Raw genomic sequence first — 70,681 nt, forward strand, 5'->3', positions numbered from 1 at the left:
CAGTCGCGAGCCCAGTGACCTGACCTTCCACATTTGAAGCAGGAGCCGCCGGCACCCACCGGAGCCGGAGCGCCGTCATTTCTTCCTTTGGCTGCTGCAGTGGCGGGAAAGCTATTGCTTCCCTTCAAAGCAGCGGTGTATAGTCCTTCCTCAGCGGCGCGAAGAAGCTTCGGGCGTTTGTTAGAGACGAAGTCGGCCTCCACCGCCGCTAGCTGTGATAGGAATTCGTCGTCCTCAATTTCGACAGTGACGTTGTTAGGTCGTCCGATCTTTTTCATCTTCACGTTCTGCATTTTGAAAATTTCAGATTTCAAATGTGTCTATTTCGTTCGCGCTTCCAGGCCAGCTTCGCTCGCCTTCTCACCTTCTCACCTTCCCTACCCTTCTATTATCGCATATTTCCTTTTAATACTCTCTTGCGCTTGTCATTGATCACTGCCAACTCTCTTATTTTAAAAGTACATAAAAAATTATTAATATCTAAAAATAAAATATATTTTTAGTTTAACCCCATTTAAATAAAAAAATTTAAAATTTGAGTTTAAATAGGAATAGAATTGAAAAAATATAATTAATATTACATCAAATATCTTATATTAAGGATTAAAGAATTGTTTATGAATTTAAAAAAAAAAATTCAAGGAAACACTTTATAATAGAGATTGGAGGGGGTATCGTTTAACTATCATAAATATTTGGACAAGTGAATACCATGACATCACGGCCTCTAAGAATTTCATGTCATGGTTAATGTCATTATACCCTATATAGCTCTCAAGTGAAGGGTTTTTTAATTTTTTTTATTTTATTGCTCACATGTAACCTTCTATTGATGATATTTCTATTTAAGACACAGTTATACACTGAATGTAGACACTTCTTCTCACTAGAGTTAGTCATTTGGGTTAAGTTCGATGGGCTAGTTTGAATCCACTCAAAAAAATTCAAGGCTAGGCTTAAAAAAGGATATTTTTTATTTTTGGGCCTGACAAAATTCAGGCTAAGCCCGATCGAGTTCTAGATTAGCTCCAATACCTGAATAAAAAATTATATTTTTTTAAAAAAATATAAACATATAATAAATATTAATTAATTATTTAAATTTTAAATTATTTTATACTAATATATCATATATTTGAGTCATATACATCATTTAAGTATCCAAAAAGTAAATGTTATATTTTTATAAAATAAAAAATTTTAAAAATAAAATTTGGGTATTCAGGTTGGGCTTGGCTATCAAGGATTTTTAAAGAGCCGGCCCTGTTCAAGTTTGGGTTTATTCGAGCCGAGTTCGAATAAGCCTAGCTTACCCGAATTCCTAGCTCTTCCCAATAGGAATTTGAACCTTGGTTTTCTAATATTTATACTAAAATACCATAATAATTAATTTTGGGTTTTTTAATATTTATAGGCACAAAATATAATTCAAGGTATAATCTAATCTACTAAGCCACCTGTGCACCTCCAACATAAATCCTGAGAAGTCAAAACTAACTCCTTCCTAGAGTCAACCTAACTTACTCTCCATATAAGGGCTATTTTGGCCTAGGCAAACCTCACACTTCTCATATCGGATCCCCTCCTCCACCGAGAGGTGTCAAACACTCAATCGACTAACCCTTTTAATGAACTGAGCCCACAAATAGGTACTGTAATATTGAGTACTAGCAGTAAGTCATAGAATATCACAATATCACATCTCCTTATTGGTGAACTCCCACCAAGATTATGCCTCCTACTATTTTCCTACATTCTTTGAGTATTGTCTACTTTAACATTTTAAGGCAGTATAATACTTATAATTCCTCCTTTAAGTGGTTTCTTGGCCTATTTAAGGGACTTAATCTAGTTGCACTTCCCTAAGTGCAAATCCTCGTTTCTATGATCACAATGCATGCTAATAATCTCATTTTCATAAATAACATCATTATTAAATAGATGGTAAACATAGATGCATTATTATCAAATAATACCCTATAAACCCTTTTAAAACATATTTATTTGCATTCAATTGTTTAAAACATATAATGTATGTTAGATAATATTATCTATTCAAAAATAGTTAAACAAAGCAATAAGAAATATAAATTTCTCTATTACATCAACCCTTTTATACGAAAAGGGTTTTTACTTGTGTAAAAATAAGACTTCGGACTTGGCTTATTCATTATCCTCCAATTAAATTTCACCAACAATTCCCTACAACATATAAGTGATCCACACCACTTATCATGGCAAATAGCATAAAAGAAGACTATAACTCATACCATACAACTTGGGTCAATAAGCCATAATCCATCCTAATAGTCTATATATTAAACTAACTATTCTTATAATATTGCTTAACCATCAAAACCATTTAGTAGCCACCATTAGGCCTATCTTCAAACCATACAATTTTTAATCAACCAAAAACCTTCATTTAAGATTACCCATGTAACATCTCAAAAATTTAACCTTCAACAATTAAGTAACTAAGCATCATTAATAGAATTTATATGGTGTGTGGTTAGAGGAGAATAATAAGTTTTTTTGTTGGAATTTCATGTATAATTTTGGTCCAAAGTGAAATTGGATCATTTGGGGATCAAAAAGTAGAGAAAAATAAGTAGAAAAGCATGTATGCCACATGTCGCGGGGCGTGCATGGTGTGCCACGGTGCATAAAGCCATAAGGAAAGAAACTGTCTTCTTTGTACCATATGTTGCGGTATGTGGGGACAAGCACCGTGACGCATGATGCGAATTCTATAAAAATAAGTTGTGAACTGATGTGAAAAACAAAAGGGAAGAAAAGGGAAACGGAGGAAACTTGCATTTGCTCCGCTAGGGCACGATCTAAGGGAGGATTTGAGAAGGTTTGAAGCTTCAAATTATCCAAGGTAGGATTCCTAAACCCTTTTTTCTCCCTTTCTCTTTCAATTTCTTAAGGATTTGAGTTAGGGTTTGAATGAAGATAATGATTTTGGTCCATATAGGTTATGGGTCTAAACCCATTGACCCAAATAGAGTTAATAGGAGTTGTTTAGAGTATTTAAACCTAATATTAATGATTTTGGTGGTTGTTAGATGGTAAGTTCTATTAATGTCTGAAAATGGACATTAAATCTATCATTATTATGGTTGTTGAGGTATTAATAACAATGTGGGTATTTAATGAAGCCATATAATGTTAAAGATAGATAATAACCTAATAGGTAGGCCTAAATGTAAACAATGTAGGCATTAGGTAATCTAAAAAGGGAAGATTAGGGTTGAAATGTATGAGATTAGCAATATTAATGAAAGTTAACTTGGTAAATTGTAGATGGAGCTCTTAGACACTATTTGACTTAGGAATTCAAGCTTAGGAGCTATAATATTGAAAGGTAAACCTTTGACCTCTCAAAGGTTTGAGGTAACCGAGGGAACCTTATTTTGGGTAGTTATTTATTAATTGTAATATGAGGTGAATTATGTGTTAAACATATAAATTGTGATTTGGAATGGTGTAACATGCAATGAAACTGGTAATTATCTAATTGATTTTATGTATATGAAACATATGAAAAATGCTTATGAAGTGATTGGCAATTTGATAATGTGGTGTGGAATGAGTAATTGATAATGAGATTAATGAAGTGAATATATGAGATTGAAAATGATAAGTTTAGTGTGATATAATTGAAAATAAGAATTGATACTCACTTAGGTAGCTTGATCGTGAACCTAACATGTGATTGTGATAAACAATAAATGAACATGTGAAAATGAGTGAGCATCATTTATGGCATGATCAGTAGACGAGAGTTTACCTAGGGATTAGGAGTAGAGAAAAGTTCATATGGTATTTAGGCTACTCTTCAGTACATGAGGGTATAGCCTTATCCCACACTTCGTCGAGGGACTGTCCTATAGTTTGTCGAGGGACTAGAACCTAGCTTTCTCTACCAGTTCAACGAGAAGAATAACTTAGGATATGAGACATCCTAGAGATTCGAGAGTGAGGGAAGCCGTGGTCTGAGAGTAAGGAAAGCTGTGGTCTGAGAGTGAGTCATATAATTTTTGACTAAGTCACACCTCACAATTTGTGAGCTTGGGTAAAGTGAAAGATGAAGATTTGCTTTTTGCTATCCACTACAAGACATAAGGCCAGCAAACTCTAGAAACCCAAACAACCCCCTTAACTTTTCATGTGGTTCAAAAACTAAGAAATATGATTGCATACTCTTGAGAAAAACATGGATGGTTGATTTAGATTGCAATAAACCTTATCTCTTTATTATATTTTTGCGCCTCGTTATTATGTGGAAAATGCATGTAACCAAGTTGAGTTAATACTCACTAAACATAGAGGATGAAGTTGGAGTTCTTGGCCTAAAGAAGAAAAGGCAAAAACTAAAAAGGAAGGTAAAGGTTTAATTTTAATAAGAATATGTGAGTGGCATGTGACAAGCAAGGAAGACATTGAAGAGTGGAAGAGAACAAAGAGTGCTAGCAACTCTAGATTCTATGAAGAGTTAGGAGAAGATGTTGAATTAACTAAATTATGAACTCAAGTGGTCACTTCTCATTGGCAACTACTCTACATCTTCCCTTTAGTTTCTTTCTATATTGAAAATTTTCTCCATTTAAATCTTAAGTTGTAATAATTTTAGACAAATATATATCTACACTTGTATACAAGTGTACTCATATGCAAAACCTAAAATTGTTGTAGTCTTAATGCATACATGCAGCCAAAACATTTGCAATTAATATTTCATGGATTCAAGTTTATATTTTGATAGTTTGGGAAAATGCATGAATGTTGAGAAAAAGTTTATGTCAGTTTGATTATAATTAAACATTAAGAAAAACAAAAGAACCTTTAGGATTGATGATATAGTAGGAGCTAATAATCTGTTGATATTCTTGACATAATTGCTACATCCTAAAATCTTTTTGAAAGAGCTTGGGATCTATAGCTTTTAATTAGATGATTAAATGTTGCTTTTAGAGGCCGGTAATGTAGGTATTGTTAACTTCATTTTGGCTTCTCTTATTCCATCTTCTCCTCATTTCTCTCCTCTTCCTTCATCTAATCTTAATAAAACTATTACTTATGATATATCATATATTTGTAGAATGAAGAAGATGGAAAGAAGTTGGATTCGAAACTTGTAATGTACAAAAACAAGGGAAACAGGGAAGTGGTAAATATGAACCACTAATTTTTATTGCTTTTAATCTTTTCTTGTCTATGGATAATCATGCACTCTTGCAAACAGGGGAACCATTCTTTGTTGTGAAATTGCAATTAATGATTCAGCAATATAACATGATTTTTTTAGGAAATTATGTGAGTTAAATGGCAAAACTCATAATAAGAACCTGAAAAATATGACACTGAGTTTTGGTATACTAAAGAACAATAATTAGATATATGAATCACTAGTTCAAAAGGGCCAAAACTACTATTTATTTAGGTGGTTATTAGTTAATTATATGATCCAATTTTTTTTATATTTATAATCTTCTTATAGAATATAATTAGATACGTTTTCTCTTACATTATATATAGTTTGGAGTAAGTCAAATTATTAATGGTGAAAGGATTACTATAACGAGTGAAATGGATTAGTGAATTGACAATTGAAATATATGTTAATTTGGATTGCTTCTCTTCTGCTGCTGTTGTTTTTTTTTTTTTTACTAATGAGGATCCTTTAGGTGCCTTCTTTATTAGGAGTGAAGTATATTGCATATGTTTTGTATTTTTTGTATGTAGAGTTTACTATATGTTATTCACAAAAGAGAATACCCCTTTATGTTGATTTATTTTAAAATTCCTTAGAGTAGAATGAAAATGTATTTAACTAATAAAATTGATTCTTTCTAGCTGCTCAAATGTTAGAAAGGAAAATGAAAATAAAATCCCTCTAAATTATATAAATGACAATTTAATCTCTCAAAATATCATAATTTCACTAAAATCTTTGGGGACTTTTCGGTCATTAATAAATTTATATAAGTGACCAAATTGTCCTTATAGCAATATAAATAATTTGATATACGAAACTGTGATTTGTTGTTATATTATTGTAAATATAAAAGGCAAAATTGTGATTATTAAAACAAACCTTGTAATCATTACTTGTTATTTCTAACATTTGAAGCAATATTAGAAATTTGACATGTGAACTTATAATTTGTTATTGCATTGTTGCGAATATAAGAAGAAAAATTGTGATTATTTAAATAAAATTTATGATCATTACTTATTATTTCCAACACTTGCACCAATATAAGGAATTTGACATGTGAACTTATGATTTATTATTGTATCGTTACGAATAAAAGAAGAAAAGTTGTGATTATTTAAAAAATTTATGATCATTTTATTTTCAAGGACAATTTGATTATTTATATAAATTCATTAATGATAAAAAAGTTTCTAGATGTGAAAATTATAGTATTTTGAAATATCAAATTGTCTTTTTATATGATTTAAAAGAATTTTTTTGTTATTTTCTCATGTTCAAAAGCTTCCTCAATTTTTGCCTTCCAAGTTCCAAGTTGGATTTTTAATTTGGAAAATACGAATAGCTCATCGGTTCTTGATGTGAAAATCTATGAAAATTTATCTTCCAAAATCCCTTTATATGACCACTGTATTTGCAATTTTTGAAATGAACTCAAGTATTTATTACTCATTGAGGCAACCTTAGATCTTTTTAGTTTATTATGTACTTCCCCTATCTCATTCATCTTGATTTGCATTTTCTTTTTGTCCCTAAAATATATATCATGTTTTAAATTTTAAAGTATAATTATTACTTGTTTTCAATAATATAACGTTAGATGGAGGGCATTCAATGGAGGCAGTTAAGATTTAAAATAGTGTAATATTAAATGAAGGGCAAAATTGAAAAAGAAAAAATAATTCTTATATTGTATATAGATTTTGTTTTCTCTTTAGTTTGAGTGTTATTTTTTCTACTAGGACAATTAAATAGGGACAAAGGAAGTATGCATGTTCTCCCTCTAGTCCCTTTTATAATTTTGACATCTTAATAATACTTTTATATACTCCTTCCTATCTCTATTATAATGCACCCTCTTAAAAGAATTTTTCATCCTTAATATAAGGCACACAATGAGGTATTAATTACATTTTTTTTTAGTATCACCCCCATTTAAACTCATTAATTATGAGAGACGATGTAGTGTGAATTTTAAAATTTTTCATTTAAGCAAGGTAAAATTAGAAGTTTATTTTATTTTTAGATAAAGATAATAATTTAACTATCTTTCCTTGGCTTTGGTCAAATAGTTGAAAGTGTCTTATAATAAAAATCGAAGAAAATACATACATATTACTATTACAAAAAAAAACAAGAAAAGAAAAAATTAGATGAGAGCATTTATGTTTATGGATTAATGTGCCCCTGTAGACTAACTCACAGGAACATGTTCTTCCTTGTTTGTGAGTGGATATAGGGAATAGCTTGCATCCTCTTCAGCTATAACTATTTCTAACTCTCATCTCTCTACCTTTGAAGCCTAGTTATTAAATATTCTTGTTGTACTTAAATGATGATAGGATTTTTCCTGGCCTAAATCTTTAATGCTCAACATTAAATCACTAATGGATCTTTCAAAGGCAATGACAATAAGGGAGTTTTTTCTTTTATTATATATCTTTGCGAGATGACTTTGGGAAGGTTATATAAATCTCCGTTGTGAAGAATGTACCACTTCATCTACTTTCTTTAATGAAGTTTTGGCTTTGTAAAAAGTTGTTACATCTTGTTAAAAGATGACTAGCTTGGAAATGCGGGAGGAATGATAGTTGAACTTAGGTCATATTTGCTTACTAGAATAAAATAAAATGGAATGGATTGAAAATATTAAGAAAAAAAATGAATTAAGCTACCTTTCCCCCATCGTAAGCATTATGAGACAAAAATAAAATGAAATTTGAGTATTCAAGTTGGCCCAAATAAGCCCAAAGCCAAGAGAGTGTGAAGGCTAAACTAAGCTATTTGGCCTTTTTTATATGTTCGAGTATTTTAAACCTAATTCGAAGAATTTCAACCTGAATAAGCCATACTTATTTAAATTATCAGCTCTATACTGAATGAAATCAATGAAATTAGCTAGCTTAAAGACCTTGCAATGATGCCAACTTGGTTGGGTCCTAGTAGAGTAATAATCACAACTAGGGATAGATAGGTACTTGTAGCACATGGAGAATTTGAAATATATGAGGCAAGGTTACTAACGATGAGGAATCTCTTTAACTTTTCAACTCAAAATTATTTGACTTGTCTAATAATATAGTTTAACATGTTGCAAGGCTTCCTTTGATACTTAAATATGCAAATGTAGTAGAATGGAAAGACTTTTTAGAGAAAATAAAGAAAGTTCCATCAGATGATGTTATAAATATACTTCGAGTAAATTATAAAGCATTAGATGATATGGAGAACAAATTTTCTTAAATACTGCACATTTCTTTAAAGGAATGCATCAAGATGAAGTGATACAAATATTAGAAAGCTTTGATTTTCATCTAATAATTGGAATCAAAATACTTGTTGAGAAATGCATATTGGTCATTGAAAATCATCATGGACATGATATAGTGGGAATGCGTGATATGTTACAAAAATGGGGGAAAATATTATTTTAGAGGAATCATTAAAAGATATTAACAGATATAGTAGGTTGTAGAAATAGAGGACATTACTCATATGTTGACAAAAAATAAAGGTAATTCAAGATACATTATTACTTTTAGATTTTGTGTTTTAGAATTCTTATTCATTATATTTTCCTTTAAATTAGAAATAAGAGCATGATTATTGTTATTGGTTGGGGAATTGATTTAATTGAGGTCATATATCTTCACTCCCCTATGCAATATGAAGAAATTTGGTTTCTTAAAGCATTCTCAATGATGTGTAATCTTAGAGTACTTATCATATCATGTAATGTGCATCTTCCCCTTAGACTCGAATGCCTTTTTAGTACATTAAAAATTATTGACTAGAATAAATACCCATTCAAACTCTACCAAATGGTGTTCAGTTACATGCACTTGTTAACCTCCCGATGTGTTACAGCGAGCTCATACAACCTTAGAACAAAACATTAGTAAGATGATTTATCAATATATAGATTGAGTTGTCTTTTCTATACTAATTAATATTATCAACTCAATTTTTTAAAAATCTAAAATTTTTCTTTATTGTGTATTTAAATTGATGTCTAAAAAGTTAAACGTCTTTGATTTAAGATATTTTAAAGATTTAATTCAAACTCTTAATTTTTCAATTCTTTTAAATCTTGAACATCTAGTTCTTGAGGTTTGCATAAAACTTGTTGAGATTCATCCATTACTTGGATATCACAAGAACATTGTTAGAGTGAATTTGAGAGATTGCAGAACTCTTAAAGCTATACCTAGAAGACTAGAAATGAATTCTCAAACATTGATTCTTTCCAGCTTCTCAAGATTTTAAAGACTTCATGAGTTTGGAGAAAATATGAAATGCCTATTTATGCTTGAATTAAAAGATTGTAAAAATCTTGTTTGCCTTCCAAGTTCTTTTAGAAACCTAAAATCTCTCAAAAACCTCAATATATTTGCTCAAAAATGATTTCATTGCCAAACAATTTAGATAAAAATGAGGGTATAGAGGAGCTTAATGTGAGTAAAACTGCTATAAGAGAGATATCATCATGCATCGTTGGACTAAACCATTTGTGGATAATATATGCAAATGGATGCAAAGGTTTTTCACCTAATTCATTAGAGAATTTACTTTCCCCAATTCTAAACATATTTGATTTCAATATATGTGAGTCTCCTTTAAGGTTGATGTTGCCTCCTTCAATCTTAGCTTTATCCTCTTTATGAGAATTGAGTTTAGAATACTACAATTTAAGTGCTAATTTCTAAATAGATTCCATATGATTTCAGGTGCTTACCATCTTTGGAGAAACTTGATCTCAATGAAAACAATTTTAGCAACCTAACTTCTAGAAGTTTTTTTCTTCCTCTTTCATTCTCAAATTTGTTTTTGTTGGAATATTGGGTCTTGGAGATCGTAATCTCTATGACGATTCACTCTCTAATGATCTTAGTTCCTTTTTCATCATTGATAAAATTAAATATTTGAGGAAACAAATTTACTACTCTTCCCTTTGGCTTTGTTTCAAATATTTTGGCTTTGAGAATTCTTTATTTGAATAATTGTATTGGGCTCTTATCATTGCCAAATGTTCTACCCAATTCAAATTTTATAAGTGCAATTTATTACTATCCCTTAATGGAACCCTTATCATTTCTAGAGTTCCTTTCTTCATCTTACTTTTCCAAAAAGGCTATCAATTGTGAGAGATTTTGAAATTAAATACATAATTCCAGAGAGTGAAATCTCACCCTGGTTCCATAATCAAAACAATAATTTCTTGGACAAGCTTCAAGTGTCTCATGTACTTGTTCAATTTTCCATAAAAGCATATATTGGTTTTATTTAGCATTACTGCATTATATCCATAAAATCTAATATCTCTTGATTTTGTGTTTCAAGTAAACAGTGGGGAATTTTTCTTTGCTTTATACTATAAAACACAAAGCCAATAAATACTAAAAACACAGACCACCACCCTTTCATTTCATGTGGCTATAAAACTGAGCATGATACTTTATTATAGTCTAAAATTTCCTAGTTTATTATTTGGCAGCTTAATTTGAATGTCAATAATCCTCATCTATGTATTGTGTTTTCCCTTCTTGATATCTACTAAAGAAATGCAACTGTTGCTGACCGCAAGTGTATGGATCGTAGCAAGTAATATAATGAAAGTAAAGTATCGTTCCCTCGAGGATTTGTTCAAAAACAATGATCAAGCAAAAGACTAAGTAAATTTGATCAAGTTGAGCTACACAAAGCTAGGTGAAAATGATTTTGCAAATGAATTAACTCCAGAAAATAAAGAAAGTGAGTGATTCACAAACTTCCAACACAAATTGAGACCTAGGATTAATTGTCCCCTTTGCATTTCATAACACCAAAATTACCTCCTTTCATAAATGCTTTTAATGAAAATAAGTGCTAACCTAGGGTTCTAAAAATACTTGGACAAACTCTCTCAAGTCATGAACAAGTATTTAGTTAAATTAATTGCCCAATCTCTTGTTACAATTAATAAAACTCAATTTTAAACACCAACCCTAATGTGGCTATGCAAAGCTAGCAAGTATATCTCTATCTTACTAGCAAAACCATCCATTCAATATGCAAATATCAAGTTCTTACACAATTTTATCTAAGTTCTACACTCAACCTAGCCTTCTCAAGCATCAATTAAGTGAACCCAACATCTAAATGATGGCCAATCAAGTAGAAGCATTAAGGAAAGAGTAAAATAAGCACATATATATCATTAATCACAAAAAGAGAGGAGAAATATAGTGTTAATCCATATAAGGGTTCCAAATAATCCTAGAACAAAGGGTTTAGTTACTCATAATCATCCACAAGCTACAAATATACAAAATAAGTGGACCCATTTCAGATTACAAGAGAGGAAAGGGAAGAGGAATAGAAAAACCAAAGAAAATGAGCTCCAAATGTCTTCAAAGCTTCAATCTCTTGATCCCAACTCTTCCAATGCCCAAACCCTAGCACAACCAAGCTCCAAAAGTATCTAAAAGTATGAAGAATATGCTCTGGGTTGAGCTCTCAGCTTATATGTATCCTAGCCAACTAATTTTTGATAAATGAAACGCAGCGTTTTTCTGACAGCGGCGAAAGTCGCGAACGAAAGTCACGACTTTGGGACGACTTTGGTAGTTTTGCATTGTTTTTACAACTAACGAAAATCATTCATTTTGCTCTTGATTTCTTCATCCAAAAGCCTTCCATAAACATCCACAAAGCTTAAGAAATGCTTTTAATCGAAACTTCAATCAAAATAACATGAAATTAGGCTAAAAATATCAAATTAAAGCCAAGAACTCAAAATGCACCTTTTCCTAATTTGGGCAATAAAAACATATACAATTGAACCAAAATGGATTAGAATCTAAGAAAAATGTGATGAAATAACATGAATTTCTAGATGTTAACAGCAACCAAGTTGAGTTGATATTTTTTACTAATATAGGATGGCCTGGAGGTGGAGATTTTGTTTTGATAAGAAAGTGTAGGTGGCCTATAACAAGCATGGAAAACATTTAAGTGTGGTAGAGAACAAAGATTGCAAGCAACTCTAGATTCCATAAAGAGTTAGGAGAAGACACTAAAAGATAATTATAAAGTTACATGATTACTCCTTATTGGTAACTCTACATCTTCCTTCTAGTTTCTCTCCTTGTTGAAAGGCCAAAGTTCCTCTCTCTCTCTCTCTCTATATATATATATATATATTCTATCCAGTGCTTTTACCTTCCTCATGTGTCAAATTTTTTATTGAATATGATTAAACATGTTTTCTCTCACATTGCATAGAACTTAAAGTAAGTCACAATATTCATTCTATAGATTTTATATGTTGTATTGATGATATATATATATATATATATATATTCTTGTTTTACAGAGAAACTGGGAGTGATAGCATCAATTTGTATAGCAATGAGATAAAATGAGACCAATGCCAGCACTTGCCTTCTTTAATGTATTTATTTTAAATGGTTAATATGTAATTTGGACCATGAACTATAAGACTAGGAGCGATTTAAATCCTATACTCATAATTGATATATTTTAAACTCTAAACAATCAAACTTGGGGCATAATTTGTCTCACCATTAATTTGGTCATAATGTTCATTAATAGAAAAATGGAAATTTAAATCCTAAAATGTAGGCCTAGGGTCAATTTCAAGCATGTACTCCTATTTGGTATGATTTCAACCCTTAATGATTAAATTTGGAGTAATCTAGACCCCACAATTAAGTTAGAAGTAACATCCATTTGCTTTAAACATAGTGGAGCCCATGCTTCTTTATGTCTAACACCATTTATGCACCCTTGTCTTGCTTCTTTCCTTAGTCTATGTTTTTAACCCATGCTTCTTATTAATAGCCAGTGGCAAATTAAATCATAGAAATCCATGAGCTCAGTTGGAAGTGTATATAGGTGATTTTTAACCATTGACTAGTCTCCATAACAAATTAAATTAAAATTAGCTCAAACACATGAATCCAAATCACCTATACTAGAAATCAATCTCTAATTTCTAAATTAAAAGAACATAAGTTATAAATGAACCTAGCATAAATATCTATGAACATTGCTCCTTTTGAGGCAATCAAAATGTCACAAGCCAATACAATCTCAAATCTTGCCATCAAGGCAAACCCTCTAACATCACCCTTGAAGACATCTTCAGCCACAATCAAGTCCACACTCAAACAAAATGCTCAACTAGAGCTAGCCGATATGATTACTCACTCCGAATCATCCCCATCCAGCCTCTTGAATGCTTAGGATGGGTCAACCATCATCAACATGGGCAACGAGTTTAGAGAACCAGGTTGATTGATCATGATCAAAGTAATGTTGTTTGGCTTGCACTAGACAAGTATGAGCTTCCTCTCCAGCAATGATGACACTAACAGACCTTGAACTCGTACATTCGAAAGTGTTCGAAGGAGTACAGATCAAGATTGTTGTTGAAGAATTCATCATAGAGAGGGGGAGATGCCACCTAGGAATATAAAGAGGTAGAGACACAAAGAGAGAAAAAAAAATCCAATGCCACTTGTCTAGGCCTACACTTAAGATAACAAATGTTTGCACCATTTTAACAATCTAGGCCAAATTATCCCAAGTTTAATTATTTATGGTTCAAAATATTCCAAAAATAAGTTTAAAGTTCAAATTGCCACTAGACTTATAGTTTAAAGTTTAAATTGTCATTTAACCCTTAATAAAATCTAGGTGGCAAGAATTTTATTAACGAATGTTAGGAACAAATTAATAGTAAAAGATGATGCCCCAAATTTTATTTTTTAAGGTCCAAAATGCACCAATTACAAGCATAGGATTTAAATTGTCCCTAAACATATAGTTCAAGACCTAAATTGTAGATTAACCTTATTTTAAATGAATGCATGTGCCATTCAAATTAGTAGTGCATGCAGAACATTATATGTATTTGCAAAGTCTATAATAGATGTGATTCAAAGGGATAAAGTATAGTAATTGCTGTGGCAATTGCTAATTAAAAAGGAACTAATGGTGAAGTTATTCACTTATTTGAGTAAAGCGATCAAGATCTTTCAAGTAAATTAAGATCTATGATTTTTTTTGTATGTAACTTATCATTCAACTTTAATTGGTCCTTTTACCCAAACAATTTTGTCATTTGGTCCTTCTTAGCAACTTTCCGTTGTTGGCTTCTATTTCTTCGATTCAATGGAACTTTTTGCTTGAAATTGTGTTTTATTTGCATTGTTTTGCTATTATTGTGCTCTTTCCTTGTTGGCCACATCCTGTTCTTGTACTCTCAGTGTGTTATTTAATACTTTCTTTTGAAATTTAAAGACATAGACACGTAGTATTTGATTGATGATATTTGGTAAATCTTATTTCAGCATAAAATACGTACAGCCACAATCATTATAAAAACTTAAAAGTGAAATAAGCTCAATTTCTTTTGTTTTTGTTTTTTGGTTTTTGGGGAAATGGTATAAAATGCGGCTTAGCACTTTACTTACTTATTTTTTGTGTTTTTAACCTTCCACACCTTTTTCAAAAGTTTGCGTTGTTTTCTTTTTCTGTACGTTTTTGCTTTGTTTTCTGTCACTAGTTTGTCTGCATTAACCTGTGTATTTTATTGGGCCAAGCCCATTCATTTCATTGAAAGCCTATGACACTGTTTGACATAATCTCGTTCTAAGTTTTTAGTGGGTCCTTTTTTTCTTGACATTGTCCATTTTTATTTCCATGTGAAAGAAAATTTGCTTAAAATTTGTAAAAACATTAATTAAGTCTACATAAGATAATTATTGAAAAAAAAAGTACACTGAACATCTTTCTATCTTGATATAATTATAGACACCTTTCATCTATTTTAAAAATCTATACTTTAATTTAATTTTAATATCATTAAAGAAAAATATTCCACTAAAAACCATGAGATTTGTCGTCTCCAAAGTCGGCCAGTGGCTGAAATTTGCTGTTCTCTTGAATTCGTTGTTTATGATTTCTTGTCCTCTCTTATTCTTTTCTTGGTGGTCTGCATTGGTTTAGTTAATTGAGTATTTCCAAAAACTTGCCCCACAAGCCATACTTGTTGGTCTTTACACTTAAAATATAATGCACTCATTTTAAAGTCATCCCTAAAATGATGTCCCTATTATTGTAAAATATTTTATAAGACTTAATACACATCATATAATTTAAAAAAAAAACATAGTTCAAATTAAAACTTCAAATTGACACGGCCACCTATTAATTCTAAGTTCTTGTGCATTGTACTTAGGGAAAATGACAATAAAATATCCCTAAATTATATAAGTGACAATCTGATCCTTCAAAATGCTATAATTTCATTGAAGTTCCTAAAGATTTTTGTACCAATAAATTTTAAATTAAAAAATTATTTTATCTTTATTGATAAATTATGATTTCTTGTTCAATTTTACAATTCTTTGAATAAAAGTTGTGATTGGAGTTTGTTATTTTGAAACTTCTTTTTCAATAACAAGAAACACTTGACAAGTTGTGATTTATTATTCAATTCTTATGATTCACAGAATAAAGTTCTTATTCCTTAAGTAAAAGTTGTGATCAGTGCTTGTTTTTTAATAACATAAATTATACTTAATGAATTGTAATTTTTTGTTTAACTTTTCTGATTCACTAAACAAAAGTTGTTATGCTTTAAGAAAAGCTGTAATTAGAGCTTATTATTTTCAATAAGGGTAAAATAATATTGTCACTTTAAAATTTATTAACATAGAATTTCTTAGGAACTTCAATAGAATTGTGACATTTTAATAGATTAAATTATCATTTATATAATTTAGGTTTATCATTATTTTTCTTTGTACTTATCTCATTCAGCATTAATCTAATAGTTATATGCCATCCTCACTTCTAATACGTTGTAATTTCATGAGTGAAAAAGTAAATTGATCCCTAAACTATGGGTCCAAAAATGCTTGATATCCTAAACCCATTCTTTTATGTAATGTCTCTCTTTAACTTTTGAAAATGATGTAATTTGACCCATGACATTAAAGATTCAGCTAAAGATTCCAAAATACTTTATTTTTATATTTATAATTACATTAAAAAATTTAAAATTATTAAGTTGCCCTTACAATCTAATTATCTATTCTCTCCCTTTGATTCAATGAATTTTAAATGATTAAGTATGTTAATATTTAAATAAATAATTTAAAAATAGGGAGAACAGCATCTCAGGCCCACAAATCAAAGAAATTAGCACCTACGGCCCAATACATTTTGAATTTATTCCATAGGCCCCAAGGCCTTACATGAAAATGTCTTTTTGATGAAAAGACTCATTTGCCTCTTATTTGGAAAAAAAAAAATAACATCATGTGCAAGACATTGTGTTGTTAATATACGGACCTTATCATGTTATATACAAACATTTTATTATTTAACTCTTGAAAAACTTGTATATTATTGTTCAATTAAACCATACTAACTTTGTAAAATGACACAAATATTGTATTGTTTGTTAACTTATGAATCTTGTCATATTATATACAAACGTTATGTTTATACATTTAAAAAACTTGTACATTATTGTTCAACTAAATCACACGAATTATGTATAACGAACGAATATTGTGTTATTAATGTATGAATTTTGTCATGGTATATACAGACATTTTGTTGTTTATACACCTAAGGGACTTGTATATTATTATTCAAATAAATTACATGGATTATATATAATGAATGGACATTATGTTATTAATATATGGATATTGTCATGTTATATACAAACAATATATTGTACGTACACATAGAAAACTATACATTTCAAATGAGGGGCAAATAAGTCTTTTCACTGGCAAACATATTTGCATACAAGGCTTGTGGGCCTGCAAAATTAATTCAAAATATATTGGGTCTTAGGTAAAAATTTCTTTGATTTGCATATTTTTATTTAAATTTTATTAATGTTAGCATTATATTTAATTATTTTGTTCTTTCTTTTTCATTTTGCTTTCTTATTTTTTGTTTGTCTGATTTACAATTATAATTGGTTTGGTTTCTGTCAGTTTGGCCGATTTTTAATCAGCTTAATTTAGTCTGATTCTCAATAATTAAATTTTGGATTAGTGACTAGTTTTTGATTCAACCAGTTGAATTAGCTGATCTAATATGAGTTTTTAAACCTTAATAAATATTAAAATAATCATTATTGTTTGTTTAAAAGAATGAATCTTGTTAGTTAAGAACGAAAATCATTCTAAAAACCAATCAAACATGATGTTGCTATTGCAAAAGAAAAAAAGATTTGGACTTGATAAATGACTCTAATTCACTCACTCCACTCACTTAACGAGTATCTTAAATTACATATCTAAGATTTTATTAATACTTAAAAATTTTCAAAACACATTTCTTTAAAAAAAATTAAAACAATTTTTACAATCAAAACACTCATCACATATGTTATTATATTTCCAAAAAAATTGAGATTTAATTTTTTTAATATTATATGATAAAAATTTTTACAACCATTTAATTTAATTAAATAATTATTATTATATTATATAAAATATTTATTAAGTGAGTAAATTTAATATCACACAGAATTCAAATTCAAAGAAGAGATCCAGTCAAATATGCTTATTATTATAAAATTCTTATCCGCTTTCCATTTCTCTTTCATTAATATCTCCCTTGAAGCCGTCCCACGTACGTTTAATTTCTTCACCTACCCCTTGTGGTTCCAAGTCTTCCTACTCACTACTCACCAACCATAAGACAGCATCTATATATATATATATATATATGTATGTATGTATATATATCTACAGCTTGCTAAAATCACACACACACACACTTGATATATTGATTCATTGTTCCATCAAACAAGCCTTGTTTTGGGGAGAGAGAGAGAGAGAGAGAGAGCAATAAGAACATGGCGAAAAATCCTGATTGTTCAGATTCAGACCCACTCAGGTGGGGGGAGGCAGCAGATTCACTCAAGGGAAGTCACTTGGAGGAAGTGAGAGCCATGGTGGCCGACTACCAGAGGGCCACCGTACATCTAAGTGGCACGAGGCGGCTGTCGATTTCGCAGGTGGCGGCGGTGGCTAATCGGAGCTCCGATGACGTGAAGGTGGTGCTATCGGAGTCGGCTAGGGCCGGCGTGAAGGCGAGCAGTGATTGGATAATTGAAAGCGTCAAGAGTGGGACTCCAATTTATGGTGTGACTACAGGCTTTGGTGCTTCTTCTAACAAGCGAACTGACCAAGTCGCTGCTCTTCAAAAGGAGATGGTCAGGTGAGACTATCGACACTGATCAGAATAGAGATATATCATACATGTGTCTATTTTTTTAGGATTAAAAAATAATTTCACCTTTAAAAGTATGGTTCCTAGAGTGTTGTTGTTTTTTTTTTTTATTCTTCCCTTCGGCTTTTAAAATAATGCAATTATTATAAAATTAATTTAGACTATTAATTTATTAAAAAACTATAAAAAATATCTTAAAAATTATAAAAAAGAATCAAAAAATTTTAGATTTATTTTCTTTAATTTTTTAATCAACTAACAATTAAAATTAACATTTATTAACTGTAAAAGCAATATAACAGTATTTTTAAAAGTTAAAAGAGAACATTACATAAAAAAAGAGTTTATGATTGCAAACATTCCTAAACTTATAATTTGGGGATAAATTTCTCCTTTAACTTTAGTTTTTATTTTAATTTTAATTAAAGTTTAAATTTTTAAAAGTTAAGTTACATGATTATTTTAAGTTTATTAAAATTTTGTAAATGTTCTATTTGTTTTTAAAATTTTCACATAGGTCATATCATAAACAACAAGTGAATTACATGAAGGGAGAATGACATTAATGTTTTAAAACTGGGAATTTATAACAATTAAATGCCCGACTAAAATTTTTAAAAAATAAGTTGTAAATATTGATTTAGATAGTCATAAATAAAAATTTCAACTGTAAAGTGAGAATTATATTTTAAATATAAATGTTTTATTTGTAGTTATAATTTTTGAATTTATAACTATCTAAATCAATATTTATAACTGATTTTTTTAAGAAATTTTATCAAGGATATAACTATTATAAATTCATTATTTTAGGATTTTAATATCATTCTTTCCTACATAAATTTACCTAGCACATTTTCTTAAGTAGAAGTAACAGGGTGTCATTACCCCTATAAGATATTGATAATTAGTTCGTCATTCTAAAAAAATGTTAGTTAAAACTTTAATTTTTTTAAAAAAGTACATCTTTTTAATTATATATAGCTTCATTAAATATCTTATATAAATTCTGTAATAATTACAATTGATATTACAATGCATCATTTTTTATCAAAAATATTAATAAATAAAAAATGCATAATTGAAAAAAATTATAAAAATTACTCAATATCTTATATTTTGTGGATCAATTAAGATTTAAGGAGATGTCTTATATTAAGGTAACTTTCCCCATATAAAATGTGTCCATACCCGCGTCATTTCTATTCCATACAATAGAGGGAAGATTGAATTTTTTTTTTCCTTAACGAATATAACTTCCAATTTTTTTCCTGGCAAAAATAATCAATATTTCCTTACATTTTTTCCTTGCATTGCATATATAGAGAGAGGATATAGTTTCATTATAACTCATGGAAACAATATAATTTACTCATTGTTTAGGAGAACTTACGTAGATTTGGGGGGGGGGGAATTGTGCGTAGTTTTGGCAAATTCATAATAATTTCTATTAAAATTTAAATTTAAATTAATAAAAAAAGTCACGAGATACAAGTAATTTATTAATTGAATAATTTACTTTATATAAAATAAAATTATATACTCCCTCTAGACCATAATATAATACATCTTCCAGAAATCTTACCTGATCCAAAATATATATAAGATATTGGATAATTTTTTGTTTTTGTTTTCAACCACACCTTCATTTATTATTCTTTTTGAAAAATTCACATATTAAAATTTTAATTATTATTATTAAGGCTCTTATATAGGGTATTTAATAAGGATATAAATAAAGATATATGGACATTTTTTTTTTTAAGAATTTTAAGTTTCAACTAACTTTGTTCCTAAACATGAATTAGTTAATTATAACTTGTATCATGGTCTAAGAGAAAATATTTACATAACCCTTATCCTTTGAGCAAAAATAGTAACGCGAGCGTTGTTGCACTTGAGTCTTGACTAGATTCTTAAACTGTGCAATATTCGACAAGGGAAAAGATATATGGCACACTCTGCCTCAAGCAGCAAGCAGAGCAGCGATGCTTGTGAGAGTGAACACATTGCTTCAAGGCTACTCAGGCATTCGATTTGAGATCTTAGAAGCTATCACCAAACTTCTCAACCACAACGTCACTCCTTGTTTGCCTCTCCGTGGCACCGTTACCGCTTCCGGCGATCTCATCCCTCTTTCTTATATTCTCTCTCTCCTTGTTGGTCGCCCTAATTCCCAAGCCATTGGACCTTCCGGAGAGTTTCTCACTCCCAAGCAAGCTTTCCTTCTTGCCGGCATCAATACTAACCACAACGCAGGTACGCGTTTGTTAAGTGAAGAAAGAGATAGGCCTAATATGGAATTTAAAAGAAAGTCCATGCTAATCAATATATTTAGTATCCCTACTAAGGGTGTGTGTTTGGATATTTGTGAAATAAAATTGATTAAAATGATAAATTTCGAATATAATTTATTATGTTATGTGATATAGTTGATATATAAAATTGAATAGGAAGATAAATTTTAAGTATAATTTAAAAGTAAAATTAAAAATCAAGTAAAGTCATGATTTTGTAAAAATATAATCTAAACACTCCTTAACATGGGCATGAACCACATTATTAGGTGAATGTGAGAGAGAGAGAGATACTCCCTCCTTCCGTCCCTATATATAAGAGGTCTTTTAGAACTTTTTTTTATCTTTTATACAAGAAATTGTTAGCATATTTTTTAATAAATAAATCATTATATCCTTAATAAATTGGAAAGAGAAAATCATAAGTACTTTCATTAATTTACTTTAAAAAAAATTTATTTTTTATTCATAATAATTAGAGGTAAAATTAAAATGTTATTGAGCTTTTAATTAGATAATTAACTTTTATTGATTTGCATGATTTAATTAAAAATATTTTATATATAAGAATGAAGGGAGTATTTAATATGGTTTGCTAGGCATTTTGAGAAATAGCACATCCCAACCAATCAATAAGAGAGAAAGGCACACTGCATTTATTAAGTGAAGAGAGATATAGTTATGCAAACAAGACGAGTATTGATAAACATATTCTTCATTGATGAGTCAACAATCCCCTCTAACCCTTCATGGTACACAAACCTAATGGACACATATGAGGAGGATTCATTTAAAAAAAAAAAAAAGGCTTTTCTTTTCCTCACATGAGAGCAGTTCAAAAGGGTTCCCTATCTAGGTGCTCCACCTACAAGAGTACTTTTGTAGGGAAGCACTTCCATGTGCTCCTTTAGGCAGTATTTTTTTATAAGCACTTTGATAAGAATATTACTTGATTTATTCATTTTTTTTTCTTGTAGTAGTGACCAAGTTAACTTTCCTCCAGGTGAGAGTTCAACTCCCCATATTTCACTTCTAAACCTAAAATCCTTTAAATAGATTCAGGGTGTCACTAAATGATTAACAACTATAATTCTCCATTAACAAACATGTATCCTGTATTCCAGCAAGTCGTTTAATACAATAGTGATGCAAAATGAAGTTTATATTAATTGATATTATTACAACAGGCATTAATACTAATAAATCATCAAGTGATGAGAGAGATACAGTCAGGTTCTTTGAATTGCAGCCAAAGGAAGGCCTTGCTCTTGTGAATGGCACAGCCGTTGGTTCTGGATTGGCTTCCATGGTGCTTTTTGAGGCAAATATTTTAGCTTTATTGTCAGAAGTTTCATCCGCCGTTTTTGCTGAAGTAATGCATGCGAAACCAGAATTCACTCACCAAATGATTCACAATCTCAAGCACCATCCTGGTCAGATTGAAGCTGCTGCAATTATGGAACACATTTTAGATGGAAGCTCTTATGTGAATGATCAATCCCTTAGATCACAAAAGCCTAAGAAGGAACGATATGCTCTTATTACTTCTCCTCAATGGCTAGGTCCACAGATTGAAGTCATCAGATATTCCACAAAGTCCATTGAAAGAGAGATAAACTCTGTGAACGACAATCCTTTGATTGTCGTTTCACATAACAAGGCTTTCCATGGTGGTAATTTCCAAGGCACGCCCATTGGAGTTTCCATGGATAACGTGCGTTTAGCTGTAGCTTCCATCGGCAAGCTCGTCTTTGCACAGTTCACTGAACTCGTAAACGACATGTACAACAACGGGTTGCCATCTAATCTCTCTGCTTCTAGAAACCCTAGTTTGGATTATGGTTTTAAAGCATCTGAAGTTGCAATGGCTTCTTACTGTTCTGAACTTCAGTTCTTGGCAAATCCAGTGACGAGTCATGTTCAAAGTGCAGAACATCACAACCAAGATGTGAACTCTTTGGGTTTGATTTCTGCGAGAAAAACTAGTGAGGCTGTTGGGATCTTGAAGCTCATGTGCTCAACTTATTTGGCTGCACTATGTCAAGCCATTGATCTGAGACACTTGGAAGAAATCTTCATTGTTACAGTCAAAAACACTATAAGCCGAGTTACAAAGAAGACAAACCCATTTTGTGATGAAGAAGATTTACTCAAAGTGGTTGATAATGAGTATGTCTTTTCCTACATTGACGATCCCTTCAATGCTTCATACCCCTTGATGCCAAAACTTAAACAAGTTCTTTATGAGAAAGCACACAAGAACGCTGTGAAAGAGAGGAACAATAACAGTGCTGCAGTATTTGAGAAAATTGAGTATTTTGAGAATGAGTTGAGGCTTGTTTTGCCGAAGGAAATTGAAAGAGCAAGGGTTGGTTATGAGAATGGTGAACCAGAGATTCCAAATAGAATTAAGGAGTGTAGGTCATACCCACTATACAAGTTTGTGAGGGAAGATTTAAAGACTGGGTTGCTTACTGGGGAAAAGATCAAGTCACCAGATGAGGACTTTGATAAAGTGTTCAAGGCAATTTGTGATGCAAGGATTGTTGATCCAATTTTGGAGTGCCTTGCAGATTGGAAAGGAGTTCCGATTTCAATGTGACAATGCTTTTTCTTTCTAGGTATACCCATAACCAGCAATCTGACTGTTATTCAAAGGGTTCTCTTCTCTCTAATGCTTTCCATACACAATTTTACAAAGCGAACCTTGGAATGATGTTCAAGGAACTCGGACTGCTAGGGACAAATTTAGCTACTTGCTTCCATTATAATGTTGTTTTACTTTTTGGCCCCTTATAGGTTCAGTTCTAGATCTGTCTTTGCAAAACACTACCATCCGTGTCACATCCACTACTCTGTGTTTGTGGTTTGCATGAAATAAATCACTTGGTGGTATATTTTTCTGGTGTTTTTTTTTTATGTCTGTTGTTAATGATTAAATATTAATGAATGATAAGACGGTTATTCTAAAAAGTCTTATTTGCAATCATATGTTTATTGAATTGGTATGAGATCAAAAAACAAAGATAGAAATATTAGCTTGCATATGTGAGGCTGAATTAATTGCATGTAATTTAAAATTGTCCAATTCTTTCTCCATCATCTAAATTAAAGCTATTCAAATGAAAGTTATAAAGAAGTCACATTTTTGGTTAAATATAAGCAACTAGATGCCTTTTTTCAAAAAAAAAAAAAAAATGAATATAGCTACACGCAATATGCAATATATGGGGATTTTTTTTTAATTAAGCATAAAAGAGGAATTTATGTGTTAGATTTTTAAATTGTTTCACAAGAAAATCTCTAGAATATATAGTTTTATGTAAATTTTTAATTAATTAGTATATTATTTTATGTTACTGTTTCAAAGATTAGTTGCCTTAACTGATCAATTAATAAGTAAAATTAAGGAGATTGAAAAGGGTAATTTGTCACAACTCAAAATTTGAAGCCCTAATCTTTATATAGATTATGCTGACTTGAAATGTCAAGCTTGGGACATAACCTCTCTTATCCCAAAGATATAAGAAAACACAAGTTTTACCACATTACTCAAGAGCTAATATTATTAGAGGTGACAAAAAATCCATCAGTACTTGCAATGTTTGTAAAATGGGTACATCAACTCAATAGCATAAAGTTGTCTTTGGCTTTCAGTCTGCACACATTTTGATGCAACTTTTGTAAGATGGAGTACTTTTTGTTCTTTTATATATGAAAGCACATATTGCAAAAGGTGACAAATCGGGCCATGCCAGAATACCAAAAGCTCCTGCATTTGCTGGATGAGATAATAAGAATCTTAACATTTAAATTATCAGTTGAAGCTTAAACACATGATCAAGAGTGATTATTCAGTCTCTCATAACTAATTTTCTAAATTTTTTTTAATAATTTCAGCAAGGGGCTGATTATTAAATAATTCAAGATGGATGAGTGTAAAAGCTTTATGAAAGTGACTAAACATTAACTTTGTCAAACTTACTTTTCAATCTAACATATTTTGAATTTTTGATGCCTATGAAGATACCCATAATGCATGAGCTCTGTACAATGTCTTTAAAATTGAATCGGATATTAAACCAAAAAGATTAGAAGTTTATGATTCGCATGGTCCAACTCAATAGTTGAACTGGTGACATAATAATTAAATTAAAAAATTATATATGTATATAATAATCTAAATATAAGAAATAATTATAAAATTGCTACTTAACTTAAACATAAAACTAAATATTGAACTAGAAAGGTCAGCGGCTCACGGTTCACATAGTCTAACTAGATTAGACCAATGGTCGAATCGGTGATATAATAATGAAATTAAAAAATTATATATGTATATAATAATTTAAATATAAAAAATAAATATGAAATTGCTACTTAACCTAAACATAAAACTAAATATTTTAAATTTATTATGACTTAACGAGCCACATGATATAACATAACATTAATTTACACTAGTGCAAAATTTGTCTTTTATAGAGGACTTTTAACATCGGTTAAAAGGCACTTGCTGTTGAAAGTAGAGGCGATAGCATTTTTGTAATATTTGCTATCAATATAGGACTTTCAACATCGATTGAAAATTTAACCACCGTAGAAAAAACTTTTAACATCAAGTCTAATTTAACCCAATGTCAAAAAATTTAAAAAAAATTAAATTAAAATAAAATTATTAACTTTCAACAGCGGGTGATGTGGAACTTGTTGTTGAAAGTTAATAAATAAGAAATATTAAAATTTTTTCACTTTCAACAACGGATAATGTGGCACTTACTATTGAAATTGATTCTAAATATATTTAAAAAAAAGTCTCCTCTCACTACTTCATTTCCTCTCCATCCCTTCATTTTCTTCCTCGGCCCCCTCCCCCTCTGTCGCCCCCTCCCCCCTCTCCCTCCATCATCCCTCCCCCAATTCCCTCCTCATTGCCTCCCCCTTGTCGCTCAGCAGCTCTTTGCTCCTCCTCCGTTGCTCCGTCCAAGTACCTTTCTTTTCTTTTTTTTAAATATTAATTTACATATATTAGTTATTATTTAATTGTAGTTTTATTTTTAATTATTATTTAAATAATTATTGTTGAATTACTTTTATTATTATTTTTATGTAAATTTGTTGTTGTTGTTGTTGTTATTTTTGGATGTTTAATGTTTAGAACAAATATTTCAAAATTTTATTAATATTAATTATTGTTGAGAGTGTTGTTAGTAGCTTCATTAGGCCTCAGGTGTTGCATGTGATTATTTACTTGGTGTAAAATTATAAATCTTTCCTTGTAATTTTTTTTTAAATTTTTGGAAGGTTCAATTTTTAAGGGAGACTCTGTTGAAATTTTTTTAAATTTGTTACTTTTTCTAAATTACTTAAAATTATAGATTAGTTAGGAATTTATATTTTTTTGAAATAGTTTGAAAACAATAACATGCACATTAGTTTTATTCTCCTTTAGGTAGTGACATATGAATCATAGTTAGATGAATGCTATAAAATTGTATAAACCATTTGAGTTTTGTGTAATTTCTATAAAATTTTATATTGAAATTTGAATTATTTATATATACTAAAATTGGCCAGCTGGCGATAAATTATATGGAATATTTTTATTTGCAAGAATTGAAGAAATAAGTAAAAATAGAATTAATTTTTTTAAAAAAATAACCACTTTTAATCGCGGTTATAGATTTAACCATTGTTAAAAGTCTCCCTTTTTTCCAAAAAAAAAAAAAAACAATGAGCAACTTTCAACAACAAACATAGAACCGTTGTTGAAAGTTTATTTTTAATAGTGGTTGGACAACCACTGTTAAAAGTTACATACTTTTAACATTCCCTAAAACAATAGCGGTTATAGAACTGCTGTTAAAAGTATTTTTTACTTGCTGTTAAAAATCTATCTTATAATAGTGTTATTAAAAAAATTGATCATTTTCTAAAAAAAATTTAATAAAAAATTTAAAAAGGGGCATTTTTTTGAACCGTCTGACTTTTAAAAATTGGACTTAATTCCTCGTCCTACCGCTGATCCAAAACGGCCCAATCCAATACAACTCTCCAAATAATTTTTTTTTTGCTTGATCGAGTTGTTAGTTTGACTAGTCAACAATTTGACCATTCAATTTGGTTTGATTTTTTTAATCATTAGTTTTGTAGCAATATTGGGGTGTTTTAACATTTTGAGAAACATTGGTTTTGAAGGGTGCCCAACGAACTCTTTTTTTTTAAAAAAAAAAGCGAACACTAATTTTCTTGATCCAATATTTGTCCAACCACAATGATTCTGTGAGGACTAAGTTGGGCCGAAAAATTTAACATAAGACCTAAGACCAACGTTGAAGGACTGTCCTTAGGCTTGGGCCATCCAAGGCACAAGTAAGAGCTCTCTACCCTCATAATCTGGGAGGCCTGTATGGTTCATTTTTTTTGTTTAGCTTATATTTGTAATGGTTTTTTTTTTATACTCAGTAATGTGTTTTTTATTAACATCGACGTGTAATTTTTTTTTACATATTTGTTATGATAAGTATGATTTTTTTTACAAATATATTTACATGTGCCCAAAAATTGTGTTATCTTTTATATTATAGGAATATAATTATTTATTTTCCTTTTTTGATATTTTCTTCAAAAGAAACTCTATATATTTTTCATTTTGGAAATCGAAATTTTGAAAAGAAGTCTTAAAATTTTCTTTTTCGAACCTCACGTAAATATAGCCAACTTGAATAAAAAAAAAATTGAGTTAGGAAATGGGGCAACACAATGCCATCCAAAATTGAAAACACAAACAATTTAATTATTTATATTTAACATAAGATTTTAAAAAATATTTTTTAAAATTTTTAAAATAATGTTTATATTTAAATAGGAAAAATTAATCTACTAGTACTTATAGTTTTTCTCAATTTTGAATTAGATTCTTACAATTTATTTTATTTAAATTGACTTCTAGTTTTATCCATTAAATACATTTATTCCTAAATCTTAAAATTTTTAATGAATAATTAACTTTCTTAAAAGAAAAATGCTTTTGAAATTTATAAATTGATTTAATACTTTTAAAAAAAACAAAAAAGGAACTTCGATTTAATATAATTTTTACATTTTTTATGAAATTTCTATATGCATAAAATTATTAAGAATAAATAACTTAATTATATAAATTTAAAGTTATAAAAATTATGTAACTAATTTTAAACTTATATATTATTTTAAAAAGAACATTAGAACTAAGAGAATTAAAAAGAACAATACATATTTAACTAAATCTTTTCTTGTTCTTGTCCCTTTGTTCTCTTGAGAGGTTTTGTCATTAATAATCATGTAATCTGCATAATCAAAATCTTTCTCTAGTTTTATAATCATCAAAATAAAGTATTCAACATTCTCTCCCTTTTTTATGATAAAATCTAAGACTGATAATATTATTCTTTAAAAAATAAATTACTCTCCCTTAATGAGTTACTCCTCCTTAATATGGGAATGAAGTCAACAAATATCAAAGCATAAATAAAACAACGTGAATACTAAAATCAGAGCAAAGATAAACACAAATCATATAGAGAAATACTCATTTCATCGATGATTCAAGTGATACAACATGGTTAGTACGTTATCAATGAACAATACAAGTACAATAGAAAATATCAAAGCAACAGAGCAAAAAGTTTTTAAAAGAAACTAGGCACAACTCTTGCTTGCAATCTTGTCCACATAGCCCTTTCTTTCTCCCCTTTTGACATCATTAAAAAGAAGGGTTCCTAGCTAGGGCTGCACAAATACTGAACTGGACCGGGTTGGATGCCAACCTGAAGTCTAGTCTGAATGGAGACCGGGTTGAAATTTTCAGTCCAAAGACTGGTCCGGTCTTATTAGACTTGGGACCTAGACCAGGTTGGACTTGGTCCACTAGGTTACTGGACCAGTCCAGTCTCTTGAATCTAACTCTTCCTAAAAAAAGGTTCTTATATTTTCTTTCCTATTCACTTGCATCAATATCATAAATGCTAATCCTTTTCTAATATTAAGATAACTTGATACTCTACTATCAAATTACATTAAAAAAACGGAACACTAAAAGAAAAAATTGAAGACCCATATGACTACATAAATGCTAATCCAAACATCATCTTCGCCACACGTTCATGGTACTATTTGTTACCTCCAGCTCTCGTCAACCCCCTCAAACATGCATGCTAGATAAGTACCAAGTATAAACTTATTAATATATTCATATTCAAAATATATACATCTCACCATAGTCTACTTAATCAACAATTCATTGTTAAGCTCTATAGTCTATCCAAAAAAATGACTATCCACATATTCTAGCTAACCACATGACATGATATAGCTAGCCAGCCAAAAAACAAGTATTAACCTATCAAACTATCATCATGCTTCTTCACATAACAAAAAGTTAGTGAGATGTGCCCAAAATAAATCTAAAATATCTAAAAGTTTGAAAGTTAACAAATATAAGCGCTATACAACATCAAATGACGCTCACACAACCATCCTCTCCAACATCAGTAACACTGGAAAGATATGAAAAAATATATAAAATATAAATAGTTAATGGCATTACATCACAAATAAAAAAACAAAAACAATTGAAACATATAATAATTCATATAAAATATAAATAGGTAATATCATCATTGCAACACATACCAATCTTCACTACACCCTTGGTCTCCTGAAAATTATCAAATTCTTGAAGCATGGATGTAAATTCAGAGATGGATTGTCCAGAAATCAGCCAATTTTTAGTACAGATAAGTGCTTCAGTCATCTTTAGTGATAATGAACTCCTATAAGAGTCCACTACACGTCCTCCTGTGCTGAAGGCTGATTCAGAGGCCACTGTAGACACTGGAACAGCCAAGACATCACGTGCCATCATAGAAAGAACCTTGTATTTGCTAGAATTGGCTCTCCACCATGCTAATATATCAAAATCATCATCAACAGGGGTATTATCAGTAGAATTAGATGAAAGATATTTATCTAATTCTGATTGTGGGTCTGATGAGGTTTTTTTCTTTCTGAGATGCTAACCACCTGCGACCTGGATCTATACCCCCTTGGCCTTCAAGTATTGAACATGTTGATGATCCTGGAACTATAGAAGAAAAAGCATTGCTTGGGGTACTAGTCCCTAGTCCTTTAGAATACTCATCAAACATGCGGTACAAGATATCTTTGATCTTAATTTTCATGGCCATGCAAACTTCAAGATCAGGAAAAAGCTGCTCAAATATATGATTCACATAAGCAAGCTTGTACCGAGGATCCAAAATCACCGCTACAATGAGCAAAGGATTCATATTCTCTGTTTGACCCCAATATTTTTCATACTTGCTTCTCATACTTAGGGATATTTCCATAAGCAAAGGATCAACATTCACAATGTTCTCTTCCAACAACTCATGAATAAGAGCAATTTGATGGAAACAAGTGTTAGAAGTAACATTTAATGAACTTGAAAACATCAAAGTTATGTCATAAAATACCTTCAAAAATTTGAGAAAGACACGTGCCTTGTTCCAATCACTAGCTTTAGGAGGGCCTTCACGCTTAGTGCCTCCAATGAATTGCCCCATATAATCTTCATCTTCATCTTCTAGGCGTTCAAAAGCCTTTTGAAACTTTAAAGTGGATTCCAACATCAAGTAAGTTGAATTCCACTGAGTATTGCATCAAGGCAAACAAGGCTAGTAGTGTCCAATTTCTCCAACTCAGCAACACTTTTAAACTTTTGGAGATGAGTAGGAGAAGAACGAACATATTTAATTGCATTGCGGATAGCATCAAAGCTATTCTTCAACTCCTTCAACCCATCATTAACCACTAAGTTAAGAATATGTGCACAACATCTCAATTGAAGGTAATCACCCCCACAAACCATGCCCTTTTAATTCCTAAGCCTTCTTTTCAAATAAGACAAAGCCGTGTCATTAGATAATGTGTTGTCCATTGTTATGGTAAACACCTTCTCAATTCCCCATTCTAATAGACACTTCTCAATTGTCTTTCCAATTGTGTCACCTCTATGATTCTCAATCATGCAGAAATTTAATATCCTTTTGTGCAACTTCCACTCAGGATCAATGAAATGACAAGTAAGGCATAAGTAATTGAAATTTTGAGTAGATGTCCAGCAATCAGTTGTTAAGCAAACACGATTTACAGACTTCTTCAACACTTGCTTCAACATCTTGATTTTTCTAAGGTATAATTGCCAACAATCTCTAGCAACTGTTATTCGTGAAGGGATTCGAAATCTTGGTTCCAACTCTCTCACAAAGTTTCTAAACCCATACTTCTCAACTATCCTGAATGGCATCTCATCACAAATAACAAATTCAGCCAATGCCCTTCTACATAATTTTTGGTTAAAAACATGAGAAACTAAGCCCCCTCCTTGCCCACTTGGTCTCATGTAGTTCAACATTGATTACTTTGGTATTATGGTAGCCTTATGTGGGTTTTTAGGACGTTTTGGAAAGTGCCTTTTCAATGATGTTGTCCCATGCTTGTTTGGGTCACAAGCATAAGTTGCATGACAGTATTTGCAAGAAGCTCTAACCTCTCCATTTGTTTCTTCCAAAGGTAACTTCATAAAATGCTCCCAAACTTGTGATTGTTTACTTTTCTTCTCAGGCTCTTTTCTCTTTCTGCTCACATTCTCTGGACCACAATCTTGTGCAAGGTTAGAGGCAGGATCAACAGTTACAGGAGGAGGAGTTGGTGGAGTTGGTCCAGTAGGAGGTGGCATTTCATTTTGACTAGAACCAATTAATTGTGTTGGCAAAGGTTGGTCAATACTAGCAGATGCAGAAGTTTCATCCATCACGTCTCTAACATGAAAAACAAGACACAATGTTAACTTATAAAATCACAAACACAAATATAGAGTCAAAATTTTCTCAAAGAAATATATCATATACAAAGCCACTTCTTTGTCATGATCAGTTGATCACCGGCAAATCAAATCCAACAATTAATATTATAAGCACAAATAATCTAATAATCCACAAATATATCATATGCAGCAACTGTCAAGCAAGAAAGACAATGTTTCAAAGATTAAGTTCTCGTGAATTATGAGAAAATCAAGAATCAACTAAACTACGAGGCTTCTGAATCCTGATAAAGTAATAAAATCGAATGAAAAACGCCCCAAAACCCTAGTTGTAAGATGAATTCTGAGAAAATCCTCAACCCAAATAGAAGGAAGAACAGGGATTGTTGACGAAGATGATTTAAAACAAATTATGGGAATAATATAGTCAAAGACAAGCACTTTCACCTACCCACTTCTTGGCTTTCTTGAACAGCCCACATCTTGTTCTTTCACTGTCGGTTTAACTATAACTAGACAATGAGGCTCTTGACAATAGTGCATCTCTCACTGTACCAACCTCAACGAAAATCAAACAAAACCAGAAAGAGTGAAGTAACAAAATAGAAGTATGCAAAAAATAGAACAGAACTCGTCGGAGAAGCTAGAAACAAAGCAAGAAAAACTAGAAACCAAGCAAGCAAAACCAGAATGCACGATAAATCAGAAGGCCGAGTGAAGAAAAACTAAAAACAGAGCAAGCAAAACCAGAAGAAGAACCACAAAATATGAACACCTTTCAGCTGCCGACGCCGTCGCCGACGAAGAAGGAGGAAAATACATGGTGAATCAGAAGGCTGAGTGAAATAGTCAAGTGATCACGATGTTCTTCTTCGACTTCCTGCTTGAGGAGAAACTAGGGGACGACCGACCAAGGAGAGGCAGAGAGATGAGTGAAACTTCAGAGATGTACAGTGACGGTAACTGGCAAGCAAAATGGAGAAATGACTTGAGGTACTCAGCTCAGACAGACTTCAGACTTTAGAGATCGAATCCGAGGCGTATGCATGTGAGTAGGGAGCGTGAGCTGTGACTGTGAGGCGTGAGGTGAGGGTACTATACTACTGACTAACTACTGAGAGTCTGAGCATAGAGTTTGCGTAATTGATTTTTGTGGAAATAAGATAATTATTTGATATTCAATATTAAAAAAAACCTAGACCGGGCCAGACTAATTGGTCCAAAAGAGCAATCTTCAGTCTGGTCTAACCTGTTTGTGTAGTCCGACCCGTTTAGTCCAGTCTTTTATTCGGGTTCATTTTTTTAGGACCGGGTCAAACCGGGTCACATCGGGTCGAACCAAACAGACGAGGTCTGAAGTTTTTTTGTTCAGCCCTATTCCTAGCCTCTTTATAAATGACTTGAAGCTTAGCTCTAATGATCTCATCACTAGAGATAGTAGAAAGATTAGAAGAGGAAACAACACTAGGGATTTCTAGGATATAAAGGGTCTGGGTGGTGGAAGGAGGTTGTGGATGACCATAGTCCATGTATTGGGGTCAAGAGAATTCATAGTTGGAATCAATGGCAGAACTATGACCCAGAGTCATGGGTGAAGGATGATTTAATTAAAAAATTAGTATTTTTAAAAATAATAATTTAATATTTAAAAAATAATTATGTTAGGACTAAAATTGTAAAAACATAAATAAATTGATTATTATTTTTCATTTTTTTAAAAATATATTGTACAGCTTGATGTGACCTTTTATTGTAAATACTCTTCATATATCTTATATAAATTATTAAAATATTATATATCTAATAAGTTTATGAGCCCAAATATTTTTATTTAATTTAGAGTGTGCAAAATATCAAGAGTAGGAAGTGTAAAGTTGCGGAATTTACATACCCTACTCATATTTTTTTTTTCCCAAAATCAACATAATGTGGTTCCACCACTGGTTGCAATGCGATCATCTTGAGCATCTTGTTTAAGCTTCAATATAATCAAATTTATCGCAATCAATAACATAATGTTAGTTATTGATTGTGATGAATTTGATTATAGGAACATGCAAGTATGTTGGAATTGACAATTGAGTTGTAATATGTGTTTAAGTGAATGCTTGGTATGATAATAAGTATGAAAAAGTATGAACCATGATTAGTCGAGTCTCATGAATGAGTGGTAACATGTGCTTAAGTGGATAATTGGAGTTATGACAAGCATGAGCATTAAATTGTGGCATGAGATTAAGTATTGGCTATATATTTTTGACTTGATAGCATGTTCTTATTTATGAGATAAGTTAATTAAGTTAGCATTATGACATGTCATTGAATAACATGAGTATGTTACATGATCATGGATGGGTGAGAGTTTATTCGAGTGGGTAAGGATGTTATGGAATCCACACAGTGTAACATTCTCTAATATTTGAGCACAATTGTTGGCATATTTAATTACAGTGCATTTATGTCCATTGCCCCTTAAGGATGGCATATGTGAGCATGCCAACTGGGATCACTAGTTTCCTAATGAGGACAATGTCGATCAAGTAACTATAACACCTTAGTAATTTGAGAAGAGGGAATCCATAGTTCAAAAGTAGGGAGCAGGCGTATTGGCCAAATCACCCCTCATAGTTAGAGAGCGTGCCTAATTCGATCACACAGGTTAGTGTTATATGATTTGGTAGCCTATGGGTTCACTCATAAAATAAAAGGAGAGGAATAAGGATGAAATGCACATGATCATGCATAACTGTCATCATTAAACTATATGCCATGTGAGTAGTGAACTAACATAATGTTAAATGTGAATCTTTGCCTTACGTGCTTGTATTTGCCACACTTTTATGTACTTAAATTTATGTGTCTTGGATATTAAAATTGTATAATTTCACTTACGTTTGCTAATACTTTTTTAAGTAACATTGAGAGTAAAGGCAAGGGGGGAGGCATTGAAAGCTAGAGACTAGAATTTCCTCTTGTAAAGTCTCTATTAATTTTATGTATATGTTGAATGCTTATTTGCCAACATAGGTGTTTTGCAGGAGTTTAATTTGATATTAATTGTATGTCCCCGTTGTAGACTTGGGTAGTTTTAGTTAGGGCCTTCTTGTGGTTTTGTTGAATAGGACCAATTATGTAGTTAATGTGATTAATGAATTGATGACTGAGTTACAAAGTGGGTTATTGCATGTTTACTATGCATGTGATATATGCAAGTTGTTAATAGAGTATTTTTATAACTATTGTAGTTTTAAAGGAAATTATTCCACTTAATAAATTTGCACTTGACAATACTTGATGACTTACTTGCCTTTACCCTTTGCCATGTTGTCAATATGACAATTCTCGTTGTCAAGTTGTCAATAGAATAGTTTTATAATTTGTATAGCTTTAAAGAAAATTCTTCCACCTAATAAATTTACACTTGTCATTACCTAATAACGTACTTGTCGTTAGACTCATTTGTTTAAGATTAAAAAATAAATAATTTTTATATAGTTTAGAGATTTTTTTAAAAAAAGGTATTTATTTTATAGAGATTTTATAAAAAAAATAATTTTATGTTTGGTTACAATAATAAAAAGTGATTATTAATTAATTATTTTTAAATTTTATGATATCTACCTTAATTTTTGTCTTATAAAAATGATTTATTATTATATTATTTTAAAATTTTATGATATTTTCACGTATCTCACATCTTTAAAATACTTTCTCTAATCTATAGTATTAGATTATTTTTAAAATCTAAAGTAGCTTTTTAAAATAATCAAGAATATTTTTAATTTTTGATTATTTTTAAAATTTTAAAAAATATAATAAAAATTTACAAAATAGATTTCCAAAAAATAGGCCAAAACGAACAAGCATATTATCCTTTGTTATATTGTCAATAGAGTTTTTTTTTTTATTTTCAATTTAACATAAAATTTTGTAACCTAATAAATTGTAACATCACTACTATAAAAATACATTTTTACGTTGTTAATTTACATCAATTTAAAAAAAAATTATGTAAAAAAAAGGTGGTGGCATTTTGTAATTTTTTGAAAGGTCATTTACATTGGTTTTTAGCAAAACCAATGTGAAAAACATTTTCCACATTGGTTATAAAAGGAATTGATATGGAAAATTTAATTTTTTCCAAAAAAAAATCTTTTTTCTTTCACGTCAATTATTTGAATATAGATATCTCGTCAGTTTTTATCCAAAATTGATGTAGTATCTCAATTTAAAATTTGTTACTCTTTAGTTTCACTTAACCTTAGTTTATTCATGCCCATGATGCCACTCCCCTCCCCTCCTCTCTTCTTCTTTTCTCACTTAAAGGTTTCACTTTTCTCCTCCTATTAGTCATCGATCCAAAGCGGCTGAGTCTTATCATCCTTCGTTGCCATTGTCGCCGTTTGGGTTTTATAGATATGCATCTTCCATGTTTGCTCCATTTGAAATACAATTGAAAGAGTTACCTTTTATCCTCCATCTCTTTATTTCCCTTCTAGTTGAAGTGCCCTTACATTCCTCTTCAACTTTCTTGGCCGTGGGTGGTGTATTAGTGGCTGTCAGTATATGGCTCTTTCACTTGTAGAGTCTTATCCTTGCCATTTCAACTTATGGGTGCGGATATTGCTCATCTTCTTCCATCTTCCTCTTTCATTAGAGAACTCTTCTACTATAAGTCTTTATTTTTATTTATTTTTCTTAATTTTTATTGCCTATTGATATTGTGATCAATTGATTTAATTGAATATTTGTATAGTTTGATATTTTAATTGATGAATTTGTTCCTTCAAATATTTTTTTAATTCTGAAATTTATATTTTGTAATAATAGTTGGGTGTATGTGGAGATGAATTTGGGTATTTAGATTGTTTGGTTGCTTTAGTTAACATTATTATTGATATTGTATTAATGATGTATTTTTGGGATGTCTTAAAAATAAGGGAAAACTTTGACAAAATTTTTAAAAATTAAATGAAACCTTATCTTAAATTAGTCATTGCTATTATTGAAATCCTTTTAATGTTGTATAGATAAATTTGAGTATTTAGATTATTGTTTTGATTTAGTTAACATTGCTATCAATATTTGATTAATTATAAGGTTAAATAACAAATTTAGCTTTAAATTATTTTTTAAAAAATACTAGGTATTTTATACTATAGGTTGGTGTAAATTAATTCATGAAGTGAAAAAAAAAAAAAAGACGTAGCCTCTAGCAACCTCTTTCTAACATGAACAAATGTCCTTTTTGTTTTTAACTATGAGCCCCACATTCATTACAGGTGGCCCATTCTTAAGCACTCTTTCAGACCCTTGTCTCTTGAACCTGGGTGATTTGATGTCAAAGTCCACGCGTTTGACGACTTCACCTCCTTGGACCTCTATCTCGGCAAACTCTACCCCGATGACATCTGTATAGCAAGGATACATATATGAGAAGATACAAAGTTGGGATGCTTGGTTAGAGGGCGGGAGAGGCATAATATGAGGTGGGGTCAAAGGCATGGGCATTGCTCCTAAATATGATTTGGAAGGCAAGTTTCACAATCTAAATCAAATAATAGATTTCTAAAATTAAAGGACAATGAATAACCCAGGCTTTTGATCACCAATGGTGACAGAATTGATACACGTTGTTTGAGGGCTTAGTTCATGTTCTTGTCTCCGCTAATTATTTTAACATTTAAGTTTGCGCCCTAACTAGGTACTCCTTCTCCTTTCACTCTTCCTCCCTCTTACTTGTTGACAAACTTGCATAGTCAATCTAAGTAATTGATTATCTTTATTTTCTCATTTACTTTGAGTATTGAGGCCAATGATCCGCTTTTCAAGTTATAATTAAAAAGGAAAAAAACATAACGGTAATAAATTTGATAATAAATGCTCTAGTAAAGTTAGAGCTAAAAACACCAAGGAATGAATGAGTGCAATTTCATTGGATACTCTTCTTTTGATCAACAATTTCACTATAGAGGATGAAGGCACAAAGGACTATAGGTGGGAGGCTATCACATTTTGCAAATGAATGATACCTTCAAGAATGGGGACTATGTTATTCAAAGCAAGTTTGAGAGAGAAAAAATGAAATTATTAAATAAATGTAGGCCCATCATTTAAGAATAAAAGGACATTTGTTTAAATTAGATGAATGATGGCAGGTGCTACGTTTTGTTTTAGTTTATGAATTAATTTACACCACCACATAATATATAATATATGATACTTAATGTTTTTTGAAAAATAATTTAAAGCTTAATTTGCTGTTTAACTCTTAATTATATATTTTTGGGGGGTCATAAAAATAAGGGAAAACAAACAATAATTTTTTTTAAAAAAAATACTAACAACATTAGTTTTACAAGAAAGCTAACGTGGAATGTCCACTTTGTGCAAAATGGACTATTTATGCTATTTCCACCAAATCCACCCATAATTGCTTGTGAATAGTTGATCAACTTTGATAGATTCACCCTCTAAAAGAAGTTTTGGTCTTTGAGGTATCATATCAATCATTTCACAGCCACCTAATGCTGGAATAATTATTCATGGTCATTTTGAAGAAATGCTTTAAGAAGGAGATAAATTAGTTACATTTATACGTGAAAAATTATGGCCCAATGATATAATAAAGTGTCTTCCAAAAGTGGGACAGATATGAAAAGTGGGTTTGATTGATTCTGATGATGGGAGGTGATTTTTTTTCCCCAAATATTAGAGGCAATTTGGTCTTTTCACAACAAAATTAAATTAAATTTAGATTTCTCGGTCCGACAAAATAAATTTAGAATTGTTTGGTATTTTGTTCGCAATTTCGAGCTTCGTTGGTCTTTATGTGCATTTTCTCCAAATAATTCTGGATTCTAGGTTTTTAAATATATCGACCCCCCTCGTCTTCCGCTCTAGATTGTGCCGTCCCTGTCCCTGAGCAACGCTCGCTAGTCTGCTTGAACAACATCACCGCGCCACTTTTGGGTTCTCTGAATCTGAATCGTCTGAACAAAAACCCCTTCAAATCTAATCCTTCAGTATCTGCATTTTTCTCAGGTTCTTTAAACTTGTATTACTTTTTTTTTTTTTCCTTATATGCTCCTCTGCATCACCGAGTAATTTGTGCATTCCCCCCCCTTCTTTTTCTTAGTTGGGTATTTGACTTCTGTAGTTTTACCTTCATATGTATAATTCCTGATCTCGTAAGCAATGTCTTGGCGTCAATTTTGTTTGCTAAGATCAATTTTTTTTTTGGGTGATATTTAGAATGGGCGTCGGCCGTGAAGTCTCTATCTCACTCGATAGCGTGAGGGACAAGAACATAATGCAGCTAAAGAAGCTCAATATAGCTCTTTTCCCTGTTCGTTACAATGACAAATACTATGCCGATGCCCTTGCTTCCGGCGAATTTACTAAACTAGGTGGGGCTTTCTGTGGCTTTGTTTTATTGTTTGTAAAATGTTCTGGATATTATGAGCTGATTCTGTTTCTTTACTTTGCAGCTTCTTTTTTCCTCCCCAGCTTGTGCTTTGCTCATCCGTTAGCTTCTAATCTTTTATTGTTGTTTTACCACTTGGCCTTTACTTTGGCATTCAGTACTCGTAAACTTTATTTATTATTTCTCTTTGCTACTATTTGATTTATTTTGGATATTTTTTCTTTCGCTTTTGCTGGCCTCTGCGGGATTGAGATAGGAATATTATCACTGTTTTGTGGTTCAAATTGTTTTTCATGCATAAAAAAATGCTGGTGTGAAAATCATCAGAAATTTTCTTGGAACCCAGTGGAACAATTGAGTGCCTCTTTCATTTAGAATTAAAAGAGTTCTGTTAGTTACTTTCTAAGTCTGCAGATGATTCTGATGAGTGGGAAATTATAAGGAGGATGACAAGCTAAAAATCAATGGAGGAAAAAAAATGAATGGCTGAGTTTAATATGCTTGTAAATGTATCCTTGGTAGCTTCTTACTTTTTATTTGATGCTGAACCCAAGAGTTTACTGATTGTTTGCTGTAAATTTAATCTATATGTAAAAATGCTGAACTTTGGTATTAACACTTTCTCCTTTCTATCATTTTGATTTATTTTTGGAGAGCTCTCTATATGTTTCAGGTTGCAGCAATCTAGTGGGTAATGGAATAAGATACATCTGGTTTACTGCATGCCTTTTGGATTATTATTTTGAAACTATTGCTTTTGGTCTTATGTGAATCTTGAGCTTGCACTAAAGTTATCTGATTGTATCATGGCCTTGCCTTCCGCTTATCTTAGTTGTAATAGTGTAACATAGTGGTGACGACGGTATTGTAAGCTAGAAAGTTAGTGCAAAACCCAATTATCATGGGCTCCAAGACTGTATATTGTGTTAGAATGGTAGAATCCGATTGTAAGGTACTTGTGTTCTGCATCAGGAGTATGGGATTCAGGTTTGGGGTTAATAGGGACTTTCTGCCCTCAGACCATATGAACTTGCTTTTGGGATTGGTATTTATAAGGAATACCCTGGTTTTGCATAAATATTTCTATCATCTGGTACATAGCTTTCCACAATATTTTAGTTGCAAGTAGGTGGCTTAGAACTTGATCCTATTATTGTAATGATCAGCCAAAGCCATTTAGTTACTTAAAACAGTTGCTATGGAGTGAGGAGGAATATTAGGACCCAAATGCAATGTATGGGACTTGAGTGAGTCCCACATCGAGTATGGGATTTTGATGTGAGGCTTATCTAGGTCATGAGCTTTCCAACCTCTTGAGCTTGATTTTGTGGTGTAGCTCTACTGAAGTTCCTTTGCGATTCTCTGTCTGTTGTCAGTAATTCTAACTATTCATCTAGTTCTCTGAACTTCAGCTAATGCTAAAGTTCACTTCGTCACATGGTAAACTTTCTTTTGCTTATTAATTCCTGTATTGTTCTGGTAACCAAAAACTACATACAAGCTGTGTCTTATAATTTTTTTTTTGGAGTGGGCTTGGTAGCATAAGAAAATATTGTTTTCTATGAAGACTTTCAAGATGTCTCTTTCATGTAGTTTGTTTGCTTGTCATGAGTTTTTTTGGTAAAAGCTTGTAAGATAATTCCTTTGATTTGGTCATTGCAAATTATTTATTGTTATTCTTTAAGGAAACACCTCTGCTATTTTTAAGTAATTTGAGTTTACTGCTTATACTATTTAAACAGGTTTTGCTGCAAATTTTTTTCCTTATTCTATTTCTACGGCCTATCATGCTTGTCAGACTCAGACAGTATCTATTGTATTTCAAGCGGTATAATATGGCTTAAACAGTATAATGCAATTATTTACAAGAAAAGTGCGGAATATATGGTTGGATTTCAAGTGGAATGTTTTGCTTGTTTTGTGTGCGGAACATCCATAATCATAATCGCTGATTTCTGTGACTGTGTTCATTACCAAAATACTTTAGCAACTTTTAAAATTGACTAACATTCTGGTTTCTTTCAGCTTACTATAGTGACATATGTGTTGGTGCAATTGCATGCCGGCTAGAGAAGAAAGATGGTGGGGCAGTCCGGGTTTACATAATGACTTTAGGTGTGCTAGCACCTTATCGTGGACTTGGTATTGGTAAGCAAGTCGAAATTCTTGCTGAAGTGTCGCTTGATTTCTGAATTGATCTTTTTATTTAGTATTCTTTTCTGGGTCCTCCATTTGCCAAAGTATACTCCAAAGTTAAAATATGACTCCTATTTAAGATGTTAGCCTCATATGTGTTATAATTTGATTTTCATTTGACTATAGGCTACGTTAAAAAAAAAAAAAAAAGTCAATTCCTATTAACCTTATTATCTTCGTTTCCGTATTTAGTAGATACTGGTTTCGAGATATGACTTTTGGGTTCCATGCAGGAACAAGGCTGTTGAATCATGTTCTTGATCTTTGTTCCAAGCAAAACATTTCAGAGGTCTACTTGCATGTGCAGACTAACAATGATGAGGCCATAAACTTTTATAAGAAATTCGGGTTTGAAATCACAGAAACTATTCAGAACTATTATACAAACATCACACCTCCCGACTGCTATGTTCTCACCAAGCAAATCGGTCCAAGCTCAACAAAGAAATAACAGTCCAGCCTTCAGACCCAATTATTTTGGAGGAAGTCATTAAACATGCTTGCATTATTTATGACACTTCTCCATGCATGTACCATACTATAGTTTGGGAATTTCTATTTCTAGATGTTGAACAGTAAAGTTGAAAAAAAAAAAGCATTGGGAGATCTTACTGGGAGATAAGATATTGCTTGATATAATTCCCTCCCCTGCTTTCCCTCCTTTCTTTTCCTCTAAGATACTAATAATTTTGTATCCTGTACTAGAGTTTCCTTCATCTTGGAAGTTTTCATTCATGAGTTGAGGCCATTAATTGCATTTGATTATCCAAATATCAAAATTTTTTTAGCTTATAAAAGTTTTCTTACTCTTTGCAGCACCTGCAATGGCCATAACTTATTGGCAATTTGACCAAGGGTATGTTTGGATTCCCCCCGTTTTTGCTCATTAGGATGAGTTCGGATTGAGTTTGAGAGCACAAGGGAATGGAAGAAAAATTTAAATTTAAATTTGGAAAAAATTGCCCAAAAATCCTGCAAAATGTGCATGGATAAATGATTTCAACATCGATAATCATGAGTGTGGTAAGGTCTTGGTTCTAAAGATCGGGAAAGATCAACAAGTAAAGGATGGCATAAGTTAGTATATAACAATTCAATTTAATGAAATCGTAGGAGACATTAGTTATTTAAATCAGTTAAACTTGGGAAACATAAAGTTATTTAAATTAGATATACCTAGGGATGGATTTATGGGGGGCATGGTGGGGTGCTCCCCCCCCCCCCCTAAAAAAAAAAAAAGAATCTACCTCCCTTTAAAAATTAAAATTATGAGAATTTTTTATAAACATTGATAAAATTGATTTTGGCCTCCTATGTTTCATCTTATTTGCAGTTTTTCACTCCCATGTTTATCATTGTGGATCCATCCCTGAATAATTGAATATACCAATCAGTTTTCATGAAAACAAATGTTTTCTTATGACTACCTTTCGTAAAGAGAAAAAACAAGTTTTTCTTAGACATATCATTTTTATAGGTTAAAAAAAAAAAGGTTTTTCAACGTCTCAAATTCTAGGAAGTGAATTTATTTGAATATCAATTCTTGTTATCATGAAAAATGGAAGAAATATGTACTTGGTGGGAGAGTATTATTGCATATCACGGAAGGACATTGCATATGGATGAAGAAAATGTATACCAATAGAAGATATTTGCAAATTGTGGAAGGTATCTGCATTTCGTGGAGGATATATTGTACTTGAAGACATATTCTACCTTGTGACAATTTTGCAGCTAATGGAAGGAATTTTGCTTATACAGAAGAAATACGTACATGAAGGGAGAGTATTGCATATCACGAGAAGACCTTGCTTATGGGTGAAGAAAATGAGTATCAATGGATGATATTTGCATGTGGTTGAAGACTCCTGCATTTTAAAAATTTGTTAGAAGAAACCACAAGCATTTGGATCAACTAACAAAAGTTGTTTTAGCTTAATTAGAGAGCTCGAGTTTGAATCTTGAAAATGCAGTAGTGTAAGTGGTTAAGGGTGGCCATTCTTGTGGTGCTTGTCATGCTTTTATCTAGATTAGTCTAGGCCCTGTTAAGTCCTCACAACTTGAGTGAGGTAGGCCCAAGATAACAGATGCTCATATAACTAAAAAAATAAAAAAAGAATTTGTTAGTATATCCTGAAAAAGAAGGTTCCATAATATATCATAGCCTCTATTCATTTTCATGATAACAGAAATGAATATTCGAATAACTTTACATCCTGAAGGTTGAAATGTGGGAGACCAATTTTTTTTTTTTTTTCCTTCATGAAACCTGTCACACTATCCTAAAAAACGAGGTTTCAATACGTAACATAACCATTTTTCATGATAACAAAAAATAGATATTCGAATAAATTTACACTTGAGATTGAAACGTGGGAGGCCATATTTTTTTTTTCATGAAAATCTTTCATAATATCCTGAAAAACTGCGGTTCCAAAATGTGACACAGCCTCTATTTATTTATTTTTCATGATAAAAGAAATGGATATCTTGAAATTTATAAAATGATATGTCCAAAAGAATATTTATTTCATGAAAAGCATTGCTATATCATGAAATGACATCTATATATAGTTAGATTTGAAGCAGAAATTGAGGAAAGAAAAAAGAGGTACATGAAGTTGAACATTGACATTGTTAATGGTCTATCCATGTACACTGAACAATGAGTATCAACTAAAACCTTTATAACTTACATAATGGCATGAATATTTACGAAAAAGGGAGCTTTTACAGATATAATCTAAACTATAGGACTAAATTAAATAAACAGCCTAACATTTATTATATTTTTCCTTATAATCAATATATTATATTTGTTAATGATATACCATTATATATCAATGATGAATTCTTTATAAATTTAAAAATTTTTAATAATAAGCCCCTTATATATTAATAATAAACTCCATAAATATCAATGTAAATTAGTCATACTTCTAAATTTTTTAAAAATTGATCCATATTTTTTGGGCACAAGATTTTTTTCAATCAATGGGCTAATTTATCCTACAAAAAATATAAATAAGAATGAGATTCCTAATCTACTTTCCTTTCTTCACACATAACTTTCCCATATGATTTATGCGCCAGCACCTTCTCCTGATGTTTATTCTTGTCATGGGCGACTAGTCACCATGCCGCTTTTACCCTCTTCTTCTTATCCTCTTGCAAAAGATATATTTACATCAGCCATTCTAATCAAGCAAGAATGGTAAAAATTTCTTTGAACACTTTATTTATGCATGCTTCACGTTACCTTGGGCATGGTCAAAATTCCCACTCTGATTTCCTTCCTAACATTTTCCCAGCACTGTGGTAATAATGATATGACATGCATCCCACAATTATACAAGAGATCAGTACAAGAGGCAAGGAAACATGACATTGATCATTACATCAATATGATCATTCAATGAAACATTTGATTATCTTAATAGCAAACAAATTTTAGCTTCTCAAATTTTTACAGCTTCAAAACATAGAGCTTTCAGCTTCAAAACATACATCTGTTGCATTGTATACTTTGGTCTACCGTAATTATCGGAAGATTATATCATATTTATATCATAGTACAATATTATTTACCTACCAAAAATTGTATCATATTTCAAATTTCCTTAAATTGACTTTGGGAGGATATATTTCTAAGAAATTCCCATGAGTGCTACGTAGCATTTAATTGAATTTCACATGGAAAGTAAGATACCAACCGTTACAATAATTGGGTTGGGGGATTGCTAAATTTCAGTTTTATAAAAATCATTATTATGATCGATTATTATATAAAAACTTCAACTTCATTATTATCATCTTTCATATCATAAAACTAATACCAGCATCACGTGACCATCACAAAATGAACAAAAGATTTGAGGTTGATCTTGTCAGCAAAAATAAAAATAGTATGGTAAGTTGTTAGATGATTCATAAATTTTGGAGGAAGATTTATAAATAATAATATTTAAAGTATTAAATATTACAATATCAATAATTTAATAAGATATTGTTGAAACAAAAATATTAGATTTTATAGTTAAAAGATTTTTTGCTCCTCAACTATATACTTAAATACGTCTGATATCATAAACTTACATGTTGTACAATTTTTTCCTTTAGTATTTGAAAATGGTGTATTGCGCACCCTTCCATTGAAAAAGTTAAATTTGACTAATAGTTGGTTCATAAAATTACAAAAAAGGACTTCAAAAAAATTAAACAAAATGATCCTAAAATTAAAATTAAGTGCCCTATAAAAAATTAATATTGTTTGAGTTTTGAAAATTTTTTTTATAGGGTACTTACATGTGATTTTTTAGGTCATTTTTTTATAATTTTTCAAATTCTTTTTTATAATTTTCTAAATCAATTAATTATTAAAGTTAACTTTTTAATGAAATGGTGTTTAATGTATCATTTTTAAATGTTAAAAGCGAAAGTCACGCTACATATAAGTTTAGAATATGAGATGCTCTTGAGTTAATAGTTAAGGGGCAAAAATTTTCTCTAACCTTACTTTTTAATTACTTATTGATGTTGCTGCCTACAATGGTAGTCCAATAATCATGTGGTAGTAGGTTAAAGTGATTGATCAAAATAATATTTTAATCTTTTACATAGATAAGAAATAACATTTGTCTCTTAATATTTACTTATAATTTGGAAGACTTAATTGATATAAACTTTTATATGATTTTTTTTGTAATTTTTGAGGTCTATTTCTAAATTTTTTTGGTCAACTAACATTTAAAATTAACATTTCTTAACAGTAAAGAAAAATTGCATCATTTGTAATTATTGAAAGGAAACATTGGAACCAAAATTTTTTTTAAAATACTTGACACTCTTTCATGAATACTATTTAAGGGGCAATGAGCATTTACAACTTAAAAAAAAAAATGACAACTTATTATAACAAGTTATAAATGCCCTTTATTAAGTTATAAATGGATATGATTTGAAATTTTGGAATATTTTATAAATTTTATGAAATCTCTTGATAATAAATTATTATTTGTGAGGCTTAGGTGTTATTTTTCTATTTCAAAACTCCTCACAAATCTCGAAATTCCTCTATTTATTTTGGAAATATTTTAAAACTAATCTGAACTTCGAAATTTCTTTCAGCCTTTCATATTCTAAATAATTCTGTAAATTTCGAAAGTGCCCATGAATTTCAAAATTACTTGTTTGCTTTCAAAATCTGAGCTCATATGTACTTCTTTGATTGTCCTTGGGCAAATTCACTTCGTTGATCCTGAACTCATTTGTTCTGTAAACTCTGATTAGATTCTTCTTAAAGCTGGATTCAATTTCTCACTCGTTTAACTCGTGATTTCTTTGGGCTTTTCTATTTAATCAATATTATTCAAAATCAAGAGAAGTTTGTATATTTTTGAAAGTGTTCTTTTGTTTTGAAATAAGCCAATATTTTCTACTTACGAATTTCAAAATTCGTTACTTTCGAGATTGTCTCAACAGTACTAATGTCAGAAGTACACACTTTTATTTTTTTTTTTTTTCAACCCATTCTGGACTAAAACGAGTAATCCACTAAAAAAAAAAAAAATTCGTTCTTCCATCTTTTTTGGGTAACTCAAAACCGTTGGCATTGATTAACATTGGATAAAGTAACATGACAAAGATCAAAACTCAATGGGCAAATTAATGAGTCTCACTAATAGTTTGCACCTAAACACTATAAATAAAACTTATTTATGAAGATAAAAACTTCAAGATTATAGGCTTCAGCATTCAATACTCCAACTACTGTATGTATATTCATTTATTGTGAATTTCATTTGATATATATCCACCTTTTTTGAGAGATTTAATATAATTGATCACTTGGATGATCATACTCTGTTATACTTGTTTTCCATACTTGAAAAGAGAGACTTATGTACAAGACTTTTAACTGGATTCTTTGATTACTTTTGTAAGAAAGAGTAATTTAGACTTGAAGTTTAGTTTATATTGAAGTTTACAAGAGCATAAATTAATTTTGGAAGTTACATTGAAAAATCTCAATTGATAAGATTTGGAAACTGGACGTAAGCAAATTGTTAGCTAAATTAGGATAAATCTTGTGTGTTGATTTTCTTCATCTCTACCTTGAAAAATGATGGTGATAATAACCCTTGTATGAATTTAAATTTTGCTAAAAAAATTTTATAGCCAATTTAGCCTCCTCTCAAGCTCATTGAGAGATTTAATAGCATCCTCAAAATAATTTCAAGATTCACTTTTATTCTATAAAATTTTCCTAAACAACTTTTAACTTTTGGGGAGTGCCAAAAGCACATTCCGAAAGTTAAAAGCTAGTTTACCATATGAGCCCTTGCATCCATCATCACCCCAACTCTCTATGTTCTAAGGCAGCTGCTGAAGCAAGAGTTGAGGGAGTTTTTTTTTTTTTTTATATATTTTTAAGTGAAGCATATTATAGAAATATAATTAAAAAAAACTTAATGTTAACAAAGTTTTTAAAGACTGCAATTACATACGAGATTTTGTTGTCAATAGGGTATTTTAGTGGTACTTGGATGTCATTCTCCCAATTTAGATTTTGGTTTTGGTTTTGGTTTTATCTTATTTTCTTTTCTTGTCTTTTGTTTTTGTTTTTTTCAATGTGGAAACGAACTTTAATGTTAAAGAATAGAACAATTAAGTTCCAGCTAAAATTGAAAATCCAAAAAAATAAAAAAATATAAAATCTTACAAGTTCCCAAATTTAATGCCAGCAAGACTGCCCAGAAAGGAGAAAATGATGAAGTTTGCTCATTGAAGCCACAGGTGTTAAATAAATCAATTAACCAAGATAATTTATATTAAATAAAATCGTTCTGAAATTGTAGAAAATTAAATGAAAATGAAGTCTTCGTCTCTTTCATGAGCTTTATAGACATATAACTATTCAGTTAACTTGCCAAAAGGATACAGTCAAATTCAAATACTGAACTCATTAGAGATGGTATTAAAATTAAAAAAAAAAAAAAAACCGAACTAACTGGCCTAGTGGATTAGACCAATATCCCAGTAAACCAATCACCAAGCTGGTCCGATTGATGAGCTGATTCAGGGAGGCTATAAACCGAATTAACCTTGTCAACCTAGCTTTAACTTGAAAAAACCCGATCAACCTTACAAGTTAATGGGTTAGCCCAAGTTTATAATTTTTTTTTTCCTTATCTTTTCTCCATTCTTTCTTTTAAATATTGAACCCTAAATTAATTCTAAATCACTTGATTAATATTTTTAATGTTATTGAATTTTATTATGTTCATAAACTTATAATTAATATTTGGGGATGATAAAACTTTTAATCCCTCATGTTTGTATCAATCATCAAATCAATCTCTTAAGTTAATTTTTATCAATTTCATCCCTTAAGTTTATTTTAATTATCGATTTAGAACTTATTGTTTAAAGAAGTTACATTATTAAAATTTGCTAACTTGGATAACAAAATGTTGATGACAATCATGTAAATTAATGAAAATGAATATAATTATTTAGGTATGAAAAAAAAAATTTTGAAGTTTCAAAAAACAAAAAAACAAAACACACTATAAGGAATTACATTAATAAAAATTAAATTCATTTGAGAGTTAATTTGTTCTCATTTAACCATATATACATGTCAAATCATCAATATGCTTTATACATTAGATCATTTTGAAAATCAATGTGTTTTAAAACTTAAAAAGAACTTACATGATAATTATAAAAAACATAAGGAATTAAATTAATAAAAATTAAACTTAAAGAACTAAATTAATAATGTGTAGACAAATTTAATGAATTAAAAATTTCATTATCCCTTCATATTTGCACAAGGCAAGTTAAAATTTTATAAATGGATCTTTCATTTATTTGAAAATTAAATATTTCTTCATTTGAGTACTACTATTTTTTATAGTTAAATATGAATATTTTTGCATGTTTTAAGTTAAAATATATTGTTTTAATCATGACTGAATTGACTCCAAATTGACCCATAATTAGACCACTATCTTGACCAACTTAAGGAGTAACCTGATTTTTAGTTCCTTTGCATTGAATGCTATCCAAACTCATTTCAATGCTTTGGCCCCAAAAAAAAAAAAAAACATTTCAATGCAATTAACAATATTAGTCTTTCCAGGATAAGCACAATCCAATCCAGAGCAACAGAAAATCCAATGATAGCCAATTCCCGATAGAAGAAGCAGGGGAAGAAACAATAAGAAGCTAGACTTGTGCCTGAATCTGAAAGGTGGAATGACCCAACAATATCATCCCTCCAACAGTTTAGAAGCTGACAGCAACAGCAACATTAAAACCCAAGCTATCAAAAGTTATAAACTGAATCAGACAGAAAATCACAGCGTGACGATAGTTAACACCAACAAGCCTCCAAGAATAGAGAATGAGAGAATCAGTGAGAAAGATAGCCTTGAAAAAAAAAAAAAAATGTGGTCTGCAATTTCTTCATTGATGCAAGAAATCTTCCTCTGAAGAAGCATATGTTAAATAGGGTTGACATTAGCCTCAATAGAGGAAATTGTTGATGTGCAAAAACACCCAAAAGCTTTTTCTCTAGCAACTTTTGATATCTTTAAATCATCAATGGTGTATGGATACCCATAAACTTTATAAAAATGATCAACATCCTCCAATCTGTTAAGTCCTATCATTAGGACTTAATGGTCAACATTAGGTTATTTTAACAAATTGAGTAGTGTTGACCTCTTTTATAAAGTTAATAGATACATATGTATTATTGTTAACTTAAAGATATCAGGAGCTCCTGGAAAGGAAGTTTTTGAATATTTTTGCAACTTAATCCTAGAGGAAAACCATCAATATGGCCTATAATCCAAGCAAATTTCCCAATAAGAAATATAACAATCACAAGGTGGCTGAGATACAACCAAGGTTATAACCAACCATTGAACTCCCATCAATTAACAAAGAGGTATGTAATCTTTAGAAAAACTCACCAATAGAATCTTATCAATAGAACTGAAGGACGCTTGTCCAAGTGGTTGTGACTTGTGACAGCTTAACCTGAGGTCTCGGGTTCGAATCTTAGGGTATGCAGTAGCACAGCTGAGCGTGTAAATGGGTCACCTAAGGTACCTGCAAGAACCACCTCAAAGTGGCACCCTAAGTAAGGGGTCTAGATTAGTTTGGAGCGGGTTGGGTGGGTAGAGAACCCAACATACCCAGACACTTCAAGATACCGGGTGCGAGAGCCAAAAAAAAAAAAAAAAAAAGAATCTTATCAATAGACATATTCTCACGGACCCATTTTCAGACACTAATGTGGGAACAAGTTTGTGCGCATGAATTTAAACAAGAAGCTCCCTACCGCCCACGTTCATCTCTGCACAAAATATCAAGAATGAACCCATCACATTGTTTTGGATTTGTGTTCATCTTACACTGCATCATTTTAGGCTTTTGTTCATCAAGGAAAAAATAACTAGAATGACTAAAATTTCAAATCCAGAGAGAAGAACTAGCAGCCACCAAGAAAACCAGGAAGGAAGAGCAACATCATGATTTTATAGCACCAGCACTTTTACCACTATGACCAAGACCAACTTTGTGTATCAGTTCAAAAATATGTCAAGTTTACTGCAACAAAAGTTTAATAACCAAAAATTAGATACTATAAACAGTTTCATTATGTCTCAAGTAGAGTACCATTCTATCTTAGAATCCAACAAACAGTTATCTTTCATTTTTCTCTTTCTCATTTCTGGCCACTTCACAGGGAGGGAGGCACAAACAGATGTCACATGAATGTCAGGCTTCACAAAAGATGTACGGTGTCATCATTGAATAAATGAAGCCATATCCAATTGCAATAATGATATTATAACTATAAAATTATAATATTTCAATGATCTGACTTAATGACGATGTAAATGTGACAGAGAAATGACAATATACATATATAATAAACAGACACATTTACCATTTAACTTTGTCGCAAGAAATTCATATATGAACATTTGAGGAGTACATTGAACTCATTGGCCTCCTCTGAAAAAAGATAAAAAAAAAAAAACAAAAACCATATATGGGAAAGGAAAAAAGAACGTAGTGAATATAGTAAATTAACCTATGAAAACTGTCAATGCTGCTTTAACATTTTTGTTCATCAGAAGTATTTCTGTCAGGCCAATCAAGGAATTTGTACCCATTTAGGGAGGGTGGTAAATAGCTCTGGTTCAAAGTGGGATTATCAGGAGTGTATATGTATCCCTTCCCATAGCCAAGTTCCTTCATTAGTTTAGTTGGTGCATTTCTAAGATGAAGAGGCACTCCCTCATTCTGTCCAACTGATTCCCTGACAACCCTCTGAGCTGCTTCTATTGCTCGATAAACAGCAATAGATTTAGGAGCTAAGGCCAAATAAGCAACACACTGTGTAAGAATCACATTGCACTCAGGCATACCCAAAAAGTGGCAGGCTTGGTAGCATGAAACAGCCTGAGTAAGAGCAGATGGATCAGCCAACCCAACGTCCTCACTCGCAAACCTTATCAATCTCCGCGCAATGTAAAGAGGCACTTCACCTCCTTCCAACATTCTTGCCAACCAATAAATTGCTGCATCAGCGTCACTTCCCCTCATTGATTTGTGTAGAGCACTAATTAGATTATAGTGCTCTTCTCCAGCTCTATCATAAGCAAGGTGCTTGCACTGAAGCGCCTCTTTTGCATCATCCAGGGTAACAATATGAACAGATGGACAAGCTCTATTTTCTTGGTTTATTTGACCATCCATGCCTTCAGTTTCTTTGACATCCTTAGATTTCTTATCATCTTGTGACCGAGCAGCTGCTGTAACAGCTGCAATCTCCAATGCATTCAATGCCACCCGAGCATCACCATCACAATTGTTGGCCAAGAAAGTGATCACATCTTCAGCTACGTCAACTTGAAAACCAATGCTTTGCACCAATCCTTTGTCCAAATTATCCACAGACCTCTTTAGAATCATCACAACATGCTGGGGTTTCAAGGGGTTCAGGGTAAGTACACGACACCGAGACAGCAATGGCGTAATCAAATGGAAAGAAGGGTTTTCAGTAGTAGCACCAACGAAAACAATACTTCCATCTTCAATAACCGGCAAAAAAGAGTCCTGTTGAGACTTGTTAAACCTGTGAACCTCATCCACAAACAGAACAGTTCTTTGATTACACTTAACTCTCAGTTTCCTAGCCTCATCTACCGCATCTCTCACATCCTTAACACCACTAGTCACAGCAGATAACGAAACAAAGCGATAAGAGAAGCATTGTTGTTTCTGAGAAGAACTTGCTGAATTAACAATGGCTTTAGCAATAGAGGTCTTACCTGCACCAGGAGGACCCCAGAAGACGATGGAAGGAAGACGGCCCCGTTCAATGGCGGAGCGAAGGAGCGAATTAGAAGCAAGCAGATGTTCCTGACCGATAACATCATCAATAGTTCTGGGACGCATTCGCTCATACAAGGGTTCGTGGGGTTTGGCATTAGAAGCATTTTCAACACCCCTATGACCACGAAAATGATTCAGAAAGACAGGAGAACTGGGCTTGGTGTTAGATGGTGATAGTTTGAGACGTTTGGATGACGACGGGTTAACATTTGGGGTTGATACTTCTAAGTCTAAATCTGCTTCTTCTTGTTCTTGTTGAATGGTTTGTGATGTGGCTGTGATTTTAGAAGAGGGTTTGGATTGAAACTGGAAAAAGCGATCAAGTTTGGGCTGAACTGGAGAAGGGTTAGAGTTAGAGGCATGTTTAGAAGGAGAAGTGGCTTTGTGGTTTAAGATCCATTCGGTGGCTTCAATGGTGGATTTGCCGCCAGTAGCAGCTAGGGCTTCTGCTGCTAACTCATGTGGGAACCCCATATTTAGAAGCTGTTGCATCTCCATTGGTAGTGTCAGCTTCTTGCCAGTCTCCGTAATCTGTTCGTTCTCGCTTATATCTTTCGCCATTCTCGCAGGTTTTCCTGAATTCCATATTTTGGTTCTGAGCTAGGAAGGAAGGTATAAATATTAAAAAAAAAATGTAAAATTTTAGAAACTTTTAGTTTTAAATTAAACATTTATAATTTATTTTTTAAATTAAATTCTTATAGTTTACTTTTTTTTTTAAGAAAAGGACAATAATATTACCATAAAAGAAAATAATTTATATAAAGGTTAAAAGGAAGATGTGTGATATTGGGACCACATATCCTTCTCAATTAAGTATCTGTCAATGAAAGATAAATAAAATTAAAGGACAATAAAATAGGAGAATGATATAGAAATCTTAAAAAAATCAATTAATTCAACTTATATCTCAATTACTAAATTTTAAAAATTTGTAAGTTCGACTTTTAATTTTGTAGCTTCGTTTATGATGAATTTGTAACATATTTTTTTAAATTTTAACAAGGTTGAAAAATAAATAAATTTGTTTTCCTAGTTAAAATTTGAAATATAAGTTACAAATTCATCACAATAAAATTTTAAAATTGAGAATCTAACTTGCAAATTTCAAAAATTTGGCACTTGAAACTTAAATTAAATTAATTGATCTTTTTAAAATATTTTTATCATTTTTTCCAATAAAATAGACAAGATGTCTTCAAAGATAGCTGAAGAAGACATCTTCGGGCTATTAAATTTGGGGAAGATCTCGCTTATATCTTTTTCTATTCTTGTAGGATTTTCCATTTCAAAAATTCTATATTTTGGTTCAAAGTTAGAAATGAAGGTACAAGTATTACAAAATTAATTTAAAATTTTAGATATTTTCAATTTTAAATTAGATATTTATATGTTTTTTTTGAATTAAATTCTTATAGTTTATCTGTTTTTTTTTGAAAGAAAAGGACAATAATATTACTATAAAAGAAAATAATTTACATAAAGGTTAAAAGAAAGATGTGTGATATTGGGACCACATATCCTTCTCAATTAAGTATCGGTCAACAAAAGAGAAATAAAATTAAAGGATAATAAAATGGGGAGAATGATAGAGGGGTTCAAAAAAAAAAATTAATTAATTTAACCTAGAGTCCAATTTCTAAACTCTAAAAATTTTTAAATTTAACTCTCAATTTTATAACTTTATTATGATAAAGTTATAACTTATTTTTTAAATTTAACATGATTGAAGAGTAAATAAATTTATTTTTTTCATTAAAATTTAAAACATAAATTATAAATTTATCACAACAAAGTTACAAAATTAAAAACCGAACTTATAAATTTTTAAAATTTGATACTTGAAACCTACGATGAATTAAGTGATCCTTCTAGGACCTCTCTATTATTTTTTCTAATAAAATAGACAAAAAGCCTTCCAAAATAGCTAAGGAAGACATCTACGAGTTATTGAATTTGGGGAAGACCTTGCTTTTATCTTTTGCTATTCTTGCAAGATGATACATTTCAAGAATTCTGTATTTTGGTTCTGAGCTATAAATGAAGGTACAAGTATTAAAAAAAATTAATTTAAAATGCTAGATATTTTTAGTTTTAAATTTGATATTTATAATTTATTTTTTGAATTGAATTCTTATAGTTTATCTTTTTTTTTGGGGAAGAAAAGGACAATAACATTACTATAAAAGAAAATAATTTACATGAAGGTGAAAAGAAAGATGCGTGGTGCCGGGACTACATATCCCTCCCAATTAAGTATCGGTCAACGAAAGAGAAATAAAATTCAAGGATCATAAAATGAGAGAATGATAGAGACGTTCCAAAAATATTAATTAATTTAACCTAAGTCTCAATTGATACACTTCAAAAATTTATAAATTTGGCTTTCAATTTCGTAATTTTATTGTGATAAATTTTTAACTTATTTTTTTAATTTTTATATAGTTAAAGAATAAATAAATTTTTTTTCATTAAAATTTAAAATACAAGTTACAAATTCATCACAATGAAGTTACAAAATTGAAAATCAAACTTGCAAATTTTTAAAATTTACCATTTGAGACCTATATTAAATTAATTAATCCTTTTAAGAGCTTTTTATTATTTTTCCCAATGAAATAGACAAGATATCTTCAAAGATACCTGAGGAAGACATCTTCGGGCCATTGAATTCGGGCCAATTGATCCATTATATCTTTTGCTATTTTCACAGGATTTTTTATTTTAAGAATTCTATATTTTGGTTCTAAGCTAGAAATAAAGGTACAAGTATTAAAAAAATTAATTTAAAATTCTAGATATTTTCAATTTTAAATTAGATATTTATAATTTATTTTTTGAATTGAATTCTTATAGATTATCTTTTATTTGAAGAAAAGGACAATAATATTACTATAAAAGAAAATAATTTACATACAAGTTAAAAGAAAGATGTGTGATATTGGGCCCACATGTCCTTCTCAATTAAGTATCAATCACCGAAAAAGAAATAAAATTAAAGGACAATAAAATGAAAGAATGACAAACAGGTCTAAAAAACAATTAATTAATTTAACTTAAGTCTTAAGTTTTAAACTTTAAAAATTTATAAATTTGATTCTTAATTTCATAATTTTATTGTGATAAATTTATAATTTATTTTTAAAATTTTAACATGATTGAAAAATAAATAAATCTATTTTTCTAATAGAATAATTTGTCCTTTTGAAATTTCTCTCTCATTCTCCCCAATAGAATAGACTAGATGTCTTCAAAGATAGTCGAGGAAGACATCTTTGGCCTATTGAATTTGAAGAAGAAACAATGTCCATAAGAGATGAAGATGTATTGGTTTTGCATGCAATTGATTGATATGAAATTGCTGAGTCGAAAGAGAGTAGTTGTTTGCGAGAGATATTCTTATTCTTAATCTAGGTGAATGATTGCAGCAGTTGTTTTCCCTATTGAATTGCAATTTTTATCACTGTTTGATCTTTCCTTTTTGTCTTTATGCAGATTAAATTCCATCCATCAATAGTAGTCCTCTGCATCATCAGATTTAGATGAATATACCAAGATTAAACATCTTTAAATCCTGAGATCTTACAGCAAACATCCAGCAAGTAATTTACTTTGTGTTCAATTTCTCTAATAATAGATTATGGCTTTGGAACTTCCCACATAAGATTTACCAGAACTATCAACTTGGTGAACTCCCTGTGATGGTTATCCTGAAGAAAAAAAAGAGTTTAATAAACCCTTTGGATAGGCCTAAACTTATACAAAGAGTTTAATGGCTCATTAATATTATTAGAGACTAAAAAGAGTTAATAAACTCAATGGATAGGTCCAAATTTATACAAAGTGGGCATTGGGTAATTTAGAAGTGGAAATGAGAGTTGTAATATGTGTGTTTGATAATGTTGATGAGTTAAGGAATCAATAATTGTAAGTTGAGCTCTTAAACACAATTTGGCTTATGAATTCAAGCTTGCAAGTTATAATATTGAGGGGTTTAACCTCTCAAAAGTTTGAGATAATCGAGGAAACCTTGTTTTTAGGTAGTTATATGCTCATTAATTTTAATTGTGAATAATGTGGATTGTCACATGCATGAGTTGATTTTAATGTGAAAGCATGTTAATACTTTTGATCTATGTTTTAAAAATATGAATGTGCATGATGTTATATTTTGGCTTGTATTGCAAATGAAAAACTGAGATAGTTTTTTAGGTATGAACATGCATATACTTTTGAAAAGATGAATGTGATATTGGGTTAAGGTAAATGTGGGTAAATGAAGAAATGAGTAATATAATGTTGCGTCAAGCTGTGGCATCAATAGACCCATAATGTAGTGGTAAGCTTAAGTAGGCAACAGGCCTTGGAGTGTGCAGTAAGATGTTATGTTTGAAAAGTGAAAAATAATGTTGAGAAAATGAGATTTGTGAAAATAAGTAGACATCATACATGTTATGATTAGTTGGTGTGAGTTCACCTATAAATTGGAAGTAGTTAAAATTTATATGATATTTTTGGTTGCCCTCTAATGCACGAGGATATAGCCTTATCCCACAGTTTGTTGAGGGATTAGAACCTAACTTTCTCCATCAATTTATTAAGCAGAATAACTCAAGAAATATAACACCTCAGAGATTTGAGAGTAGGGGAAGCCGTGATCCAAGAGTGAGTCATGTGATCTTTGGCCAGATCACACCTTATAATTGGTGAGTTTGGGTAATCAAATCATACGAACGGAGCCTTATTTAATGTTATAACCCACAGTGTGAGTCGGAGGAAATAAGGGGGGTATAAAATTAGTTGATCATTGCCTATATAAATTTATGATGTGTTACATGATTATAATGTGGCAGGTCGCATGGATAACTGGTCATGGTCACAGTTTGAGTGTCTTGTGATAGTATATTCAGTATATACGAGATAAAGATGATTTAAATAAGTAATGATGTGTATGTAAGCATGTTTTAAAAATTTGATTTCATATGCATGTGTTTGATTTCAATTAACATATAATTGCATAGGGTAGGTTTTACCTTGGTTATTGTGTGGCTAAACTTACCCCTTTCATTTAACACTTTATGGACTCTAGCTTTGGTATAGAGAGGAAGAAGGCTCAAAAGGCTAGGAATTAGTACTTCCTACTATATGCCTCTATTTTATGTTTATTTGTGTAATAGAATATTGTTACTAATTTTAGGTTGCATATTGTTGTACTTTCTTTATTTTGTTATTGCAATTATCTGAATTGTATTTTGGGCCCTCAGTATTTGTGTATGATGAGATATATGTTGATAGGGCCAAAATACTAGTGCAAGTATAGAAATGATGTTTCAAACATGTTGTGATTGGTTTTGATGCAATGTAAGGCAAATTGCCTTCCCTTTTTATTTTCAGTGAAAAGGGGGTTGAGGAGTGATTTTGTATTATATTGCTAATTGGCTTGCATGACGTGTTGTACTGATAGTTTTAGGTTTAATGGATATAGTTCAGGTGTTAGGAAAGACTTTTGTTACTTGTTTTGGGTTATAGACACCCTTTGTTGTGAAAAGTGGTCAAAATGGGTTTGGATGTCCAATTTCCTGATATGAGTTGTTTTAGAAATGAAACCTATGTTATTAGCTAGTTTATAAAAAGAGCTTTCCATAGACACCTAAATCATGTCATTTGGACGTTGAATGGAGAATTGGGTTATGTTGGAAGTTCCTCAATTTTGCTATCAAATGACAGTAGACTCTACTGTGATTAACGTGCTACATGCCACAACACATGGCACAAAAAACAACATGCCACGACGTAAAGTGTACAAGCCACGGTGCATTGCCCTGCTTTGCAGCAAATGAGCTATCCTTCATTTGTTTTCTTTTTTTTTTTTTCACTTTTTTGAGATATCCCATGCTTCCATAACTTGTGCTTACTTAGATATAAGAGATTATGACTAATTTAAATTCATTTTGATTATGAAAACTTAGGATCCCCTTTGAAAAGTAAAACTTGGTAATCCTCTTAATGGGTTATTCTTTCGATTATCATGAATTATATTAGTTAATTATGATTAATAGTGAGGGATTTTACATCCTAAGCAATTGATCTTATCCCATCAAAAACTCCATGACACCTATTCTTCCATAGTGTCCAGCATGCAAAGCTAAAGACTAGCTTTCATGGCCATTTTGTCATTACACCAATTTCGGCCTCGTGTTTGAAATTCCAGCTCATCCATCCTTGCAGAGAAAGATTTTCACAGCTTATCATAGAAAAGTGGTTAGTTAATAAAGCCCAAAGCTCCTTAACAACAAAGCATTCTCTAAGAATGTGTTTAACTGTTTCCTTACCAGCATACTTAAAGGGACAAGACACATTTTCACTAAAACCTCTCTTGTTCTAAGGTAGTTTGTTGTTAAACTCCCATAGGTTACTTGCTAGAGAAAAAACACAATGTTGTTGGGTAGACATGTGACGTTTATTTAGGATATCCCCTGTTGGGATTGCATTGTTCAACAATTTCCATATAAAAAGGAGTTTCATTAAAATCTTAATTTTCCAAAGAAATTTCTAGAAGAGATCTGCTTGTGAACATGGGATCAGACCTTTAATGCAATCAGATACTTGATAGTTCCTTGTGCAATTTCTGCCCCAAATTAACATGTCTTTTTTGCCCAGATAGGAAATAGGAGTAGAAAGGAAGGTAAAAACGAGATCTCAATTCCAAACAAGAGGATAGGATGGGTCTTTTGTTCTAGTGAATAGATCCAAAACATTTAAAAAACCTAGTGACAATAGTTTGATGTGAATTAAGAACCCAAAAAGGTGAATTATTAGATTCACCATTTTCAATTCTCCATTTTAATTTTGTAGCTACCATCTCTACATAGGAGAGAATGCCGTTCCACATACTTGAAGAATTGTAAGGTTTCTTGATTGGCATAGGATTGGATAGATCAATGTATTTCACTTTGAGAGTCTTGATTGGATAGATCAATGTATTTCACTTTGAGAGTCTTTGCAATTAAGGAATTGTCTTCCACATTGATAAGACGCCATATTTGCTTATCAAGAAGGGCTTTATTGACAAGTTCCATTGATCTATCTGATTGCTGCAAAGGCATCCGTTAAATATGTTAGTCTTTTAAAAGTTAAAATTATAAAACTCATATTAAAATCAAATTAAGCGCTTCTATATTTTTAAAAATTATATAAATTGAGTTATAATTTGAGGAAAATTTCATTTTTTTAACTCTTAATTTCATTTAGTTTTCTTTTCTTGCAATTGGATCCTTTACTTTTACATTAAATTTTTTAATTATTAATTTCATTTTATTTAAATTTGGTCTCCTAATTTTATCTTATGATTATATGCATTTTTTTCATTTGTATTTTGTTCTATTTTAATTATTATCAATTTAAAACAAACTCATATATGTTTTTGTTTATCAATAATATATATTTTAACTTTAAAATACCGAATAAAGTTTTTGATAGGAAAATTATATGAAAAGACAAAAAAGAATATTGATGGTGAAGCTAAGGGGAAAAAACACTGAATTGAATTTGCTACAAAAGGTATCTAAATTGTAAAATTTGGGCAATTTGATTGCAATACTATAAAAAAAATTATTTACCTATATGCTACACTTTAAAAATATTTCCCCAAATTTCATAAATTTGGATTTCAATTTGATATAAATTAAGTTTCAAAATTTTTTTAATATAACAATAAAAACTTAGTTTTAATCAAACCAAGTTCGATACTTTTAATTTAAAAAAAAAAAAAAACATCGGTGTGATATCTGTAGCATAGTAGGCTATGCCTGCCCCCCTCTTCCCATGTCCTTTCCTTCTTCTTTCCCTTGCCCCTCCTTCTCTTGTGTGTGGGTAGTTGTTTCCTCTCCCCAGTTTCTCCTTCTTGTGTGCTACAAATTAGTATTATAATATTATAGTTATAATTATTTATTAGTAATACATTAATTTTATAATTATAATTATATAAAAAGGATTAGAAAGATGATATGTTCTTTATAGTGTGTTTACGTTAATAGGAATTTGGATTGGATCAAATCTCTTGTTTGGACATACAAAAATTTAAGTTCCAAATTCAAATTTATTTATTTCTTATCATATTTCTTTTATAATTTTAAATTCTCTTTATATCATAGTCAATTAAAATTTTAGTTATTTCAAATATCTCATTATCATATTTTTACTATTAAATATTAATGTCTCTATGACTCGCATATATTTTCTTATCTCTCGTTCTTGTCTCTCATCAATTAAAAAATATCAATAAATTCATCATTTTTAATTTTTGTTTCAAACCTCAACTTATCTCTCTTTTTTATTTGAAATTTCTACACTTGCTATGCTACATCTGTCACACCAACATTTTCTTTTTTTTAAGATTAAAAGTACATAACTTGGTTTGATTAAAATTGAGTTATGTACTTTTATATTAAAAAAAATTTGAAACTCAGTTTGTGTCAAACTAAAATCTAAATTTATAGTATTTGGAGAAATATTTTTGAAAGCGTGGCATGTAAGTGAATAAATTTCTTTATAGTATTGCAAAATAAATGATTGGTTGCAAAAAAATTCACCCAAACTCATAGTGTGAACTATGATGAAACCTCTTCCCCAATCACAATGGCCAAAGTAAGCAAGATCCTTCTTGCCATTGCAGTATATTATGATTGCAAAATATGGTAGAAGGATGTCAAAATAGCCTTCCTTAATGGAAAGCTATTTAAGGATGTGTACATGACATAACTTGAAAGCTTTATGCGTCCGGAGGACTCTAAAAAGATATGCAAGCTTTAAAGATCCATTTATAAATTGAAGCAAGTATCTTGGAAATGAAATTATCAATTTGATGAAGTAGTCAAACAGTTTGGATTCATTCAAAATATCGGTGAACCTTGTCTTTACAAGAAAGTTAGAGGGAGCATAATTGTATTTCTAGGGCTTTATGTAGACGACATCCTACTCACTGAGAATGACATTCCTACCTTACAGAATGTCAAGATTTGGTTAGGAAAGTATTTCTTGATAAAAGACTTAGGTGAAGCCACTTACATCCTAGGGATTGAAATCTATAAAGATAGATTTAAGAGGCTAATAGGCCTAAGTCAAAGCACATACATAGACAAGATACTGTAAAGGTTCAATGTGCAGGATTCAAAAAGGGGTTACCTACTCATGTCTCATGGAATTTATCTTAGCAAGGGTTTGTTCCCTGGTACACATGATTAGCGAGATCGCATAAGTAAGGTTCCATATGCCTTGGCCATTAGATCTATCATATACGCCATGTTATGTACTCAATTGGATGTCTCATTTGCCTTAAGTATAACAAGGAGATACCAATTGGTTCCAAGTGAGGGTCATTGAATTGCTATCAAGAACATCTTGAAATACTTAAGAAGGACTAGGTATTTTTTCCTAGTGTATGGTGGTTTGGTCGATAAGCTTGTTGTAAGTAGTTACATAGAAGCAAGTTTTCAAATTTACTAAGACAATTTTAAATCACAATTAAGGTTTATATTCTTATTGAATGATGAAGCAATGAGTTGGAAAAGCTCTAAGCAAAGCGCTATGGCTAATTCTAAAACAAAAGATGATTATATAGCAGCATCAAATACATTTAAGGAAGTTGCTTAGATTAATAAGTTCATTACTGAACTAGGAGTGGTTCCTACCATCTTAAATCTAATAAACTTGTTCTATACAACAATGGTGCAATTGCATAGGCCAATGAGCCTAGCTCACATCAAAGGACCAAGAACATACTCAGATGATTTCACTTTATTAGAGAAATCAACGATAGAGGTGACATAAAAATATGCAAGGTAGCAGGAGAAGACAATATTGCTGATCCTTTTAACAAGCTGCTTGCACAAGCTAAGTATGAGCATCATGTTAGGACAATAGGAATTAGAAAAATTAATGATTATACCTAATGTAAGTGGGAAAATATCAATAATTATGCCCTTGGCCAATCATTTTATTATGAACATTATAATTTATAATGAATTTCTCCTTTATTATTATATTATTGGCATGTCCACTCTGGTAATTGTATCGAAGGTTAAACCGCAATAATTGTCCTTAATGTCCTTCGTCGATCATTTTTACAGGAACAAAGATGAAGTAAGACTACTATGATTTTGATTGATGTATGGAGATATAAATCAAAATCATAAGCACTTGTAAGAATATAAAGTGCTAGATTGACTTGACATGAGAAAGTTTCATGTATCAAGTCATAACTTTATCTTATAAATAATCATGTCACTAAGCCCTTTGACCTAATATCCATGGATTTCTACATGAGGATCGCTAAGCTTTGACTTAGTCAAAAGTCACCTTTGACTAAGTGATCATAATGGCTATGATTGAGTTTTATGGATTCTATGTAGAGGAATGTGAATGGTCAAGATAAATTTTTCCCTTACATTAGTAGAGAGATGTTATAGGGCCCTTCGATGAGTAAGATTGAGAAATGCATGACCATGCTACAATGAGAAAGGGTTTTCATTTTGATAGTTAATCTACTTAGGAATTGAGAAAGTGATGGTCACATGAGGCGAAGGACGTTTCTATGCCTCATACTTGATTGAAATATCACATGACAAAAGGGATGTAATGTTGTTGTATTATAAGTTGTATCGAATCACTAATCCCTATATAATTTGGGTAGTTACAACGTCTTACTAAAGGCTACTTATAACTTGTGGATTAATGTCGTTATTGGCCTACTTCCAACTTCATAAGAAACTACAGGGTCACACACAAGAATGGCTCAACTCGAGCTATAATGTTTAGATTCATTGAATCTAATTTGTGCCTAGATTTAATAAATATAATATTTTAATTTAGAGTGAACAGATTTATATTTGTATGTGTAAATAAATATTTATATGTATATATAAAATAAAATTCAAATTAATTTATATTATATATATATATATATATGATACGTGTGTGTATTATAATATTATATTATATTATACTAGCATTAAATTTATTTCTATAAGATATGATAAATTTAATAACTAATATGATATAGAAAGATATAATATAAGTTTTGAAGTTCAAATTTATGAGATAAAGTCAAGTTGGAAAAAAATCTTGTAAGATATGATAACTTAAATTTTATTTATGAAAATAAATTAAACTACTTTTGGTTGGCTCTTAAATGAATTAAATAAAATAGTTTAAATTAATCTATTAGATAGATATGAATTTAAACTAATATATTTAATCTAATTTTAAAATTGATAAGGATTAATGAAGAAATCAAATATTTAAAATTAATCTTTATTAAATTCAAATATATTTTTAGACATTAGATAGCTGACCTTGATATAAGATAGATGTTAGGTTTTCCAAAAAGGCTAATAAAAAGTAGAAAGAGCCACACTTATCATAAAAAAAAGAGAGAGACACCATACAAGAAAAGAAGAAGATCGTGACTTTTTTAGGCTTGATGATAGACAAACGAACATTAGAAATTTGAAGCGCTAGCATACTATTTGAGTAGGAAAGTTGTTTGTGTGAATACCAATAGAGGGAGCTGGTCGTGGAGATTCAGTTCCTTAGATCCAAATGAAAAGATCCTAAAGATTACAGCATAAAGGTAAAGTTCTATCTATTCTGACTTAAAAGGCGTCATTTGATCCATGAATGAAATTAGGAATTTTTAAAATTTTATTTCTTCTATTGTGCCCCAATTCCAACAGTAGCAACTAAGGCTTTTGCTCCTAACTCATGAGGGAACCTTATGCTCAGAAGCTGTTGCATCTCCATGGCTAGTGTTAGCTTCTCACTTAGCTTTGTTCATTCTCACTTATCAGACTCAATACATCCAATTTTTGTATCATTTTATATTCTTATAGTGTTTTCCCTTACAAGAATTTAATATTTGGTTTTGAGCTAAAAATGAAGGCATAGATATTAGAAAAAAGTAATTTACAATTTTAGGTTATTTCAATTTTAAATTATGTCCTTATGATTTATTTTTTTTAATTGAATTCTTGTAGTTTATATGTTATCTTTAAGGGTTAAAATTTTAAAAAAATCTTATTAAAAGCACTACTATATATATTTGAGGGCTAAGGGTTATTTTTGTCCTTGAACTATATACGAAAGGTCATAATTTTCCCTAAACTTAATTCTGTCGCTTAAATTTAAAGATTTTCTTTTTTATCGCTTTGCCATTTTCTCACCATTAGTAGGCCTCAAATTATATATTTTTAATATTTTTTATTATAACATATTTGAGTCGAGGGGCAAAATGACCCTTAACCTAATAAGAAATATTAATAAAATAGTAGGACCTACTGATGACTAATAAATGTAAAATATTTTTAATATTAAGGTGATGACAGAGGGATTATTTAAAGTTGAGGAAACAAATTAACCCATAGTTGAGTTTAAAGATAGTTATGACCTTTCGTGTATAGTTTAGGGATAAAATGACCCTTAGCTCTATATTTTTATAAATGTTATATAAATTTTGAGTGGTAACTAGTGAAAATTTTCATTCTCTTGATTTGATTATTCATTTTATTTTCATCCCTTGGTTGAGTGGTTTATTGTGCAATTGGATCCTTTACTTATACATTAAATTTTATTTTTTATTATTACTTTAATTTCATTTTAATTTGGTCTCCTAATTTTATCTTATAATTATGTCCATTATTTTCATTAGTATTTTGTTCTATTTTAATTATTATAACTAATATATATTCTAAGCTTTAGATGCTTAATAAAAATTTACATTATGTATTCATAAAATAAAATGAAGTCATCATTTAGTATAGAATAGAACAATTAAATCATAAGGCGAAAAAGAATATTGATGATAAAGTTAAGAAAAAAACCTAAATTGAATTTTCTAATAAATAAATCTAAATCTTAAATTTTGTTTCCCTCCTACAAGCAGCTTGATCGATGCAACGAGAGAGATGGCCTAGCCTGTCACCCATCCTATTTTGTACAAAAGAGGTTGGGCTAGCTCCCCGTATATGGCCCATTATAGCTCGGTTAGAAATAGGCTGGGTTGGCTTGTGTGGATTAGAACAGGCTGGTCTAACTCATTTTGTATACAACCTGTTTCCCTTTAAAAAGAAAATCTACAAGGACATGTTCTACACTTCTAATTCTACTTGATATTTCAATGCAACAGTTCAAATATCTTCATCATCATCAAAGGAAACAAATTTAAATGTTACATATTACAATTATAGTCATTCAGGCATAATTGTAATCCTTATTCTTCAAATTAAACAATACATGATTAATCAAAGTATTAATAAAAACACTCCTACCATAAGCAACAAGCCAACACAACTGAGCAAGAGAAGTTCTTAAAGTTAAAACAGACAATCATATAAGTGTCAACCTAGCATTAAATCATCATTCTCATCATCATCATCACCCCTCCACCTCCTCCTCCTTTAAACTTTACAAAACAAATTAAGAGAAATGATATTCATGCATATATAAAAAATATGAAATAACATAAATTAAGAATGTTAAGAAATTATTAGCAACAACATTCATAGTCTCATCAAAATTATCAACATCAAACTTTTAGATGTAGTTTGAGAAAGCCAATTTTGGGCGCAAATGAGTGCTTCAGCCATCTTTAAAGATAAGGAGGTCTTAAAAGTATCTAAAACTCAACCCTTCATACTAATGGCAAATTCTAAAGACATTACAAAGATAGGTGAAGACAACACATCATGTGCAATCAAACTTATAGGACTTTTGTACTTAGACGTTATATGTAACAGTCACACCCCCCGAGCCCACTGCTGCGAGTGGTGGACTGGGCCGTGCCACCTCACGGCAACCAAGCCGGCTTTCCCTATGGTAGTTCATGGGTTATTCCCCGCACCCACTGCGCTAAGGGAGCCTTCCCAGGTTCGATCCTCCAACCTCTCCTACATAGCGAAGTTGAGGCTGAACCTGGTACCATTGAGTCAACTACTCAATGGTACCAGGTTCAGCCTCAACTTCGCTATGTAGGAGAGGTTGGAGGATCGAACCTGGGAAGGCTCCCTTAGCGCAGTGGGTGCGGGGAATAACCCATGAACTACCATGGGGAAAGCCAGCTTGGTTGCCGTGAGGGGGGGTGACTGTTACATTATACTTATGCCTAATTATTTTCACATATATATAATGGTTAACCATGACTATGGAACAAGTGCTTTAAAGTGTTTTACTTATGTTGTTTCATATTATATGAGATTTTAAAAAATAATTTGTATGCATCAAATTTATTCTATATTATTATATTTTTCTTTATCTTAAATTAATTTTATATCTAAGAGTGTTCATCATATCATCTTTCATAACTTGAATATATGTAAATAGATATTTGTACTAACCTTTTTGTTCATAATATATCATTTAAAGTTGTCCAAAGTGAAGATGAGAGTAAGCATGAAGGGGAAGAAAGTTGAAGTCATCATTTGTATGCTACACTCGTGATTGAAGAAATAAAAATAAAGAGGAGAATGATTTAGGAAAAGCTTAAGAAGAATAAAGACATTCATACAAGCTTGAATGAGCCTTGAAAGCCTTGGATTTGATAAGTATAATATTATTAAGTTAGAAGTCTTTATGTTAAACTCATTGATTTAGATATGCAATATTAGCTCAAAATATTTTAAATCAAAACATGTTTTTTAACTCTTAAGAGAAAGAGTAAGATATACTTTTCTATAATCTGATTTTTCATCTTTGATCACATATATCGCATAAATTTTAAAATGTTTCGATTACTAACTCCTAACTCCATAAATTTTTCAAAATTATTCTATTTACTTAAAATGGAGTTAAGTTAAAAAAGTCATGAATACTTAAAATCTAAACTTTGAAATGACAATTGTTCAGAAAATTAGTTTTGACCTTTGGTTATATTTCTTATCATATCTCTCACTACACAAATTACTTTAATATGAAACATATCTCATTTGAAAATAGACTCCAACATCTTTTTAATGATAGTTTATTCATTTAAAATGAAGTTCTATTAAAAAAGATATGAATTTTAAAAATTTAGTGCTAAGATATTAATGCTACACATCATTTAAAGTTGACATTCATTTACTATTTTGATCATATCTCAAAATTTACGTGTATTTTAAGTGTGAAAGTTTTTTCATTGAAAATGAGACTTTAAGATCTTTCCAACAATGTATAATTTGTTACATTTAGAGTGTATTAAGTGAGTTAAAGCCTTATGAAATTATATGAAGTGACACTTCCAAAACACACGTGATTCAGTATGGTCACACGTATGATTTGTCATCTTAGACACACTAGCTAACGTTTCACACTTGAATCAGTAGTGATCCATGCATGATTTATCACTTATGTTTGTGTGATTCCTTAATAAAGCTTCTATGGTCCAATCCACGCAAGGTACCCTTGGGTACACATGCTTGAGTTGTAACCTTGTTTTCCTTTGCATATTATGAAGTGCCATTTAATGCTTGAATGAGAAGGTATTCATGTGTCTTTTATTACTAAGTCTTTTGAACACATTTTATCTAAGTGAGTCTTAAGCCATTATAAGCCTATTTCTTACTGCACACTTGTATGATTTATCCTATATTGTTTTGAGTCTTTTCAATCATGCAATCCTTGCTTGAATGCACATGATTTCTACATGTGATATGTTTTCTAGAATGGCTTAGTTTTGTAATTAGTCATTTCACAAGTGTGCATTAGAGTATTTCACACGTGGCTTGTCTTTTAGAATGGTTTGGGTTTTGTAACTAGCCATTCCACACATGATAGTGAGTTGGTCCCACGTGTGATTCATTACATAAAATTGGCCTTGCCATTTTACCAGTTAATTCACGTGTGAGAACCTGAGGGCCACATGCTTGTTTTGTCACATAAAATGGTTGGCATTTCTTATCCTTCAAACATGTGTGAATCATTATAGTGTTCACACTTAAATTGTCACATATGCTTATTTGAAACTTGGCTAGCTCCATTTCACACATGAATAAGTTTTGTTCCACACAAGAAATGTCACCAATAGCTATAATTAGTTTGCAATGACTATAAACGATCATATGTCTCTAACACCTATTTTACTCCATGAGTTATAAATATAACACTCTAAATTTATTTTAACAAGTGATTAACTTTGAAAATCATCAAGCTATAAAATTCATGTTCATATTACTCTTATTATATGAAAATTATTGTTCTTGAGCCAATATCATTTATTCATCATTTGAATATTAGACCTTTATTATACTCATTATTACTCTTAGAGATAATTTCAATTGAGTGATTTACATATTCAAAATCATTATAAAGGTGAGAGAGATATTTTTCTTGTGATCAAGAGAGGTCGTTCTCTTAGAAAAAGAAGCTTACTAGTAAAGTGAGTTGTTATAAAGGCTCACAAATGTCTGAACTAAACTTATAGTTGTATTATAATGGTAAGCATCTACTTAAGCTTGTGTTATAGTGAAGAAATTTTGAGTAGTTGCTTGGAAACTGGATATAGGTTCAAGTGGTGGAGCTGAACCAAAATAAATCATTGTTTATAATCTTTCTTTTCTTATCTCTTTATATTTCCAACAACCTTAGTTTATGCTCTATTTTAGTTTTCAAAATATAAATTTGGTATATTTACATGCATTTATTTAAACATGCACTTAGAAATTGTTTCTAAACATTCTTACACATATGGAACTTACAAAAATAACTTTAGCATTCTTACATGTAAAGTTTAAAACTTAAATTTGCCTAAACTTTTCTTTGAACACAATTTTATTAAAATTTTTTTTAAAAGAACCAAAATTTTCACAAAAACCTAATTCACCACCTCTTGGATGCGTTGTCATATCTAACATTTTTGACCTACTCATCCTCACTTGAGTTTTTGAGTTTTGACAAGAATTTAATGTATTTCATAAGAAAAGTGCTTTTGCTCAGTTTCTATTCTTATACAACGGCTCCAGATAGCTAGTTGAGGTCTCTAATGATTATAATCATCCTCATACTATATTTAAAATCTCATTTAAATGAGTGGACAAGAGATTAACTGATTGCATTTATTTTTTTACCTACTGGATTCATCATATGTGAAAAAGTTTTCTACGTTATTGGTTTATACTTTCATTGTATTGTTATTTACTTTTTTAAGAGTTCATATTTCATAAAGCTTATTGTTATAAATATTATATTGTGTGAATGTTTATAAACTCTCCCAACTCTTGGTCTTTCATATCCTACATTCTATAACCTCTCTAATGAATGATTTTAGGAGTTTTTTTTTATATTTAATACTCATAAACTTAAAAGGTTATATTTTATATATTGATGTGAATTAATTTTTCTATTCAATTAATTATAACTCTTGAGTGAGGTTGGAGCCTATAAATAAAGGCCATGTGCTACACATTGGAGAGACATATGAGAAATGAATATTACTACTCCTTTCTCTCCAATCCTCTTTTGTTTTGTTCATTTCTCTTATCTTAGATCTCTCTTATATTTCTTCTAATTTTATAACACTTACTAATTATTCTGAAAGGAAGATTTTTCTCTAAATGTTTGATTACTTACAAGGCCTGTACTAAAGCCATGATTAGTCTTGAGAGCGGTTTGCCATATCATATGACCCTTTTTCCCAACTTTTTCGTTGACTATAAGGCTTCCTTCCAAATGACCAAATAGATACCATGTGCCTTGCAAGACTAAAGCTTCCATGAACTACAATTGGCAAACAAAAGTTAGAGTAAAAGTCCATTACTATAACATAATTTATATTTAGATACTTTTTAAGAAAATTGTTTAAATTTTTTTTTGGATCTTATGATATATTTGAGTGAGTAATTTGATCTCTTCAAGGAAAAATATTAAACTTTAAGTTAAAATTTTAAAAATATAAAATAGAGTCCATAAATAATTAAAAATCATTATTTGTAAATCCTAAAAAACTGAAAAAA

General features: G+C 30.7%; 4 protein-coding genes across 16 annotated transcripts in view; 2 read left to right on the forward strand and 2 right to left on the reverse strand.

The window, feature by feature from the left end:
* LOC129318957 (uncharacterized) overlaps positions 1 to 357 on the reverse strand; it is a 3,701-nt gene extending 3,344 nt beyond the window's left edge. Inside the window, exon 1 of the mRNA XM_054963972.1 lies at positions 1 to 357. This exon is cut by the window's left edge and continues 169 nt beyond it. Within this exon, the coding sequence (XP_054819947.1) occupies positions 1 to 293 (293 nt within the window). The 5' untranslated portion in view covers positions 294 to 357.
* A 17,673-nt stretch (positions 358 to 18,030) lies between these two features.
* On the forward strand, positions 18,031 to 23,702 carry LOC129318588 (phenylalanine ammonia-lyase class 3-like). The gene is made up of 3 exons (XM_054963432.1): positions 18,031 to 18,484; positions 20,409 to 20,755; positions 21,981 to 23,702. Exons 1-3 carry the CDS (start codon positions 18,120 to 18,122, stop codon positions 23,393 to 23,395), a joined length of 2,127 nt encoding a protein of 708 aa, XP_054819407.1. The 5' UTR covers positions 18,031 to 18,119; the 3' UTR covers positions 23,396 to 23,702.
* Positions 23,703 to 38,537: 14,835 nt separating this feature from the next.
* On the forward strand, positions 38,538 to 42,039 carry LOC129318857 (uncharacterized). The gene is made up of 4 exons (XM_054963834.1): positions 38,538 to 38,704; positions 38,915 to 39,069; positions 41,112 to 41,234; positions 41,516 to 42,039. The coding sequence occupies exons 2-4, from the start codon at positions 38,916 to 38,918 to the stop codon at positions 41,731 to 41,733; spliced, it is 495 nt and encodes a 164-aa protein (XP_054819809.1). The 5' UTR covers positions 38,538 to 38,704; position 38,915; the 3' UTR covers positions 41,734 to 42,039.
* A 7,268-nt stretch (positions 42,040 to 49,307) lies between these two features.
* Positions 49,308 to 53,295, reverse strand: LOC129318389 (uncharacterized). 13 transcript variants are annotated; one of them, XR_008595234.1, is made up of 3 exons: positions 51,397 to 53,295; positions 50,574 to 50,652; positions 49,308 to 50,432 (listed from the first exon to the last, which is right to left on the reverse strand). XR_008595234.1 is itself a non-coding variant. In XM_054963114.1 (2 exons), exon 1 carries the CDS (start codon positions 53,262 to 53,264, stop codon positions 51,420 to 51,422), a length of 1,845 nt encoding a protein of 614 aa, XP_054819089.1. In that variant the 5' UTR covers positions 53,265 to 53,295; the 3' UTR covers positions 49,308 to 50,652; positions 51,397 to 51,419. The 13 variants fall into 13 exon arrangements, 3 of the variants coding, with proteins under 3 accessions (XP_054819089.1, XP_054819088.1, XP_054819087.1); XR_008595233.1 differs by adding an exon at positions 51,250 to 51,317 and having other exon boundaries at positions 49,308 to 50,652; XR_008595232.1 differs by adding an exon at positions 51,250 to 51,317 and having other exon boundaries at positions 49,308 to 50,906.
* Between the last annotated feature and the right edge of the window lie 17,386 nt (positions 53,296 to 70,681).

The sequence above is a fragment of the Prosopis cineraria genome, unplaced genomic scaffold (assembly GCF_029017545.1).
Source record: "Prosopis cineraria cultivar Desert tree isolate PC_DT_omini unplaced genomic scaffold, ASM2901754v1 PC8, whole genome shotgun sequence".
Classification (NCBI taxonomy): domain Eukaryota; kingdom Viridiplantae; phylum Streptophyta; class Magnoliopsida; order Fabales; family Fabaceae; genus Prosopis; species Prosopis cineraria.

What these genes read in the sequence shown, in the direction of transcription:
- LOC129318389 (XM_054963114.1), bottom strand. Translation starts at nt 53,264, where the DNA reads ATGGCGAAAGATATAAGCGAGAACGAACAGATTACGGAGACTGGCAAG.
- LOC129318857 (XM_054963834.1), top strand. Translation starts at nt 38,916, where the DNA reads ATGGGCGTCGGCCGTGAAGTCTCTATCTCACTCGATAGCGTGAGGGAC. An exon ending in CGGCGAATTTACTAAACTAG is followed by an intron (nt 39,070 to 41,111) that starts GTGGGGCTTTCT and finishes GGTTTCTTTCAG; the next exon opens with CTTACTATAGTGACATATGT. An exon ending in TTATCGTGGACTTGGTATTG is followed by an intron (nt 41,235 to 41,515) that starts GTAAGCAAGTCG and finishes GGTTCCATGCAG; the next exon opens with GAACAAGGCTGTTGAATCAT.
- LOC129318588 (XM_054963432.1), top strand. Translation starts at nt 18,120, where the DNA reads ATGGCGAAAAATCCTGATTGTTCAGATTCAGACCCACTCAGGTGGGGG. An exon ending in CTTCAAAAGGAGATGGTCAG is followed by an intron (nt 18,485 to 20,408) that starts GTGAGACTATCG and finishes AGTCTTGACTAG; the next exon opens with ATTCTTAAACTGTGCAATAT. An exon ending in CAATACTAACCACAACGCAG is followed by an intron (nt 20,756 to 21,980) that starts GTACGCGTTTGT and finishes TTATTACAACAG; the next exon opens with GCATTAATACTAATAAATCA.